This window comes from Nicotiana tomentosiformis, chromosome 8 (assembly GCF_000390325.3).
Source record: "Nicotiana tomentosiformis chromosome 8, ASM39032v3, whole genome shotgun sequence".
Taxonomy (NCBI): Eukaryota; Viridiplantae; Streptophyta; class Magnoliopsida; order Solanales; family Solanaceae; genus Nicotiana; species Nicotiana tomentosiformis.
In genome coordinates, this window is record NC_090819.1 from 103,336,340 (window position 1) to 103,408,428 (window position 72,089).

At 40.0% G+C, this 72,089-nt stretch overlaps 2 protein-coding genes, 2 long non-coding RNA genes and 5 other non-coding genes across 9 annotated transcripts; 3 read left to right on the top strand and 6 right to left on the bottom strand.

Moving 5' to 3' along the window:
- Positions 1-12,997: 12,997 nt before the first annotated feature.
- On the top strand, positions 12,998-13,593 carry LOC138897925 (uncharacterized). The gene is made up of 2 exons (XM_070183949.1): positions 12,998-13,399; positions 13,483-13,593. The coding sequence occupies exons 1-2, from the start codon at positions 12,998-13,000 to the stop codon at positions 13,591-13,593; spliced, it is 513 nt and encodes a 170-aa protein (XP_070040050.1).
- Positions 13,594-14,424: 831 nt separating this feature from the next.
- On the bottom strand, positions 14,425-14,585 carry LOC138898309 (U1 spliceosomal RNA). The gene has a single exon (XR_011410777.1). It is a non-coding gene; the product is annotated as a U1 spliceosomal RNA (small nuclear RNA).
- Positions 14,586-15,328: 743 nt separating this feature from the next.
- LOC138896923 (uncharacterized) lies at positions 15,329-17,584 on the top strand. The gene is made up of 2 exons (XR_011410535.1): positions 15,329-15,810; positions 15,968-17,584. It is a non-coding gene; the product is annotated as an uncharacterized lncRNA (long non-coding RNA).
- Positions 15,617-15,733, bottom strand: LOC138898303 (U5 spliceosomal RNA). Its single transcript, XR_011410767.1, has one exon. It is a non-coding gene; the product is annotated as a U5 spliceosomal RNA (small nuclear RNA).
- A 1,413-nt stretch (positions 17,585-18,997) lies between the features above and the next one.
- Positions 18,998-19,157, bottom strand: LOC117274042 (U1 spliceosomal RNA). The gene has a single exon (XR_004504102.2). It is a non-coding gene; the product is annotated as a U1 spliceosomal RNA (small nuclear RNA).
- LOC138896924 (uncharacterized) lies at positions 18,999-21,832 on the bottom strand. The gene is made up of 2 exons (XR_011410536.1): positions 21,461-21,832; positions 18,999-20,067 (listed from the first exon to the last, which is right to left on the bottom strand). It is a non-coding gene; the product is annotated as an uncharacterized lncRNA (long non-coding RNA).
- Positions 19,784-19,901, bottom strand: LOC117274043 (U5 spliceosomal RNA). The gene has a single exon (XR_004504103.1). It is a non-coding gene; the product is annotated as a U5 spliceosomal RNA (small nuclear RNA).
- On the bottom strand, positions 21,687-21,846 carry LOC117274831 (U1 spliceosomal RNA). Its single transcript, XR_004505010.1, has one exon. It is a non-coding gene; the product is annotated as a U1 spliceosomal RNA (small nuclear RNA).
- Positions 21,847-28,704: 6,858 nt separating this feature from the next.
- Positions 28,705-29,226, top strand: LOC138897926 (uncharacterized). The gene has a single exon (XM_070183950.1). The coding sequence runs from the start codon at positions 28,705-28,707 to the stop codon at positions 29,224-29,226; it is 522 nt and encodes a 173-aa protein (XP_070040051.1).
- Positions 29,227-72,089: the final 42,863 nt, after the last annotated feature.

A 72,089-nucleotide genomic window follows, 5' to 3' on the forward strand; every position in this document is an offset into this window, starting at 1 on the left:
CCTGATAGCATATTCTGACACTGTCATAGTGCCCTGACGCAACTCTGTGCGCCATGCATCTCTGAGAGTCTGGAGAACAAACTCTTTCAAGAACATTTCCGAAAATTGAACCCAAGTTGGTGGCGTGGCATCGGCTAGTCTACCTTCTTCATAGATTTGCCACCACCGATACACTGCGCCTGACAGTTGAAATGTAGTAAAGGCAACTCCGCTCACCTCCACATTACCCATGGTGCGGAGAATACGGTGACAATTTTTTAAAACTTCTTGGGCATCCTCTGTAGCTGTGCCACTGAAAGTTGGTGGACTATACCTCTTAAACCTTTCAAGTCTCTTTTGTTCTTCTTCTGATGCCTCGATCCTGACCTCAGGCCGAACCGGAATAACAGGTTGTACCGGTACTACACCCGGAACCTGACCAACGTGAACCTGCTACTCTGGAATTGTGGTAGGAGTCTGAGCTACTCCCCCAATCTGTGGAATGTTTGGTGCAACAGAGATCAATCCCGCCTGAGTTAATGTACCAAACATACTCAGGAACTGTGCCAAAGTCTCCTGAAGTCCGGGGGTAACAACAAGTGCTTCTGGTACCTGTCCCCCAACTGGAGCTACTGGTGGCTCCTCAACTGTTGTTCTGACATGTGCTCTAGTCATATCACGTGCCCTTCCTCGGCCTCTACCTCGGCCTCGGCCTCTTGTATCCCTAGCAGTATGTGCGGATGCCTGCTCCGCTAACCCAGTAGCATGTTTCCTCACCATCTATGAGAGAATGGAGATACAAAGGTTCAAATTCCAAATTCAACAAATTCCGCACGACAGGAATGAAAGAAATGGAAATTTCCTAACAGTTCTGTAGCCTCTCGAAGATAAGTACAGACGTCTCCGTACCGATCCACAAGACTCTACTAGACTCGTTCGTGAATCGTATAACCTATGAACCTAGAGCTCTGATACCAACTTGTCACGACCCAAAATCCCACCACAGGAGTCATGATGGCACCTAGTCTCTAAGACTAGGTAAGCCGATTTTCATTACATATTTGGAGCCATTGTTTTTTTTAAAATAAATAACAACGGAAATAATTACAATATATGAATGTACAACCTCTCAAGACTGGTAGTACTGAGTCACGAACTCTAACTAAATACATAGAATGATCACGAGGAACGAATATACAATATTGTTTGATTACAAGTTAACAGTACAATGAAATGAAAAGACTCCAAGGGACTGCGATGACCAAGCAACTCTACCTTGAATCCTTACGATCCCGCTTTAACTCTGCTCAAGTCTGTTATCTTCAATACCTGGCTCTGCACAAAAATGTGCAGAAGTGTAGTATGAGTACGCCACAGTCGGTACCCATTAAGTATCAAGACTAACCTCAATGGAGTAGAGACGAGGTACAGTCAAGACACTCACTAGTCTAATAACCTGTGCAATATAATATACAAAATAATAGGAAACAAATAACAATAGGACAACATGGAACAACCAGTGATATGTACAGCAGACAACAAGAATACCATTAATATCACTCAACAATTAATAAACACAAGTACACCCAATTAAATCAAGTCCTTCAAATAAATGTCTTTCACATATAATTCTTCCAGATAACTCTCTTTCAAATATAATTTTCTCAAATAATTATTTTTCAAATATAATTCTTTCAATAAATCTTTTCAAATATAATTTCCTCAAATAAATATCTTACAAATAAAATTCTTTCATATAATACTTTCTAAGTAAAAATCCTTCCAAATAAATATTTTGAATATAATTCTTTCAATTAAAAAGTCACCATGTGACACCTCATTTCATAATCATAAAAATACGGGTCTCAGCCCATTTTCATATTTTTCGTAAACACGGGTCTCAGCCCATTTTCATATTTCCACGACACCTCGTGCCCATAATTAAATCATCATATTTTCCCGGCATCTCGTGCCCTCATTTCATATCACAACTGTACGGACAATTCACGTGCCAATTATCATTATTTACTCATGGCACCTCGTGCCCACATTTCCATTTTTAATCCGCCTGGCAATAGCCACAGGCTCTCAATTGCAACATGCATCAGATTGTTATCAATTTACCAACAATAAGACAAGTTGCACAAGGTATAGAAATAAACACAATAAAATCACAACATCACCTAAAAATTATCAACACCACAACCCCACATCAACACATATCGCCCCTGACAATAGCCACCCTTATCGCTCCTATTGCCACCCTTATCACTCCTATAGTCACCCTTATCGCTCTGCCCAGACAATATCAATAGCCACCCTTATCACTCCTATTGCCACCCTTATCGCTCCTATAGCCACCCTTATCGCTCCGCCCAGACAATATTCCAACAAACACAACAACAGTGAAATGCCACCCTTATACCCACATAATATCAATGGTGAAATGCCACCCTTATCTCCCCAATATAGTAACTCACACAACACAACAATTTACCCGGGAAATTAACACGACAATATAATAAAATCAATTCATATAACAATTTGCCCAATGGCCACAACCAAATTCCAAAGATATAACAAAATCAATTAATTTCACAACAAATAGCCCAAGGCTCCACACAATGTATATAACACCCAAAAACTATCAATAGAGATAAAAATTACTCAGCATAAAGCAAAACTTTCATTAATGCAAATTTAGATAATTATAATTAACATTTATTCTTAAGCTCTCTTAAATTAATTATTTACATAAGAAGATTCATATTGGAATTTATTTTCAAGAAATATTAAACCAACAATACTCACGAAATTTCATAAATATTTCAAGTAACAATCACATCAAATTATCATATAAAAACAAATTCAATAATAAGGATTCAGGCATGGCAAACAGATGATTTAAAAAATTTCTTCAATTTCCCAATTTACTACGCAATAATGCCTAAGACTTTAATTCAATGAATTTTGCACGTATAATCCCGAGTACTTACTCGTCACCTCGCGTACACGGCTTTTCACATTTCACAAATGGCACATAAGACTCAATGCCTAAGGGGTAATTCCCCCACTCGAGGTTAAGCAAGACACTTACCTTTTTGAAGGTAGGCCGATATTCCAAAATAGCCTTCTTGCTTGAATTGGCCTCCGGACAGCTCAAATCTATCCAAATTAATTGTATAACTTCATTAGAATTCATTGGAAACAATTCCGGATAATAATACGTCGACTTAAAAATTTATTCCAAAAAGTCAACAAAAGTCAATGCGGGACCGACATCTCGGAAACCGACATAATTTTCATGAAATCCCAACACTCATTCCGATACGAGTTCAACCATACCAATTTTATTGAATTCCAATAACAACTCGACTTCCAAATCTTAAATTTTCGTTATTGGAAGATTTTACAAAAATCTTGATTTCTTCCATTTAAATCCGAATTAAATGATGAATATAATCATGGATTCATGAAATATAAACACTTTAGGATATAGAACACTTACCCCAACCAAGCTTGTGAAACATCCCTCCAAAATCGCCCAAATCCGAGTTCCAAAAAATCCAAAACGAAAAATGGCGAAAAGACCATTTTTGGCCCTAAATGTTCTGCCCAGATTCCGCACCTGCGGACATATTTTTGCACCTGCGAGCTCGCTTTCTGGCTATCTGCGACGTCCACTAGCGCTGCCCTCACACCTGCGAAAGAGCTTCCGCTTCTGCTATCACGCAGGTGCGGGAAATTCTTCGCACCTGAGGCCTCAGTCCAGCCCAGCCAATTTCGCTTCTGCGAGCTTCTTCTCGCTTCTGAGATGGTCGCACCTGCGCCCAAATTCCGCAGGTGCGACTCCAACAGTTGCTGCCATTTTCCAGCAGCTTCTTCCAAGTCCGAATTGCTCCGTTAACCTTCCAAAATCCACCCGAGGCCCCCGGGACCTCAACCAATTATACCAACATGTCCAAAAATACAATACGAACTTAGTCGAGGCTTCAAACCACATCAAACAACGTCGAAATTACGAATCCCGCATCGAATCGAATTATAAGTTTTTCAAATCCTTCAACTTCTATATTTTGCGCCAAAACGTATCAAATCAATCCGGAATGACTTCAAATTTTGCACACAAGTCATAATTGACGTAATGGAGCTATTCCCATTTCCGGAATCAAAATCCAACCTCGTTATCAAAAATTCACCCTTCGGTCGGACTTTTTCCCAAATCTTATATTTTTCAACTTTCGCCAAAATGTGTCGAATTGTCCTACGGACTTTCAAATCCAAACCCGAACATATGCCTAAGTCCGAAATCATCATACAAAGCTATTGCCATCATCAAAATTCTATTCCGAGGTCGTTTGCTCAAAAGTCAACTCCCCGGTCAACTCTTTCCATTTAAGCTTCAAAATGAGAATTTTTCTTTGAATTAAATTTTGAATCTTCCGAAAACCAAACTCGACCATACATGCGGGTCACAATACATATTGCGAAGCTTCTTTAGACCTTAAGTCACTGAACGAGGCGTAATTTCTTAAAACGACAAGTCGGGTCGTTACACTTACTACAGGAACTGACTCCACGGTAGGAGTATCAACACTAACATCTCTCACATAAGCCAGATATGCATCGTACCCCTTCTCAACCATTCGTTGAGCCTTAAGAAATGAAACAAACTTGCTAGGAACATGATCCAAGGTAACTCTCCACTCTGGCCGCGGTAGACTTGGCATTGCCAAAGTCACCGTCTTGGCGTGACAATCAAGGATAGCGTGATAGGGCAACAACCAGTCCATGCCCAAAATAATATCGAAATCTACCATACTGAGTAATAATAAATCAGCTCTGGTCTCAAAACCACTGATAACAATCAAACACGACCGATACACGCGGTCAACAATAATAGATTCACCCACGGGTGTAGATACATAAACAGAAGAACTCAAAGAATCATGGGATACTCCCAAATACGGGGCAAAATAAGATGACACATAAGAATCAGTGGAGCCTGGATCAAATAAGACTGATGCATCTTTATGACAGACTGAAACAATACCTGTGATAACAGAATCGGATGCAATTGCCTCTGTCCTAGCAGGAAGGGCATAGTATCTGGCCTGGCCTCCCCCTTTAGGGAGACCCCTACCTATCCGACCTCCGCCTCTAGCTAGCTGTGCAGGTGGAGTGGCAGCTGGTGTAGTAATCATGGCCTGAGAAGCCTGAGGGCCCTGTGGAATAGGTGGGGCCTGAGAAATCTGTGGAGGTGCACCCCTCCTAAGTCTAGGGCAATCCCTTATGATATGACGAGTGTCACCACACTCAAAACAAGCCCTCAGAGGAGGTGACTGCTGGGACTGGCTCGGGCCTGATCGACTGGACTGCCCGCTGAAAGCACCCCATACATGAGGTATAGTAGACACTGGCAGTGCATTATATGGAACCTGGGGTCTGGGAGTAGCCGGAGTACCGCTAGAAGTTGGAAGTGCTGAATGAATAGGATGGATCACATAGCCTCTACCATGACGGGCTGCAGCTGGGGCACGAGAGTTGTTATACGTGCTAGAATCTCGAGGTCTCTTAGCCTCCCTCTCTTCTTTCTCCCGGATCCGCATACCCTCCAATCTCCTAGCAATTGACACCACTTGTTGGTATGTTATTTCCATCTCCAGTTCTCGGGCCATACTGAATCTGATACTAGGATGGAGCCCCTCAATAAATCGACGAACCCGCTCTCGAACAGTAGCAACCAAGGCTAGTGCATGCCTAGCCAAATCACTAAATCAAACCGCATACTAGGACACAGTCATGGAACCCTGGTGCAACTGCTCAAACTTCGCGCGTCATGCATCTATGAGACTTTGAGGAACATATTCCCTCAAGAATATATCTGAAAACTGAGTCCAAATGAGTGAAGCTGCCTCAGCCAGACTATCCAACTCGTATGCCCGCCACCACTGGTAGGCCTCTCCTCTAAGATGGAATGTCGTGAAAGAAACCCAATTGGAATCCACAATACCCATAGTACGGAGGATACGCTGACATTCCTCAAGAAAACCCTGAGCATCCTCTGAAGGTGGGAGGGTGTTACTTCTTGTACCACTCGAGCCTGAGTTGCTCCCCCTCCAAAACTGCTGCCCTAGCCTCGGGCATAACTGGGACAACTGGTTGCACTAGTATAACCTATGGAGCATGGTCAACCTGGGCCCGTGGCTTTGGAGTACGGGCGGCGGGTCCTCCCCCGGCCTGAGATGTGGTAGGAGCAAGTGGAATCAACCCTGCCTGAGCTAGAGTGCCAAACATGCTCAAAAACTGGGCAACAGTCTCCTGGAGTGCAGGGGTAGTAACAGGCGTCTCAGGTGCCTGCTCTCCAACTGGAGCTACTGGTGGTTCCTCTGCAGCAGCTCGTGCAGGTACCCTGGCTGCACCACGTGGTCTTCCTCGACCTCTGCTTGGGTGTCTGATAATCGGATCCAGCTGTGTGTGTCCTCACCATCTGGGAGAGAATAGAAAGACAAGAATTTATAATTTCGAAGTCAACAATTGCGCACAATAAAGAATCAAAGAAGTGAACATTTTCTTAACAGTTCCATAGCCTCTTGAAGATAAGTACAAACGTCTCCGTACCGATCCGCAAGAATCTACTAAACCTGCTTGTGACTCATAATACCTATGAACCTAGAGCTCTGATACTAACTTGTCACGTCCCCAAATTCCCTCCGCAGGATGTCATGATAGCACCTAGTCTCTAAGACTAGGTAAGCCTATCAATGCGGAATAACTGAATATAAACTGAAATTTAATCCTTAATAACTGAATAAATAAGAACTGTAAATTTAACAATTACAACTCCCAAAATACAGTAGAAATAAGTCACAAGCTTCTAATAACTTATCCTCAATGTCTCTATATATTAGAGTCTAAAGAAAATAAGAAAGACAACATAATAAGATAGAAGGGGACTCCGGAGTCTGCCGACGCTGGCAGATATCACCACGGGAGCCTTCACATTTAATTTTAAAGAAAATATTTTTCTCAAAATAGCATCTCGCATTTTAGCCACCCTTATCACATCGCATGACTTTTAGTAGTTCCCCTACTAGCCACGCGTATCAAGCCATCCTTATCTCACCGCATGCGTTTCAACACCCAGACCTTATACCACCGTCTGCGTATCAATATCATAATATATCACAATTTGCACCTCAAGTGTCCAAATAATTCAACTTGCCAAAATAAATCAACAACAATAATATTTTCCACAATAAGGAACTCACAACTCAATCACAATGAGTACAAAATCTCACAAAATATTTAGGAATGAATAACTCAGCAAAAATAATATTTCACAAATTAAACACCTTGCCTTAATATCAAAATTTTAAATGTAAAATACTTCATTTTAATAATATTTAAATGAAGAAATCCAACCTTCAAATAATGCACAGAACAAAAGAAACAGAGTTTCAACTAAACAGGTAAAATAACTTAGTAGGAACAGGTCAGGCAAATTTAAAATATAAAAATATATTAATGATGATGAATATAACATAATAAAATAATTTAGTTAATATGCAACAATGATCCACACAATTTAAAGACATAATCTTTCACATTTAACCCGTGCACACACTCGTCACCTCGTGTACACGACTTTCAACACATCAAAATTTTTATATCAATATCAGTCCTAAGGGAAATTTTCCCCACACAAGGTTGGACAAGTCACTTACCTCGAACCGGGTAATTCTTTACTCCGCTATGCCTTTGCCTCGTGAATTGGCCTCCGAAAGCATCGTGTCTAGTCACAATTAATTCAATTCAATCAATACAAATTATTGGAATTTATTCCATATGAAAATATAAATTTTCCAACAAAATCCGAAATTTAACTCAAACATTGCCCGTGGGGGTCACGTCTCGGAACCTGATAAAAGTTACAAAATACGAATGCCCATTCAACCACGAGTCCAACCATACCAAAATTACTAAATTTCGACCTCAACTCGACCCTCAAATCTTCAATCTAAACTAAGAGGGTTTTCATAATTTTTCAACTCAAATCACCAATTAAATGTTAAAAACAACCATAGATTCGGGTAATTTGACCAATATTGAGTTAAGAACACTTACCCCGATATTTTTCTTGAAAAATCGCCTCACCTGATCTCTTAAAATCCAAAAATGAGTAAAAATTGCCAACCCCCGAATTATATGTTTTATCCAGGTATTTTTGCATTTGCGGACCAATTGTCGCTTCTGCGGAGTCGCATTTGCGACCACATTTCCGCTTCTGCGAAGCAGCACTGGACAGCTTCCTTCGCACCTGCGGACAATGGTCCGCTTCTGCGCAACCGCAGGTGCGACCTCGCCTCCCGCTTCTGCGCAACCTACGCTTCTGCGGTTCGTTCCATCGCAGAAGCGGCTTCGCTTCTGCGGAGCTCTTTCCGCTTCTACGGCTCCAACTGGGTATCCCTTTGTCCGCTTATGAGAGCCACAGCTCTCTTGTGTGAGTCCGCACCTGCGGTCAGTTCCTCTACAGGTGCGATGACACCAAAAGCAGCAAATTTCAGAATTTGCCTAAGTCCAAAAATTGATCCGATTTCGATCCGGATTGCACTCGGGGTACTCGGGACCCCGTCCGTATATACCAACAATTCCAGTAACATAACAGGACCTACTCGGAGTTTCAAATTACATCAAACAACATCGAAATTACGAATTGCACTTCGAATCGCACTTATGAGTTTTCAAGTTTCAAATTTACAAAACTCGTGCCGAAACGTATTAAATCAAGTCCCATTGACCCCAAATTTTGCACACAAGTCATAAATGACATAACGGACCTATTCAAATTTCCAGAATCGGATTTCGACCCTCTGATATAAAAAAAGTCAACTCTTCGGTCAAACTTCCAAACTTAAATTTCTATTTTAGCCATTTCAAGCCAAATTTAACTACGGACCTCCAAATAATTTTCCGGACATGCTCCTAAGTCCAAAATCACCATACGGAGCTATTGGAATCATTAAAATTCTATTCTGAGGTCTTTTTCACATAAGTCAACATCTAGTCAACCTTTTCAACTTAAGCTTTCAACCTTGAGACTAAGTGTCTCAATTCATTCTGAAATCTCTCCGGGCCCAAATCGCCTACCCCGGCAAGTCACATAACAGTTATAAAGTACAGAATGAGCAGTAAATAGGGGAACGGGGATACAACTTTTAAAATGACTGGCCGGGTCGTTACAACCTCCCAAAGTACAAGGAATTGTAAAACTGCGCGGATCACCAAGTTTCTATTGAAGCTTATTTTGAATTATAGCACTACATTTTTCTGTAAGCTTAACCACTGAAACTTCTTCCAATTTTCTTTTACTTGACAAAATATCTTTAAAAAATTTAGCATATGCCGACATTTGCTTCAAAGCATTTGTAAAAGGTATGTTAATGTAAAGCTGTTTTAAAATTTCTAGAAAGTTTGAGAACTATTTGTCAATCTTTTCTCTTTTTAGCATTTGGGGAAAGGGGAGGGGTACAGAGTGAGGATTCGTCATCAATTCATTTTCTTGTACCTTTTTTTCCTTTATTTTTTTGTTCTTTTAGAAGTTCGGAGTCTCTTTTATTCTCACCTTCATTTACCTGTTCCATTTCTTGTGGCTTTCCTTGTCTATCTGCATATGGATTATCAAGAGTTTTACCAGACCGCAGAGAGATGGCTTGGAGATGTTCCTTTGAATTTTTCTTAGTGTTACTTGGTAAAGCACCTTTTATTTGTCCAGACATGAGGGTTGCTAATTGGCTCATTTGAATTTTCAAATTCTTGATTGCTGAATTTTGACTTTCAACTTTCTCGTCTGTAGCTTTAATGAATTTGTACATCATGTTTTCAAGGCTTTGTTGATGAGCTCTTTGGGGCTGTTGTTGATATTGCTGAAAATCTTGTTGCTCTCTATTTTGATTTTGAAAACCAGGTGGTCCCTGTGCCTGCTGCTTTTGATTGAAAAATCTTTGAGGATTTTCAGCACTATTTAGGTTACTCCATTGGAATCCCGGATGTTTTTGTGCCATAGGACTACGGAATGGATAACTGGTTCTATAACCAATAGCATTTATGTGTTCTTCATTTTGTGTTGAAGCTTGGCACTCATGATTGGGATGATTACCTCCACAAACATCACAGTTCTCATGTTGAGATGATGATTGGGTAATTTACCTGAAAAGCCTCAACATTTTGTGTCAGAGTTGCAATTTGTTGTGCTAATGAATTCCAAGCCTCAACTTGATTGACTCTTGCTGCTTTCTTAACAATCATTTTGTCTGAGGGCCATTGAACAATATTTTCTGAATTTTATTAAGCAATTGCATGGCTTCTGTAGTGGTTTTGCTCATTATGGATCCTCCTGATGCTGCGTCAATTACATTTCTAGCAAAGGGTTTAAGACCATGATAAAAAATATATAAGATATCAGTATCTTGGATACCATGGTGTGAAAATTTTCTTAACATTTCTTTTAATCATTCTCATGCTTGGTATACAGGTTCGGAATCTGTCTGCATAAAATTATTGATTTCTTGCTTCATTTTAAATGTTTTTGCAGGTGAAAAATATTTATTAAGAAATTTCTGAGTCATTTGGTCCCATGTAGTGATTGAACCTCTTGGCAGACTTCGCAACCATATTTTTGCTTCACCTTTTAATGAAAAGGGAAAAAGCTCAACCTGATAGCGTCAGTTGTGACTCCATTATACCTGCGAGTTTCAACTAATTCAAGAAAATTAATTAGATGGGTGTGAGGATATTCACTCGCATCACCAGTAAACTGACATGACTGTTGAATGGTTTGAATCAAGCCTGTGCGAATTTTAAAGTTGTTTGCTGCAATTGGTGATCTTCTCACACTTGATTCTCCTTCAAAATGATTCGGCCTTGCATAATCTCTGAGTATTCTGTCACATCGTGGAGCCACCTCATCGGACTATTTTTCCACTTGATGTAATTTTTTAATTTATGAAAAGAGCTAGCTGATCTTAAAAATAATAGTATGATATTGTAGAGTAAAATAAAAATTAAAAATATGGAATAAAAATTAAAAATATGAGAGTTTCTCCAAATTTCTTTAGCAACACTGATTCAATTTTGTGAGGAGCTAAATCATTTCCTTTTAAGTAGGTGGTAATATGCTCCTATGGGTTTGAAGTCCCGTCATACTTTGGCACTTCAGGCATTTTGAACCGCTTCGGGATTAGTTCGGGTGCCGCACTCGGCTTGTACGGGAATTGAGTATACTTCTTCGAGTCCGGGCCTTTCAATACTGGTGGCGCGCCCGAGATTTGGTCCATGCGGGCGTTTACTTCACTCAGAAACCGTAAAATTTAATTCTTGAACGGGTCGTTCTCGTTGTTGAGACCGGATCCGCTCCCCCAGCCCCTTCGGAGCCAACTTCACCCCAGGAGTGTTGTTGTCGACTCTCTGCGTTGTTTGGTTTTCAGCAACCCTGGGAGGAATTGGATCTCGTCTGTTTGCATTATTCGAAACCCCCGATAGCGCCTGCTTCAGCTCCGTCATAACTTTATCCTGCCACGTGAGATGGCCTAGAATGATCGCATGTTGCTTTTGCAGGACCCTCACCGCATCCACGACATGCTTCTCGTCAGCATCATCGGGAGTTGTCTCCCGAATCTATCGAGTGTACTGCCTGTCATGCACCAGCGTGGCGTCATTCTCCTCATTGCGGGTGTCACTGATTGAATCCTCGAAATGAGGTTGATCCCCTCGAATTTCAGGGTTGTGCGTGTTGTTAACAGTGTTATCTGCCATTTTTTATGATTTTTTCTAAGATAAAATAATCAAATCACGTTAGTAAAAAAGGCAAGGATCAATTTAATTGCACGACTGTCTAGGCCCCACAGTGGGCGCCAGACTATTTACCCGTAAAATGGTACAGTTAAATTTATACATGATTTCTAGAAAAGTGAACTAATTTGATCCTGAAATAATGCAATAATTGAAGAAATGTACAATACTTAGCCTTAAAATGTAGATGAAACAGCAGAGATGACAGTTTCGGGAACAAAATTTTCGGGCACAGCAATGATGAGATTAAAAAGTGGGAAAGTAAGATTGTATTAAGCATTGTATAGAATGTAGTGTAAGTTTAGCTAGAAAATTCGTGTCTTTTACAATGATAACTGGGCTCACTATTTATAGCTATGTCTAGGGAAGGATGTTCTAGGATCGTTCCCTCCTTTAATGTCAATTATGAGGGTCATTGATGAAGATGTAACGGTGAATATAAATGCCAAATTCTCTGTAACGGGCCGTCGTTCTTAATGCTGCAGAATATTTCTTATTAAATGCTACCGGGAGCAGAGCATTTAATACACCTTTATGAATGTTATCCCTTCCGGTGACAAGCGGAATGGCTGTGTTCGGTCTTCGACCATCCCCGTATTGGGTTCCACGTGTCTTTCCTTTAGATGACCACATGTCATATCATATTTCACCTTATACAATCACGGCCCAGAAGAATTCCATGAGGAGTCTTTGCCTTCTGAATGGTATGAGAAAGCTTTCTCAAAATTAACAAAATTGAGCCACTTGCTAAAGAATGTGGACTTAGTTGATGGTAAGCTAGTCAATGTTAATGATCGCGCGAGAGTTTATGATGAGAGCTTGAAACAAAAGATGACTACTTTTAAATCACTGGCTAGGACCTTTGTTGGGTGCGTCAATGCAAGAAAGGATGAAGAAGAATGTGATGGAAGCATTAGCTGATTCATAATACGACCAGCCTGTGTATTTCAGTAAAGCTAGCGAGAGGGAATCAATTACCATTGATTCCCTCACAAAAGTGTCAAACTTCTTGATTGTGTCTGCTCAACAAAAGAAGCTTGTCAGGCAATCAGTATGTGCACAGGTCACAAAGTACCCGATATGGACAGGGGTACTCGGGGAGATATTGATTGGACTGAAATCTGAGATAGATTTTCTAAATAGTAGGTGTCCGAGTAAAGAAATTAAAATGGCGCAGCAAATAGTTGCAACTTGTCAAAAGTTTTTAGAAAGTGCCACTTCTTATGACCCTGAATCCACTTCATGGATGCGCCTCGCACCTGCCAAAGGCGCGGAGTCACCCACTTCTCACAAGTGGGAAGATGTTCTTGAAATGTTTCTCGACCTTATTAATTGCTTGAGTGAAGAGACAAAATTAACTTCGGAGGTGAAGAAGCTTGAGGCCATGAAAGAAGGGATTTATCAGATTAGGGATGTTCTGATAGACAAAAGCATTGGATATAAGGAAACTCGCCACCAGGAGAGTTTAGTGCACAAGAAGTTGAGTAAAACATTGGGTCACTCGTCACGATGTGTGTTCACACTTCTTCTTTATTATATTTATGGCAACATATGGGATATTGAAGTTGAAGTTTGTTGAGGACTTTATGCGCAATTGGTCGTGGGGACAAGTTCCGTCTATGCATGGGAAAGATCTTAACATCCAATGAGCAGAATATACTGCAGAGTGGGGTAAAGCAGCTAAGCAGAGTTCTGGGGCTTTTCAAGTTTGTATGGGAAACAGCAGGAATGAAAGGCGACCTAGAAGTACAAGGCCATTTGTAGTGCATTGGCGCGGAGAATAAGTCATGTACCTATAGAAACACTATGTTCTTGCTGCATTCTATTAGTTGCTAATGCCGGGCTTGTATCGTAGGTTAGTACGGCGCCAGATATCGTAGGTGAATCTCTTTCGAGTGGGATTCACCTCTTCATTTCCCTCATCCAAAACTTTCAAGGCTTAAATTTTTTTGGCCATTCTCATTCCCTCTTCGGTCATTGAGTTTATAGTTTGATCTCCATATGCATAAACCTCTCTACCTGCACAAGATATTGGGTATGTTGTTGTATCTCTAGATGCATAAAAGTTACTCTCCAACTGTTTTTTATTTTCTAGATAATTTCTCAAACTTGTCATTTTTATCCAAATCGTGTACTAGTCTTCATAGTCAACCAAATAGTTGATGTGCAATGTGTCTTATTGACATCATAGTTTTTAGTGAAAGGCATTTTGTCTAAGTGGTATTTCACCATACCTATGAACAAGACATAGAGTTGGGTTGTGCCATAACTGTTTGGTCCAAAAAAAACATGAGATTCTCTCAAAGACGAGAATAATGGGAAGGAAAAGGCTAGAAGTAATTAGAATAAATTTCAACAGTAGACTAAGTAATTCCATCCTCAGTCCTCACGCCCAAATATAGAAAGGCAAACAACGTAGAGTTACTTATGTCATGCAAAATCTAAATTAACAAATTGGAGTTCCACAAAACTCTCATTTATTTAACAAGTTAAATAAAATTACAAATATTGGCATAAAATTGTAAGGGTAACTCAACGAATTCACAAGTACATAATATTCATGCCTTGAGTGAAACACTTTTGTTGATGACTTGGGTAGGGGCCGCGCGAACGCAGGCCCCCGCTGCCACAAATTATGACGTAGGCTCGACCACTTGGGCTGACCTTAGGCGAGCACCCCTCCAAAGTGCAATGGAGGTCACCAACCTAGGCCATAGGTCTTATTGATCGCCCATTGACCCCGTCCAGGTAAGTATGTTCCCTTGATGCTCCTCCCTATGGTTTTATATCCCTCCAGCTCTTGGTTTTCCTTTGTGTTAGCCGATATGGGACATCTTGTGCCTAAGCTATCTTCTCTTTGAATAGGATAAGCAGTGTTTAGATCCTAGTGATACAAACTCAGTTCTTTTAAGTCCTCTATTGCCAGTATACTAACCAGTTTGGTGTAGCTAATCTATCTTTCATACCAGATGTCAAAACTTATGGAATTATAGCATTTGGTGCAATCCCCTAACCACATTGCAAGGATCCTATGTTTTCCAAAACACAGTACTAATTTTTTATGGAATTCGCTCTGCTCAATGCTAAGATCCTACGTCCTTTTTCTTGGATGGAATAGATGCTTAAATATAGGAGTTGCATTGATATGTGGTTATGGCATATGGAAAGAGGGCTGTGAGACTGGCATTGTACAGTTCTGAGACTGCAATTTCATCAACAATGTTTTTTCATTTTTATTCCTAAGTATTTATCTTTTGATTTTTTATTGACGGATTATCATGTTTGTTTAAGTCATTACTAGTCTTCATAGTCCACCACTCAACCACTTATTAGATGCGCAATGTTCTGTCTTATCATTCGTGTACAAGATTGAAACTAAAATTGGTGGGACACTCAGTTAAGAAACCCCTTGGAAAACTGCAATATTCTTTAGTGAACGGCAAAAAGAACAGTTAGCTCTCTACTCATCGCAAGGCTGTGTGGAATGTAGAGATGATTCGCTCGCCTTTGTCTTACAATATAGGTCGGATGTGCACCCGTAAACTATTTTTATATCCACATACAGTTGAGATTTACAACTCCTTAATCGTAAAAACTATAGCTTCCTTTCTTTCACACAATTAAACACAGATAACTAAGAAATGAAAGAAAGCCAGAAAGAAGCTAGATGAAGATTAATTTGGAATTTAAATAAGTTATTTTCAGCTAATTCAAACAGGCTGTGTGCTACTTTAATACTGAAAAAAGTTAAACATACGCACGCAAGACTGAAACTAGAATTGTAGGGGGTTCTCAAAGAAGAAAACCCCTCCAAAAATAGGCGTATGCCACTGAATACAGCGCACACACGGTATTCTTTAGTAAAAGGCGAAAGAATAGTTCGCTTTGTGCTCACTGCATGGCTGCGTGAGTTTTACAATAGCCAGTGCCTCCCTTTTTATGTTGTAACAAAGTCTGGTTTTACTCTTTAGGTTCGATGTGGTACGTGCATCACTCTTTTTCCCCTCAAAATATATTTCACTCTCCTTTTTTTCTTTTGTTCTTCTCCTTCTTCAGCAGTCTTGCAATTACCTACTGTATGGTTGAAAACTTATGCTATTCGGCATGATTTGTAATCTTATATTTGATTTCTCGTCAGTTTCCCGGTGATTGGAAGAGATATATGCTCACAAGCTGATCGACGAAATGCTGCACAGAAAGATTTGGACTATATATCTTGAATTTCGGATCCAGGTTGGTTTTTAATTGTATAATGGAGGACCCAATCGGCATAAGCAGAAAACAGAGCAGTCTCGGTCGATTAAATTGCATTGTTTATTTTTACTTTAAGTTGGCCTTACAATGGCATTGAGTAGTATGAAAGATATTGATAGCCAACAAAAGTGGAGGGATGCGGTTTTGTCACTGCCCAGAAGAAGTCAATGAGGAGTCTCTGCATTCTGAATGGTATGAAAAAGCTTTCTCAAAATTAACAAAAATGAGCCACTTACTAAAGCATGTGGACTTAGTTGATGGTAAGCTAGTCAATATTAATGACCGCGCGAGAGTTTATGACGAGAGCTTGGAACAAAAGATGTCTCCTTTTAAATCACTGGCTATGACATTTATTGGGTGTCCGTCAATGCAAGAAATGATGAAGAAAAGAAGCTTCAACAAAAGAAGCTTGTCAGGCAATCGATATGTATACAGGTCACAAAGTACCCGATATGGACAGGGGCACTCGAGGAGATATTGAATGGGCTGAAATCTGAGATAGATTTTCTAAATCGCAAATGTCCGAGTAAAGAAATTAAAATGTCGCAGCAAATAGTTACAACTTGTCAAAAGTTTTTAGAAAGTGCCACTTCTTATGACCCTGAATCCACTTCATGGATATGCCTCGCACCTGCCAAAGGTGCGGAGTCACCCACTTCTAACAAGTGGGAAGATGTTCTTGAAATGTTTCTCGACCTTAGTAATTGCTTGAGTGAATAGACAAAAATAACTTCGAAGTAAGAAGCTTGAGGTTATGAAAGAGGGACTTTATTAGATTAGGGATGTTTCGATAGACAAAAACATTGGATATAAGGAAACTCGCCACCAAGAAAGTTTAGTGCACAAGAAATTAACTAAAACATTGGGCCACTCGTCGCGATGTGTGTTCATACTTCTTCTTTATTATCTTTATGGCAGCATATGGGATATTGAAGTTGAAGTTTGTGGAGGGCTTTATGCAATTGGTCGCGGGGACAAGTTCCGTCTATGCACGGGAAAGATCTTAACATCCAATGAGCAGAATATACTGCAGAGTGGGGTAAAGCAGCTAAGCAGAGTTCTGGGGCTTTTCAAGTTTGTATGGGAAACGGCAGGAATGAAAGGCGACCTAGAAGTACAAGGCCATTTGTGGTGCATTGGTGCGGAGAATAAGTCATTTACCTATAGAAACAATCTGTTCTTGTTGCATTCTATTAGTTGCTAATGCAAGACTTTTCTCTGACAATGAGAACTAGAAAGGTTCCACCAGAGGATGATGTATTCAGCAATGAATGTGTATCGTAGGTTAGCATGTAATCAACTATTTGCTGTCATATCATTTTCAGTTTGTTATGATGGGGGAACTTTATGTCTGAGCTACAAGACAATCATCACTTCATTAGTTTGTTACAAATGGTCTAGTCAGATGCTAAATTTCATAGACTGATTTTGCTATTTAAAGTGTAACCAATTGTAGTGGACTTGCCTTAAATTTATGATGTTATAGGACAATTATATGTTAGCCTTTTTGTCTTCAACTTGCATAGGTTGGATCAATCCTATCTTGAAAAAGGTCAATATGAGAAAATGACAGAGAGAAAGGACTTGCCGCCATATTACACCAAGTTTTAGTAACTTAGTGATGCTGCTCAATGCTGAGCTCCTTCAACTTAGCTGGTGATCTTTCACTTGCTACTCGTCTACCCCATTTATATATTTGAGGTTTGGAAAAATATGTTGAATCTCAGGTTGCTCTACAAGCTTGAAAAGATGATGCGATTGGGTACGTTAATGATGTACAGTAAATAAATGGTAGGATGTGATCGCGATGGATGTTATAGTGTCTTATCTGATGTAAATAGTGGGTGCTAAAGTTATCTTGGTTCAAAATTTCAAATCAATGCTGGTTTTCATCGTTCAACAGTCAACTAAACCATTTATTTGACGCGATATCCCCTATTGATATTAAAATTCTTAAAGAACGGCATTCTACTATGTGGAATCTCAACCTAACTATAAAACAGAACTAGGCAAAGCATCAACCGATATTATCCTGAAATATGCAATTTTTGAAAGCAACGAAACTGCACTCCACCATCTTAATACATAATACTTGGCCACTTATTATTACCTCTTTCTGACTTAAACTATTAATAACAAGTCTCCAAAATATGATTTTATTTTAAGATTGTAGCTAGTTACATTCTATAATTTAGGAATTAAGTTCTGACTTTTTTTTGTAAAAAGTCAAAATTTAGATAAGAGAAAAAAGAAAATTGACTCCTATATACCACGGAAGAGAGCAGATCGATTTACTATAATTCCTAAGTAGAATTGTGTGAAATTAGACGTCACATCCAATAACGTAATACTCATCACCATATGATGTGGTGCAGCGAATGGGGTTGCTCTTCCCTTAACCAGAGGTCTCGGTTTCGAGCCCTGGGTATGGAAAAATTGTTGGTAGGGAGCGCTTCCTCTCGAATGGGGCCCTAGTCGGTGCGAATCCGGATATAGTAAGGCTCCAATACGGATGCCGGACATCGGATGGGAAAACCAAAATAAAATAAAATAAAGTCTTAATAAAATAAAACCAGAACTTCCTCGGTGATATCTGTTTTATATACAAAACCGGTGGGGGTGGCTTAATTACTACCCTCACTTTCGAGTGGTATTCACCTCTTCCTTTCGCTCCATGGCTCAGTTTAGTTTATTGTAATAGATGCTCACAAGCCGATCGATAAAATGCGGCAAAAGAATGTTCTGTTACTAAATACCTAGATTCTCCAGTGAACTGGCAAAATCAAATGCCGTACTAAGAAAGGTCGATTCTTTAAACGCAAGTCTGGTTTTCGCTGACGCTCCCAATGCAAAAACGTTGATCGCGTGACGCTGAGCAATGCAAATTATAGAAGATATTTTGATGAAGAATTGGGTAGGAGCCGCGCGAACGCAGGCCCCGCTACCACAAATTATGACGTAGGCTACACCACTTGGGCCGACCTTAGGCGGGCACCCCTCCAAAGTGCAATGGAAGTCACCAGCCTAGGCCATGGGTCTTATTGATCGCCCATTGACCCCGTCCAGGTAAGTATGTTTCATTCCGCTCCTTGCTATGATCCTCAGCTTTGTTTGTTTCAGCCGATGAGGGACATATTGCGTTTATTGTCCACTTTTTGGTAAGCAAAGTAAGAGAGCCATCTCTTTCTGCTTGTTTTCCCCTTACTTTCGTTTCTTTTTCATTTATAGCAACAACAACTCAGTGTAATATCACAAGTTTTCATTTATAGCAACAGATTTTTTTGAATCTCTTAAAAGTAAAATACCAAAAACCATCTTTTGGATTAAGGGTGTTGTTTAGAACCTAAAGTTAGCAAGAATGACAAAAACGTGTGATTAAACTTACTGGGAGAAAATAATGTGCACCCCCTGCTGCCGGTAATCCAATTAATATGCTTTTGGAGTTAATTAATAATTACCATAACAAAATGGATCAATCTTAAACATAGGTCAGTGACCAATACTTTGTCATGGAAAAGACTCTAAAAGAGGATGATACATTTGTTCTCAGTAGGATATTCAGTTTCTAGAAGAAAGGGTTTCAGTTTAACAAGTGAAGTTCGTCAACATAGAAAGAGCCACAGATCCTTCCACTTTGTTCTTCTACTTGAATATATCCCTATAAAACATCAAATTTGCAGGTTAAACTAGAATTGTAGGGGGTACTCTAAAGAAGAGAACCCCTCCAAAAATTGGCGTATGCCACTGAGTGCAGCGCGCACACGGTATTCTTTAGTAAAAGGCGAAAGAATAGTTCGCTTTGTGCTCACTGCGTGGCTGCGTGAGTTCTTCACTTGCCAGTGGTTCCCTTTTTATATTGGAACAAAGTCTGGATTTACTCTTTCCTTTCGATGTGGTACGCACATCACTCTTTTTTCCCTTAAGGCTTCAAAGTATGTTTCTCTCTGCTTTTCTTCTTCTTGTTCTTCTCCTTCTTCACCAGTCCTGCAATTACTATATGGTTGGAATTTACAAGTTTTTCAAAATAAAAACAACTTTTGCGGTTCTGCATGATTTGTAATCTACCTAAAGTGTATTTGATAACTATTTAAGTTGTAACCAATTGTAGTGGACTTGCCTAAAGTGTATGATGTTATAGGATAATTATTTGTTAAATATTCCTCCTTTTTGTCTTCAACTTGCACAGGTTGGATCAATCCTATCTTGAAAAAGGTCAATATGAGAAAATGACTGAGAGAAAGGACTTGCCGCCATATTACACCAAGTTTTAGTAACTTAGTGATGCTGCTCAATGTTGAGCTCCTTGAACTTAGCTGGTGATATTTTACTTGCTCCTTGTGATGAGGACTCACTTATCTACCCATTTTTATATTTGAGGTTTGGAAAAATATGATGAATCTCAGGCTGCTCCACAAGCTTGAAAAGATGATGTGATGGGGTTTGCTAATGATGTTTACATTGAATAAAGGTTCAACACTACAGTATAATTTGGACCAAGTTAATTGCCTTCAAAGGCGGATACAGAATTTACGGTTCAATCTTTAAGGTTTTTAGTATTGAACCATTATGTTTTTAAAATTATGGATTCATATCTACTATTTGTTGCAATTTTAGTGAATTTTTACACATAAATTTATGCTCCCCATCGAAAGTACTAGGTTCAGAATAACCCGATGCTCAAACACTGCATCCGCCCCCCTGATTGCCTCTACCAGGTTGGAAGATCCTGGCCACAATCAATGGTAGGATGTCCCCTTTTGATATCAAAATTCTTGAAGAACGGCTATGTGGAATCTCAGCCTAAGCATAAAACAGAACGGCTTTTATATTTGTCAATTTTGGTCAGAAAATATGAGATTCTCACAAGGAGAACCCAATGGTTAATTTCCTAGACTAGGCAAAGCATCTATCAATGTTATCCTGAAATATGCAAATTTTGAAAGCAGTGGCACTGCACTCCACCATCTGATTACTTGGCCACTTATTATTACCTCTTTCTGAGTTATATTATTAGTGACAAGTCTCCAAAAATGGTTTTATTTTAAGATTGAAGCTAGTTAAATTCTAATAATTCAGGAAATAAGGTCTGACTTCCTTTGTAAAAAGTCACAATTTAGACAAGACAAAGAAGAAAATTGATCCTATATAACCACGAAAGAGAGCAGATTGATTTACTATAATTTCTAAGTAGAATTGTGTGAGATTAGACGTCACATACAATAACGTCATACTCTCTTATTCATGGAAAAGAGTAGTCTTACTTTTAAAATGTTACAAAAATCAACACTATGTCCTTTTAACAGTAGTAAATAATTTATATTTTCAATTTTTTTTATCTTGCTGAAGCTGGAATTGAGAGTAAAATAATGAATGTTACCCTCTCTTTCGAATGGAATTCACCTCTTCCTTTCCCTCAGCCAAACCTTTTAAGGCTTGAAATGTTTTGGCCATCCTCATTCCTTCTTCGGTCCCTGGTTCAGTTTAACTCACAAGCAGTGCCAAATGTGGGAAAAAATGATCCCTTTGTTTTTCGATGGAATCTGGGCCATTCAAAATAATAAAAGCAATAGCTTGAGCCAAAAAAGTTTAGTTGAAGAATTGGATATGGGCCGCGCGAACGCAGGCCCCCACTGCCACAAATTATGACGTAGCCTCAACCACTTGAGCAAACCTTAGGCGGACACCCCTCCAAAGTGCAATGGAAATCACCAACCTAGGCCATGAGTCTTATTGATCACCCATTGACCCAGTCCAGGCAAGTATGTTTCAATGTAACTCCTTGCTATGGTTTTATACACCTCCTGATCCTCAGTTTTCTTTGTGTCAGCCGATGAGGGACATTTTGCGTTTATTTTCCCCTATTTGGTCAGAAAAGTAAAAGTAAGCCATCCACTTTCTGCTTGTTTTACCCTTGCTTTCTTTTCTTTTCCATTTATAGCACGCTTGATACATAAAAAAAATAGATTTAAGAGTAAAATACCAAAATTTCTCCTGAAACCTAATATGAGCAAATCATCTTTTGGATTAAGGGTGTTGTTTAGTACCTGAGGTCATTCTAAATGTATGATTACTGCAAAGTTGCTGAATTTACAGGGGGGAAGTAATGTGCAACACTGCAACCCTTGCTGCTGCCGGGGCGGATTTAGTGGGGCGGAAGGGAGTTCACCCGAACCCTTCGCCGGAAAATTACATTGTATATCTAAGGTGAAATTCGGTTTGTGCATCTATATATTATATTTTGAATCCCCTTGACATAGCCCAAAAGCGTAGCTTAGTGATCAAGGGTGTTCAAAATCTTTGTGAGGTCAATTACCATTAGCGACATTTTGTTTTAATTTCTTAACTTTTTCTTGTTTGAACCCTCTTAGCAGAAATTCTGCCTTCGCCATGGCTTGCTAGGTAATCCAATATTTTGCTTTCGGAGTTAATTCATAATTACCATAACAAAAAGGATCAATCTTAACCGTAGGTCTCTAAAGAGGATAGCATATTTTCCTCAGATTGTATGACATCCAGTTTCCAGAAGAAAAAAGTTCAGTTTAATAAGTGATGTTCATTTCCATTCTCAAAAAATAACTTAGGAAGAGCCCCAAATTTATTCCACTTAGTTCTTCAACTAGTATGCCTATAAAACATCTCATTAAAGGTTACAAACTAGAATTGTACGGGGAACAAGATATGGCACAAATCCATTCCCTTCAAACAATCTTTCATGTGTTGGAGGGTCTTCTTTGGTAGAATGTCACGACCCAATTTCACCTATAGGACGTGATGGCATCCAACACTTAAAGCTAGGCAAGCCAACTAGTAATTTAAACCCATATTCAATTCTTTAAAAATTAACCGAGTAATTAAACTCTTCTTACTTACAAGAATTTAGACAATGTGAGAAGAATTAGTAAATTAAAATAACCAAGAACAAAATTTAAATCCAAACATTCTACTAGTGTGTGTGCCAAGATCTGGTGTCACAAGTGTATGAGCATCTAGTAGATTATACAAAAAAATTATAAAAACTGTCTGAAATGAAATAGACAAAATAAAACTCTCAGAAGAGGCACTAGTTGCTGCAGAACGGCTCAGAAAGCAGCTCGCCACTAAGCCTCTGGATAACACTGGTGCGCGCTGATAGGTCCAACAATAGTACCCGTCTCAGGCCCTGCACAAAAAGTGCAGCAAGCGTAGCATGAGTACGTAAACAACGTGTACCCAGTAATTATCAAGCCTAATCTCGAAGAGGTAGAAACGAGATGGTCGACTTTGACACTCACTAAGGGTTAATAATAATAATAAATATAATAAAAATAGAAATATTTAAATCAACATGATTCACAGAGTTAACAATAATTTTATTTAACCAACAGAAATAATTAAATTCCTTCAAATGCAACAATTCCCAATCTATTAATTAAATTCACAAGCTGCAATTAAAATATCAAGGTATCGTGTAATTATTTTTATTAGGCACGATTTCTGCCGAGGTCGTACGGCCCGATCTAGAGTGTTGTGTACACTGCCGAGGGACGTACAGCGCGATCCATAGATGCATCTATATTGCCGAGGCGTTCGGCTCGCTCCACAAGAAAGGAGGACATTTTCTTATGTACCTCCGGAAGGAGAGTATATTTATTATAAGATTAATTCGAGAGGATGAACAATTTTTTAACAATTAATTAATTTAAGCAGAAAATTAAGTATATAGGATTTCCATCTTTTATTATCTTTCCCTAACAATTCACAATATATTTCAAATAATTTAATTAAACAAAGGATACAATTTACACACATAATTCATGCTTTGAGTCTTAAACTACCCGGACTTTAGCATAGATAGTAGCTACGTACGGACTCTCGTCATCTCGTGCGTACGTAACCCCCACATTTAGCAACAATTATTAATTTAATCATCTATGGGGTAAATTCCCCATCACAAGATTAGACAAGAGACTTACCTCAACTTGCTCCAATTTAATCCATTAGTAGGTCTTTCCTTCGATTATCCAACTCTGTATGGCTCGAATCTAGCCAAAATAATTCGATACTATCACTAAAAATTATAGGAATCAATTTCATAAGAAAATACTACATTTTTCAATAAAAATTCAAAATTAACTCAAAAATTATCCGTGGGGCCCACGTCTCGGAATTCGGTGTAAGTTACGAAATATGAACGCGCACTCAACCACGAGTCTACCCATACCAAAATTACTAAATTCCGATAACAAATCCTCAAATCTATCCAAGAGGGTTTTCAAACTTTTCCAACTTAATTCACCAATTAAATGATAAAAACAGTTATGGATTCGGGTAATTTAACCAATATTGAGTTAAGAACACTTACCCCGTTGTTTTCTCTGGAAATCTCCCAAAAATCACCTCAATCCGAGCTCCGAATCGGGAAAAAATGGAAAATGGTCGGAACTTAAACTCTCTGTCCAGTGATTTCTTCTACGCGATCGCGAACTTCCTCACGCGATCGCGAAGCACAATTTTAACACTGCCAAAATTAACTCTACGCGATCGCGGAAAGTCCCATGCGATCGCGAAGCATTAAGCGCGTGTGGCCCAACTCCTCCCTCCGTTCCTCTTCGCGAACGCGGCCTTAGCCACGCGTTCGCATAGCACAGCTCGCCCCAACCTACGCAATCGCGAACTTGCCCACGCGATCGCATAGAACAAATTTCCAGCTGCCCAATTAAGCCTACACGATCGCATCCCAATTCACGCGATCGCGTAGAACAAAGTCATCTCTGCCCAAATTACCCTAAGCGATCGCAGACAAACTTACGCAATCGCATATAAGGAATCAGAAGAAAAATACCAGCAGCTATCAGCAATCTCCCCAATGCCAAAAATGATCCGTTAGCCGTCCGAAACTCACCTGAGTCCCTCGGGACCTCAACCAAATATACCAACAAGTCCTAAAATATTATACGAACTTAGTCAGAACCTCAAATCACATCAAATAACGCTAAAACCACGAATCATACTTCAATTCAAGTTTAATGAAACTTAAAATTTCCAATTTCTACATTTGGTGTCGAAACCTATCAAATCAAGTCCGATTGACCTCAAATTTTGCACACAAGTCATAAATGACATAACGGAGCTATAAAAAATTTCAAAACTAGATTTCGACCCCGATATCAAAAAGTCAACACCCCGGTCAAACTTCCTAACTTAAATTCTTGTTTTAGCCATTTCAAGCCTAATTTAACTACGGACTTCCAAATAAAATTTCGAACACGCTCCTAAATCCAAAATCACCATACGGAGCTATAGGAACCGTTAAATCCTGATTCCGGGGTCGTTTTCTCAAAATATTGACCGAAGACAAACTTAGCATTTGAAGGCTAACTTAAGGAACCAAGTGTTCCGATTTCAACCCAAACACTTCTGAATCCTGAACCAACTATCCCCGCAAGTCATAAATTAATAAAAGCACATACAGAGTGTTTTATTTAGGGAAACATGGTTCTAAATGTCAAAATGACCGGTTGGGTCATTACATAGAATCCCCATCAGGGAGAATATCAGTAGGTTGGATTCTCAAGAAACTGAGGGTTGTAGATGTTGTCCAACACCTGTTATGGAGACCTTGCTATTAGGGATATAGTAGATATTCCTTAGATCCAATCTCATATTTGATGATTGAAACATATTTTTGTAAACGTTATTTGATATAAAATATATATGACATTTGATATTCTTTTATCAAAGTTTATTAATTACTTGATAAATTTAATAAGGTCCTTGATTAAATTTTGAGACTTGTCATCATGATGGAGATCATGATAATGAGAGTAAAATCTCTTACAATTTAATCTAAATTTTGTCCTTGATCGTAGGATTATTAATTTGGACATTAGTAATCCTGTTAGATCAATATTTATGTGATCGTCTTTATGTGATAAAGATTAGTTGATATCATTAACTAAATTACATATATAGATGATGCATATAGAGATATGATCATTGAACCGACTCATTGGATAATTCTTAATGGTTAGAATTACCATAAACTGTCAATAGGATATTCTCTTGAAGAATGTGATGTAAGATCCTTTGACCTAAGATTGTCATAGTAATTGACAAGTTATTTATTGTGCTTTGATACTAGACACATATGGCCCTAGGACGATAGTTGAAAGGATATTGGGTATAATTAAATACTTGTAGAATTAGTGTTTGATTAAGATGGAATCTGTCAACTCTTGGTAATAAGTTTAAGCTTTGTGTTGTCATGAATTATAAGCGACCAAACTAAGACTTTGGCCAGGGCAATTGAATGAAAAGAAGAAAAGAGTTTCTTAGGTCATTCAATGGTTGATTATATTTGACATGCACACATAGTTGGTCGCCTATTAGGATTTGACAGTTGAACCATATCCTAGGGTGACTCAGAGCTATAAAGACAAGATAATATTAATTATTCTTCTACTGGTTCGTGAGAGTAACTTGTATACTTCATTCTATCCGACCGTTAAGGAGTGTTGCTAGACGCCATCCTTGATTAGTATATTGATATGATTAATTTACTACCGGTTTAGTATTGAACCTATGGGGTCGCACACTAACGAGTATTCTGATCTTTGTTAAGGATTAGTTAACTTATTATTTGACAATTGAATTAAAGAATTTAATTAGTCAAATAAATAAAGTTATTAGTCCAAATGAAATATTATTATATTCTTTGCTAGCACAGAGAATATAATTAATATTGTGAACAAATTGAACTTTTTTAATTTGAAATAGAAAATTAAATTATATCTCTTGGTTGAAATAAATGAAATAAAAGATTATAAAGATTAATTTGATCAATCCAATTAAGAATTGGATTGACGTGAAAGTCAACGTCGGTTATTTTATCCCCATAAGAATGGGATTGGTAATTTTAATAATAAATAATTACTTGAAGTCCAATTTGGAATTGGACAGCATTTTCACGTCAAAGTCCTTAAGGACGTTGGTCACGTCGTAAATCCCTTTGGAAGGGAATTTGATATTTTGCAATAAAATATTATGGTAAAGTTTTATTTTGGAATTAAACTTGCACCCCAAGTAAATCATCACCATAATCAAATAGGAAAAGGGTTTATAGGTGATGCTATATAAAGGGTGATAGAGAAAATTTGGCACATGAAGTCTTGAGAAGAAAAATCACTTTGTGAAAGTGAAAATACAATACAAAGCCAAGAGAGAAAAATACAATTACAAGAAAAAGTGTTTCTTGTTTTTTACCTTTGAGTTGAGATTTTTGAGAAAAATTTCAGCACATAGTTTTATTCAATTTATTCGCGGGTTTCATTGATCAAATAGTTGATAGCAAGGATCAGTCTCGGTGTGGATACACATGGAGTCTTCGCACTATCGAAGAATTTTGAAACGAGACTCTATTCACTAGGTATGTCTCAGATCCGATCTTTGACATGTAAATAAATTTTAAACACGAAAAAATCTGCCTAGGATTGTTATTTTCTTCCGCTGCGTGTTACAGACATCTATATGCAATCCTTCAATGATATCGGAGGCATAGTTTCTCGTGTCTAAAATTTATTTATGAAATATTTTAAGATTATATTTGAATGGTTCAAACCATAATACATGTGTCTTGTGCAATAGTCAAATTGTTTGAATGCATATGGATTGATATTATTTTATTGTGAATAAAATATGTATACATATAAGTTAAACTATTGAGATAGTTCATAACTTGAATTTGAAATTTTGTATTATATACGACTGTAATCTATAATAGGTTATTAGATTCTATTGTTATTTTAATTGTTTTTAGTTCATGCGATGTTAATTAATAATAATATTCTGGCATTAATTATTTTTAAGTGATATATAAGATAAACATGTTAGAAGAATGTTGATTCGTTTGTTTATGTCACGTGCTTGTTCGTTACATAATTTTGAATTATTTATTACATGTGATGTAAATTAATTTATGACTAAGCATGTAGACAACTTGAACTAAATTCAAGTGTTATAAAAGCATTGATCATCATGTTATTAAAAGTTGGTTTAATAGCAATTCCCTCCTACTAAAATTTGAGTTCTTAAGAAATAAAATATAAGATATTTTATTGTAAAGCTATCCATCAAAATAAATAATTTTATTTATTTCTTGTTTATAAGGAGCGGCCTGACAACCAGGAAACTTATAGTTCGAGAAAATGTTAAAATTATTTATTGCACTAGATGCATGGATTGGAAGAATTATTTAATTTTATACTAGACGCCTGGACTACCCGGGGAGTATAAAATTTAATAATTTCTTTGTTATCATGATGGTTGAATTCAACTATGCCAATAGGATCGACCTAACTACCAGGGGACTATTTGGCATAGACCTATATAAGAAAATTGTATGAAGATACAACTGGTAAGAATACCTATCTTTGAAATATATGTGAGAAACGACTTGACTTCCAAGGGACTCATATATATTGTTAAAGGATTACTTTACTCCACTAACAGAAATAATGATTTCTTAGACTATAATGAAGGTAAATAGTTTAAAATAATTAGTGGAAATATTATTTAGATAAAAGTCCATGTCTTTATGATATATACAAATATGTTCTTGTATTATTGCATTTTAGATTTCTCAATATGTCTGTTATATCATTGCGTGAAATACTTGAGACTAACAAGTTGGTAGGACTAAACTTTAATGACTGGTATAGAAATTTGAGAATTGTTCTTGTGCATAAAAAGCTCATTGATGTGATCGATAAGACTGCAAAGCTAGTCCCACCAGAGAATAATGTTGAAGGCACCAAGGTTTATCAGAAATACTTGGAAGAATGCCTTGTTATTAAACGTATCATTCTCGTTTCTATGAGTTCTGAACTCCAGAGGAAACATCAAAATATGGATCCAACTGCAATCATTGAATATCTTAAGAAAATGGTTGATACACAGTTGGACATTGATAACTCCCCAGTTGGACCCCATGTCAATCTTGTGATTGATCTTACCGAAGAACTTGAGAAGTTGGGGTACAAGCTTGGTAAAGAGCTTTCTGGAGATTTGATCTTGAAGTCAGTATATGATGCTAAATGTTTTCATTGTAAGAAGAATAGGCACTGGAAGAGAAACTGCAAGGAGTATCTTGTAACTCTAAAAGGATAAGAAAAAATGTGAGACATTAATGAAAAATATTTTCAAGGTTTCTTTAGCTACTCCTTGTCACGACCCAAAATCTGACTAGTCGTGATGGCACCCAACCCGACCCGCTAGGTAAGCCAATTAACCACTAATCAATTCCAATAACAATTTATAAAGCAATTAAGTAATGAAATATCATAATCTTATACATTTCTCAAGAACTGGTAGTATAAATCATGAGGTTCTAAGAATAGAGATTACAAAGCGGAAATGAAATAAATACACAGTCTGTTTGAATAGTACATAAACAGAGTTTTACAGATCTAAAGCTACCACGAACAAGAGGCAGCTACAGCCGGGATGCAAGTACATCTTCAGTCCAGCTTCCATCGATAATAGCAACATCAGCAGCCAACATCTGTACGCAAGGTGCAGAAGTGTAGTATGAGTACAACCGACCCCATGTATTCAATAAGTAACAAACCTAACGTTAGGTTGAAAGTAGTGACGAGCTTGTACCAAGGTCAGAGTTCAACTCCCAAAACCAACAATAATTCATAACAACATAAAGCAAGTAATACCAGAAATAACTCAACAATCAAATGCTCAACAAAACATGATTTCTGAAAATAGTTCTTCCTTTGCAGTACATCAATGAAAACCCAAATCGTGTACCGGAGTTGCCAAAAATATGAATAAGTTTGAAAACAATAATTTTTCCAAAAATCCTTTCAATAATAAATAAGATGTTTCATTTTCTTTCCAGATAACCAGTGTAAACAAATGTATCGCTATGCCCATCTGCCAATATGTGTGAGAAATCATGAATGATGTGATACCGTACAGCATGAGGAAAATACATCTCTATGCATGTATGTCATGTGTGCATGTCAATGCAATGTATCTAAGAGATGAACTCATGTACTCACACTCTCAGAGTATTCAATCTCACTTTCTCACATATCACATATTCCATTCATCATGCCCAATCACTCGGTACTGTATATGGCCAATCCGGCCCAGGAAAGATCTATTCCGGAATATACACATCAACTAATCATCAGTCACTCAGTACCGAGTAGGGCCAATCCAGCCCGTGAAGAAGATCCATCTGCAGGTATATAATACTTCGGACAAGATCCATATCCAGGGAAGATCCATCCCTCAATAATATCAACCACGCTCACTGGGGATGTACAGACTCCGGAGGGGGTCCTTCAGCCCAAGCGCTATAAACCGCACGGACAACTCACGTGCTGCACGGACAACTCATGTGCTATATAAAGCCTATAAGGCCTGCTGCAGGCGGGCATCCCCGATCCACATAATAATATCTTCACAGTCAGGCTCTCGGCCTCCCTCAGTTATCAATCTCTCCAGTCTCTCGCTCATGGGCTCACAATGTCATGAAAATAGCCCAAAAATGATGATATGATGTATCAATAAATAACAGAGACTAAGATATGATATGCAATGAAATGAATATGACTGAGTATGAAATTTTATTTTAAACAAATAATTCACAGTAATATGACCTTTGTGGGTCTCAATAATACTGGCACATAGCCTCACATGATTTTTAATATGATTCTCAGCTCAATTTCTTTAACACATAAAACTACATGGAAAATGCCAAGATTATGACTACAAAATTTCACGGAACCAATTTCGTCACAATTTCTATGGTGCACGCCCACACGCCCGTCACCTAGCATGTGCGTCACCTCCCAACAATTCACATAATACATATATTTGGGGTTCATACCCTCAGCTCCAAGATTAGAAGAGTTACTTATCTCGAACAAGACGAATCCAATTCCGAGCAAGATCAAAATGCTCCAGAAATCCCATTCTACGCGTATCAACTTCTGAACGGCTCAAATCTAGCCACAATAAATTTGATTCAGTCCACACAATTATAGGGATTAATTCCATATCAAAATACTAATATTTTTTCACAAAATCCAAAATTACAGTCCAAAAATTGCCCGTGGGACCCACGTCTCAGAATCCGACGAAACTCACAAAATCCGACAACTCATCCAATTACAAGTTTAACCATACTAATTTCACTAAATTCTGACTCCAAATCGATGTTTAAAACATAAAAAGTCATTTTATGAACTTTAGGCCAACACCCCCAATTTCGTCTTTAAATTCATCAACCAATTGCTAAAAATGAAGATAGATTCATGGAATATAATCACAAGGGAGTCAAGAACACTTATCCCAAGTTGTGTGGAAAACTTCCTCTCCAAAGTCGCCCAAACCGAGCTCCAAAATGTCCAAAATGAGAAAAATCTCGGAAACCCTCATTTTTAACACTGCCCAGGCATTTCCGCACCTGCGGTGCCTGGGCTCGCACTTGCGTATCTGCTTTTGCGGAAATATTGCGCGCCTGCGGACACAGCCAGCCTTCCAAATCCTTGCGTCTGCGGCGCCCTTCTCACATCTACGGGCTCGCAGATGCGTATTACCCTTCGCACCTGTGTTCGCCCAAGCCAGCCCCAGTTCCGCATCTGCGCCAACCACACCGCATCTGCGGCCAAGATCCTCGCAGGTGCGCTCACACCAGAGGCTACAATTCCAGCATTTTCCTTAAGTTCGAATTTGATCTGTTAACCATCCGAAACTCATCCGAAGTCCCCGAGACCTCAACCAAATACACCAACAAGTCCTAAAACATACCACAGACCTACTCGAGGCCTCAAATCACATCAAACAACATCAAAATGACGAATCATACCCCAATTCAAAATCTATGAACTTTGAAACTTCAACTTCCACAACAGATGCCGAAACCTATCAAATTACGCCCGATTGACCTCAAATTTTGCACACAAGTCACATTTCACATTACGGACCTATCCCAATTTTCAGAATCGGATTCCGACCCCGATATCAAAAAGTCAACCTCTCGGTCATACTTCCCAAAATTTTAACTTTCGCCATTTCAAGCCTAATTCCACTACGGACCTCCAAATAACTTTTCGGACACACTCATAAGTCCAAAATCACCATACAGAGCTATTGGAATACTCAGAATTTGAATCCGAGGTCGTTTACACATAGATCAACATCCGGTCGACTTTTCCAACTTAAGCTTTCCATTTAAGAGACTAAGTGTCTCATTACAATCTAAATTCTCTCCGAACCCGAACTAACTAACCTGATAAGTCATACAACAGCTATAAAGCACAAATGGAGCAGTAAATGGGGGAACGGGGCTGAAATGCTCAAAATGACTGGCTGAGTCGTTACATTCTCCCCCACTTAAATATACGTTCGTCCTCGAACGTGCCAAGAGCTGTTTCCAAGCCATCAAATCACTATTCCATATTACCATGCACGTACTCGGGGGTGATCCCACGTCACCCTATTCCACATAGGCCTGACAGCACAATACAATAGATAATCTTTAATTTAACCTTAGCCCGAAAACCTTGGAATTCAATTCCCAACTTTCAGGATTTCTTTTCAAGACACGAATCTTACATTTACACATTGTATGAGTCTGAACACGCTGCATCGAGCCATAACCATAACCACAGATATAATCACCTAACATATTACACAACTCACATGCTCGTAGCACCATTCCTGATCACAGTAACTACTCCAAACCAACCAAGTACTAGTAATAAACCCTATATCAAACCAAACTTCATCCCAAAACCTTCGTACACTATTGATAGTAAAAGAAACACGCAGAATCTTGTAACCCCTTATCAAATAAATAAGTCCATAATCACTTTCTAAGCTGACTTTCAATATTATCCTCCCAAATATACCGTTTCAAACCTGATAGTACCTATTCTAGGTCTAATGACCATATATTATTAAGCACAACTATCCCACAAACATGCCACACCAATATAACTCAGAGCCACAAACCGTGCCATCACTACGCCAATACGCAATAATTCAAATGTACTCAGTCATGGAAAATGACTCAAATGAGAGAACTGCCCCACAAGATTAACAAGTACTGCCACAACGAAATGCTAAAAATACATCACACACCGTAGAACCATTACACGATTCTAACACAAGGTTCATACCTTAACATAACTCCGCTGCAACGCGTGACCCCATCCAAACGCTGGTCCATATTATATACCTCGAGCCACCCTGCTCAAAATCAATAACCACGGAGAGTCAAATGACACAATGCCATTACAAAACCTGAGAGAACATAGACAATATGCAATCAATCATGCAATACCCAAATACTCATCTCGCTCAAATTCAGCCATAAGGCCCCCAATAGAACCGCACCATGTGTGCATATAACCAATGTATCACAACTCCTCGTAGCATAGAAGAGTAACTCATAGATCATTCAGAACATGAATAAGTCCAACGCCAACCGAACGGCATATCCCTCAACAATAGTAGTGTGGAGCCAACTAATCCGACTCGGTGTAGAATACACATCCTAATTGGGCCTACCAATGAACCCCCAAATTAACTCTGGTTACCCACAAATAGATAAACAACCCTCCGAAAATCCACAAAGACCGAGTCATAATACATACTATTATCTAGCTAGCTTCGGCCATGATTTCACAGTCCGCAACCATGAAATAATCTGCTCTTGACAACTCCTGGTCTCCAAATCCATAGAACACACGAATCACCATTTTCGATCCCAACTCCACCGCCAGAATGTCTAACACATCTCTCATACACAATCATCCCATAAGGAATACTTCTAAAATTCTTCCATGCCACATAGCAAAATTTGAATATCAGCAGTCGATCAACTAGGAGAATGCCGCAACACCTATGAAATATCCATAATTCAAAACATAGTGCGCCTTCTGAAATGTACACTCTACTCACGCAATACCAAATAGTTATAACATTTATCTAGACATCGAAAAACGTCCATACCATCTAAAAATTTATGACCTCTCCTTCAAAACTGAACCATGACCTTGTACACGCAAACCTTACTCCCACACCACATACCGCATCTATCATGCCATCATATGAAAAATTCGAAAACCTCATAATCATTCTGATTCACAAGTAAAATACATATCTGATCAACCAGAAGCCTTCCATTTGATCCCATCTGGTAGAAAATCACAATACTCAACATGCTCCTCAGGCCGGTAGGAAATATCCATCTCAAACCGTGGTAGAAATCCTCGAGAATGCCTTGGGATCCATTTGCACATAATCAAGCCATCAAAACTGAATCTCTCTAACTCAACCAAGCCACGCAGGTCGCCAAACCCAAGAGTATTGCCACAAGGCACCTGTAGAAAACCCCCACATCATAAGCACCCCAAGAACCAATCATATCCATTACCATACTGATCCAACCTACCACCAAGCTGACCTATTTCTCCGAGTCCCTTCTGAATTTATCTTCAAATTGATACTTCTCCTTGCTAAAACACCACAATCTTTAACCACAACTCACCCCACAAACCCTAGCATAGAACCACAATGCCCTACGACCCTTAAGCAACTGTATTCTTCTTAAGCACCTCCACAAATACCACAACTATAACACTCACTCTAAAAATACCTTATGTGAATTTAAAATTGTTCTTCTTACCTGTGAATTTAAAATTGTTCTTCTTACCTTCCTTATACTAAAATATAGAATCCATAGTCATACAGAATTTCCGTAAGTCCAGGCACCATCAAATGCAAATCTCAGATTTTATCCATACACAAGTCCGGAGGAATTCTCAATTGCTATATGTAAACCTCGGACCTATTGGAACTTTCTCGAGAGTCACCCACTTTGCTCAATCCAAATTACACCGCCCAAATGGGCCAAAAGACACGTGCCCCATTAGCACAACAACACTCAAAGAAGTAACTCTACTTTAATGCCGCCTATCAAATTCATACTCCGTGCACCTTACATCATTCACAAATAATAACTCACTCATCCCACGATTTTCATATACTCATAAAGTGCAATATACACGTATCTAGAAATTTCCTTACTCGAGTCATTCTCGAACTCCACCTCTGCAAATCATCACTGATTCTCAAGTATACTTCAGACCACAACACATAACTATGAATTAAATTGTCAATAACAGACTCCCCCACTTGGCTCAATGCTATAAATTTAAACACTCGATAACTCATAATATCCATGCTCTATTACTGTCATAATACTTCAGTCAGTTCAACGAAAATTCTTCTCAAGCTCATACCACGCCAACCATAAAATACCGCAATCGTCCGCTAAGCTCGCATGCATTCTCTTAACACTCAAGACAACTTTCTCAACCAGATTCAAATTCAAGTCTCAACACATACGCCCCACTGGCAGAAAAGAAACTCTCTCTATTCGCATTATAAGGAACACACCTACATAGATTACTCCGCAAGGGATAACCCACCTGCTTAGCCTCAAATTGGTATCTTGTTATACCCTTTCGCAGCCACAAATACTATGCAATCACTTAATCTTTATGAGTCCAAACTTATTAACAAGACATGAGACTTTAATCTGTCCCACAATTTAACAGCGTGAAAAATCCTTCAAAACATTCATACTCGAGACTGTACGTCACATCAAAACGAAAATCAAGCACCCAAATGGCCCTTCCTTTACATTTCAAGGAAACACCTCTCATCACATTCAAATCGTCTTATCACATCCCGTAGTCATATCATACTCATCACAAATCCATTCTACCGCTCATCGAGCCACAAATTCCACTCGTAGGGACATTACCGGACATATGAGTCCAAATGTACAAGTTACAACTAAAGCTACCGAGTCTAAGCTGCTGTCTAAACCTGGCCTCAAGTCCTCCAGACTGGCCCATCACCAAAACACAGAATACACATCTTGCACGTCATCCCTGAAATCACAAGCCGGCGACATACAGCTGATACCGAGTGCTCACATGCGCACACGAATGCGTGGAAGGAATTCAAAGAGTTATATTTCAAGCTGGATCAATTACGCACGATAAAGAAAGAAAGATGGGAAATTATCCTAAATGCCCTGTAGCCTCTCGAAGATAAGTATGGACGTCATCATACCGATCAGCAAGACTCTACTAGACACTTGCTCATGACTTGTAGAACCTATGAACCTAGAGCTCTAATACCACTTTGTCACGACCCAAAATCCGACTAGTCGTGATGGCACCTAACCCAACCCACTAGGTAAGCCAATTAACCACTAACCAATTCCAATAATAATTTATAACGCAATTAAGTAATGAAATATCTTAATCTTATACATTTTCCAAGAACTGATAGTACAAATCAAGAGCTTCTAAGAATAGAGTTTACAAAGTGGAAATGAAATGAATACATAGTCTATTTGAATAGTATATAAACATAGTTTTACAGATCTAAAGCTACCACGAACAAGAGGTAGTTATAGCCGGGACGCAGGTACATCTTCAGTCCAGCTCCCATCGATCACAGCAATATCAGCAGCCAATATCTGCACGCAAGGTGCAGAAGTGTAGTATGAGTACAACCGACCCCATGTTCTCAATAAGTAACAAACCTAACCTTAGGTTGAAAGTAGTGACGAGCTTGTACCAAGGTCAACTCCCATAACCAACAACAGTTTATAACAACATAAAGCAAATAATACCAGAAATAACTCAACAATCAAATGCTCAACAAAACATGATTTCTGAAAATAATTCTTCCTTTCATGTACATCAATGAAAACCCAAATCGTGTACCAGAGTTGCCAAATATATGAATAAGTTTGAAAACAATAATTTTTCCAAAAATCCTTTCAATAATAAATAAGATGTTTCATTTTCTTTCTAGTTAACCAGTGTAAAAAAATGTATCACTATGCCCATCTGCCAACATGTGTGAAAAATTATGAATGATGTGATACCGTACATCATGAGAAAAATACATCTCTATACATGTATGTCATGTGTGCATATCAATGCAATGTATCTTAGAGATGAACTCATGTACTCACACTCTCAGAGTACTCAATCTCACTTTCTCACACATTTCACTCATCATGCCCATCACTCGGTACTGTATATGGCCAATCCGGCCCAGGAAGATCCATCCCGGAATATACACATCAACTGATCATCAGTCACTCAGTACCGAGTAGGGCCAATCCAACCCGTGGAAAATATCCATCTCCAGGTATATAATACTTTGGACAAGATCCATGTACAGGGAAGATACATCCCTCAATAATATCAACCATGCTCACTAGGGGGTGTACAGACTCCGGAGGGGCTCCTTCAGCCCAAGCGCTATAAACCGCACGGACAACTCACGTGCTATATAAAGCGTATAAGGCCTGCTGCAGGTGGGCATCCCCGATCCACATAATAATATCCTCACAATCAAGTTCCCGGCCTCCCTTAGTCATCAATCTCTCTAATCTCTCTCTCATGGGCTCACAATGTCATGAAAATATCCCAAAAATGATGATATGATGTATCAATAAATAACAGGGACTGAGATATGATATGCAATGAAATGAATATGACTGAGTATAAAATTTCATTTTAAACAAATAATTCACAGCAATATGACCTTTGAGGGTCTCAATAATACTGGCACATAGCCTCACATGATTTTTAATATGATTCTCAGCTCAATTTCTTTAACACATAAAACTGCGTGGAAAATACCAAGATTATGACTACAAAATTCCACGGAACCAATTTCGTCACAATTTCTATGGTGCACGCCCACACGCCCGTCACCTAGTATGTGCGTCACTTCCCAACAATTTACATAATATATATATTCAGGGTTCATACCCTCAGCTCCAAGATTAGAAGAGTTACTTACCTCGAACAAGACGAATCCAATTCCGAGCAAGATCCAAATGCTCCAAAAATCTCATTCTACGCGTATCAACTTCTGAACGGCTCAAATCTAACCATAATAAATTTGATTCAGTCCACATAATTATAGGGATTAATTCCATATAAAAATACTAATATTTTCCCACAAAATCTGAAATTACACTCCAAAAATTGCCTGTGAGACCCACGTCTCGGAATCCGACGAAACTCACAAAATCCGACAACCCATCCAATTACAAGTTCAACCATACTAATTTCACTCAGTTCCGACTCCAAATTGATGTTCAAAACTCAAAAATTCGTTTTATGAACTTTAGGCCAACACCCCCAATTTCCTCTTTAAATTCATCAACCAATTGCTAAAACTAAAGATAGATTCATGAAATATAATCACAAGGGAGTCAAGAACACTTACCACAAGTTGTGTTGAAAAATTCCTCTCCAAAGTCGTCCAAATCGAGATCCAAAATGAGAAAAATCTCGGAAACCTTCATTTTAAACACTGCCCATGCATTTCCGCACCTGCGGTGCCTGGGCTCGCACCTGCGCATCCACTTTTGCGGAAGAATTGCGCGCCTGCGAACACAGCCAGCCTTCCAAATCCTCGCATTTGCGGCGCCCTTCTCGCATCTGCGGGCTCGCAGATGCGCATTACCCTCCACACCTGCGTTCGCCCAAGCCAGCCCCAGTTCCGCATCTGCGCCAACCACACCGCACATGCGGCATCGCACCTACGGCCAAGACCCTCGCAGGTGCGATCACACCAGAGGCAGCAATTCCAGCATTTTCCTTAAGTCCTAATTTGATCCGTTAACCATCCGAAACTCACCGAGGCCCACAGGACCTCAACCAAATACACCAACAAGTCCTAAAACATACCATGAACCTACTCGAGGCCTCAAATCACATCAAACAACATCAAAATGACGAATCATACCCCAATTTAAAATCTATGAACTTTAAAACTTCAACTTCCACAACCGATGCCGAAACCTATCAAATTACGTCTGATTGACCTCAAATTTAGCACGCAAGTCACATTTCACATTACGGACCTATCCCAATTTCCAGAATCGGATTCCAACCCCGATATCAAAAAGTCAACCCCTCGGTCAAACTTCCCGAAAATTCAACTTTCACCATTTCAAGCCTAATTCCACTACGAACCTCTAAATAACTTTCCTGACACACTCCTAAGTCCAAAATCAGCATACGGAGCTACTGGAATCATCATAATTCGAATCAGAGGTCATTTACACATAGATCAACATCCGGTTGACTTTTCCAACTTAAGCTTTTCATTTAAGAGACTAAGTGTCTCATTTCACTCTAAATTCTCTCCGGACCCGAACTAACTAACCCGATAAGTCATACAACAACTATAAAGTACAAATGGAGCATTAAATGGGGGAACGAGGCTGAAATGCTCAAAACGACCGGCCGGGTCGTTACATACTATTTCTTCACTGTGTGTATTAGATACTGGTAGTGGTTATAACATCTGTAATATGTTGCAAGGGTTCAAGATAAGTAGGAGGCTGAAGAAAGGAGAATTTAATCTACAAGTTGGAAATGGTGCAAAAGTTGCAGCCATAGTTGTAGGATCAATTTCTTTAATAATGCCTTCGAGCAAAGTTCTTATGCTGGATGGTTGTTATTATGTTCCTAAATTTATTTCAAACATAATTTCAACTTCTATGTTGGACAAGCGTATATATAGGAAATGGTATTTGCTCTATTCATTATGGTAATGATTTATATGTGAATGACTTTCTCCAACATAATATTTATGTCATACCTAATGTAAATGCAAATTCGATTATGCATATTTCTAGTCTAAAGAGAAAAGAGATGATCAAGCAAATCATACATACCTTTGGCATTGTAGGCTTGGTCATATTGGAGAGAAAAGAATTAACAAGTTGTACAAGGAAGGGTACCTTGACAAGTATGATTTTGAATCATATCCAACTTGTGAATCTTGTCTCAACGGAAAAATGACCAAATCTCCATTTACTGGAAGTAGAGAAAGAGCTTCTAAATTATTGGGACTAATTCATACAGATGTTTGTGGGCCCAAAAAAATTCAAGCTAGAGGTGGATATTTTTACTTTGTCACCTTCACTAATGATATGTCAAGATATGGATTTGTGTATCTTATGAAACATAAATTTGAATCTTTTGAAATGTTCAAAATGTTCCGTAGTGAAGTTGAGAAACAGACTGGTAAAAGTATTAAAGTACTAAGGTCTGATAGAGGTGGAGAATATCTTAGTGAAAATTTTACTAGGTATCTCAAAGAGAATGGGATTCTCTCACAGTGGACACCTCCAGGAACACCACAACACAATGGTGTGTCTGAAAGAAAGAATCGAACCTTATAAGATATGGTTAGATCTATGATGAGGTTTACTGATCTTCCAATAAATTTATGTGGATATGCTTTGGAAGCAGCAACATACTTACTTAATAAAGTTCCCACTAAGTTAGACTCTACAACACCATATGAGATATAGAAAGGACGTAAGCCTAACCTTAAACATATTGAAATTTGGGATTGTCCAACTTATGTTAAGAGATTGTAGTCACTCAAGATCTGATAAGTGTAGGTTCATTGGGTATCCCAAAGAGCCAATGGGATATTATTTCTATCACCCTTCTGACCATAAGGTGTTTATGGCTAGAGGAGCAACCTTTTTGGGAAGGGAATTTTTTTATTTTAGAAGGTAATTATATTGAAGAAATAGAACTTGATAAAGTTCAAGAAACTAATTAATCAACACAAAATCAAGATCATGAGACACAAGTTGAAGAACTTTTATTGGATGTTTTGAAGTTGTCAAGGAAGTTGCCATCTTCAGCGGTTGAAGTTCAAGAACTAAATGTAGTTCAAGAATAGGTTAATGAACCAGTTCCAAATCAAATTGAACAACAACCAAATCCAACACAAGGTGAACAAGTTGTACAAGCACCTTTTAGAAGGTCTACACGAGATTGTCATGTACTAACTAGATTAAATCTAATGGTCAAATATGATGTATCAAATGAGGTTGATCATAATGATGATGACCCTAAGACCTATGAAGAGTCTATACAAAGTTTTGACTATGAGAGATGGAGAAAGGTCATGAAATCCGAAATGGAATCCATGAAGGAAAATCGAGTAGTTGAACCTTCAAAGTATATAAAACCTATAGATTGTAAACGGGGTTTTAAGAAAAGGATTGGAGTAGACGGAAAGGTGGAGACCTACAAAGCCCGTCTCGTTGCGAATTGATATCGTCAGAAAGAAGGAGTCGACTATGATGAGACTTTCTCTCCCGTGGCAATGCTCAAATCAATTCAGATTTTGCTTGATATAGTAGCATACAATGATTATGAAATATGGCAAATGAATGTGAAAACAACTTTCCTTAAAGGTGAGCTAGAAGATGATGTGTACATGACACAACCTAAAGGTTTCACATCTCCGTCTGATCATAATAAAATTTGCAAGCTACAGAGATCCATTTATAGACTAAAGCAAGCTTCTCGAAGTTGGAATATTCATTTTAACAAGACAATTGAAAAGTTCAATTTTGTTAGATGCGAAGAAGAGGCTTGTGTGTATAAAAAGGTTAGTGGGAGCACAATTATATTTTTAATATTGTATGTTGATGATATATTGCTCATAGGGAATGATGTACCAACATTGCAAAGTACCAAGATTTGGCTATCTGAACAATTCTCCATGAAAGACTTGGGAGAAGCAACTTATATATTGGGAATAAAGATCTATAGTTGATAGATCAAGGAAGCTGCTTGGGCTTTCCCAATCTTTGTACATTGATACCACCTTAAAGAGGTATAACATGGATAATTCCAAAAGAGGCTATCTACCGATAGGCACTGGAATTACTCTCAGTAGGGAGGATTGTCCTAAAACACCTGAAGAGAGAGAACGCATGAGTAGGATCCCATACGCTAGTGCAGTCGGAGCTATCATGTATACCATGACATGTACACATCCTGATATGGCTTAGGCACTAGGAGTGACTAGCCGATATCAGGCAAATCTCGGTGAGGAACATTGGAATGTGGTGAAGACCATTCTTAAGTACTTAAGAAGGACTAAAGACCAATTCCTCATTTATGGAGATTCTGAGTTGAAACTTGAAGGTATTAATGATGCAAGTTTCTCTTCAGATAGTGACGATAGCAAATCTATTTCTGGTTATATATTCACCTTAAATGATGGTGCAGTGAATTGGAAAAGTTCCAAACAAGCTACAGTAGTTGATTCAGTGACTGCAGCAGAATATATAACAGCTAGTGAAGCTGCTAAGGAAGTTGTATGGATGAAAAAGTTCTTAACTGAACTTGGTGTGGTTCCTTCAATAGAAGGTGCAGTTCCATTGTTGTGTGACAACACTGGAGCCATTGCTGAAGCAAAAGAACCAAGATCACACCAAAAATGCAAACACATTTTGCGAAGGTATCACTTGATAAGAGAGATCATTGAACGTGGAGACGTTGAGATTCAAAAGGTCGATAGAAAGAAAAATGTTGCAGACCCATTCACTAAAGCTCTTGGCGCAAAGGAGTTTGCAAAGCACAAGTGAAAATTGGGAATAAAGTACAAGAGCGATTGGCTCTAGTGCAAGTGGGAGATTGTTAGGGATATAGTAGATATGTCCTAGATCCAATTTCATATTTGATGATTGAAACATATTTTTGTAAACGTTATTTGATATAAAATATATATATGGCATTTGATATTCTTTTATCAAAGTTTATTAATTACTTGATAAATTTAATAAGGTCCTTGATTAAATTTTGAGACTTGTCATCGTGATGGAGATCATAACAATGAGAGTAAAGTCTCTTACCATTTAATCTAAATTTTGTCCTTGATCATAGGATTATTAATTTGGACATTAGTAATCCGGTTAGATCAATATTTATGTGATCGTCTTTATGTGATAAAGATTAGTTGATCTCATTAACTAAATTACATAGATAGATGATGCATATAGAGATATGATCATTGAACCGACTCAATAGGATATTCTCTTGAAGAATGTGATGTAAGATCCTTTGACCTGAGATCGTCATAGTAATTGACAAGTTATTTATTGTGCTTTGATACTTGACACCTATGGCCCTAGGGCGATAGTTGAAAGGATATTGGGTATAACTAAATACTTGTAGAATTAGTGTTTGATCAAGATGGAATCTGTCAACTCTTGGTAATGAATTTAAGCTACATGTTGTCATAAATTATAAATGATCAAATAAAACCTTGGCCAGGGCAATTGAATGAAAAGAAGAAAAGAGTTTCTTAGGTCGTTCAATGGTCGATTATATTTGACATGCACACATAGTTGGTCGCCTATTAGGATTTGACAGTTGAACCATATCCTAGGGTGACTCAGAGCTATAAAGACAAGGAAATATTACTTTATTCTTCTACTGGTTCGTGAGAGTAAATTGTATACTTCATTCTATCTGGCCGCTAAGGAGTGTTGCTAGACGCCACCCTTGATTAGTAAATTGATATGATTAATTTACTACCGATTTGGTATTGAACCTATGGGGTCGCACACGAACGAGTGTTCTGATCTTTGTTAAGGATTAGTTAACTTATTATTTGACAATTGAATTAAAGAATTTAATTAGTCAAATAAATAAAGTTATTAGTTCAAATAAAATATTATTATATTCTTTGCTAGCATAGAGAATATAATTAATATTGTGAACAAATTGAACTTTTCTATTTGGAATAGAAAATTAAATTATATCTCTTGGTTGAAATATATATATATAAAAGATTCATAAAGATTAATTTGATCAATCCAATTCATTAATTTGATCAATCCAATTAAGAATTGGATTGACGTGAAAGTCAACGTCGGTTATTTCATCCCATAAGAGTGGGATTGGTAATTTTAATAATAAATAATTTCTTGAAGTCCAATTTGGAATTGGACAGCATCTTCACGTCAAAGTCCTTAAGGACGTTGGTCACGTCGTTAATCCCTTTGGAAGGGAATTTGATATTTTGCAATAAAATAGTATGGTAAAGTTTAATTTTGGAATTAAACTTGCACCCCAAGTAAATCATCACCTCAATCAAATAGGAAAAAGGTTTATAGGTGATACTATATAAAGTTTGGAAGTTTGACCGGGAAATTGACTTTATTGATATCGAGGTCGGAATCCGATTCCGGAAATTTGAAACAACTCCATTATGTCATTTATGACTCGTGTACAAAATTTGAAGTCATTCCGGATTGATTTGACACGTTTCGGCACAAGATATAGAATTTGGAAATTTGGAAAATTTATAAGTTCGATTCGAGGTGCAATTTGTAATTTCGACGTTGTTCGATGTAATTTGAGACCTCGAGTAAGTCTGTGTTATGTTACAGACTTATTGGTATATTCAGATGAGGTACCGAGTGGCTCGGATGAGTTTCGGACGGGGTTCGGATTGATTGGAACCTTGTTGAAGCTGCTGGAATTTGGGATTTGTTGATGCAACTGCTTCTGCGGAAGCTTGGTCGTAGAAGTGACTTCACGGAAGCGAGCAGTCCATCGCAGAAGCGGACTGGGCAGTGCTGAGCAAGAGCCGCAGATGCGGAGCCATCTGTGCAGAAGCGCGGCCGTAGATGCGGTGCTTTTGATCGCAAAAGCGAAAGGGCGGGCCTTCAGGGGTGTGCGCAGAAGCGCAACTTTTTCCGCAGAGCGATGGTCACAGATGCGACCTACTGTCCGCAAATGCGGAAACGCTGGGCAGAATACCTTATATTCGATGGTTCAACATTTTACCCATTTTTCGGATTTTGGAGCTAGGTTTGGGCGACCATGGAGAGGAATTTCATCACACAACTTGGGATAAGTGTTCTTGAATTAATCTTCATTTTCGGCGTTAAATTATTGATTTTTCAAGGGAAATCAGAGGAATTATCTATAATTCCATAAAATAAATTTTCAAGTTTGGAAAATCGATTTAGAGTCGGATTTGAGTAAAATTAGTATGGTTGGACTCGTAATTGAATGAGTTGCCGGATTTTGGGAGTTTCGTCGAATTCTAAGACGTGGGACCCACTGTCGACTTTTCGAGCGGAGTTGAAATTTTTTGTAAATTGTAAAATTGTAAGCATTGGAGTAAATTGTGATTAATTTGCACGTTGTTTTAATAGATACAGATTGTTTGGCTTAAATTGAGGAGATAAGAAGGCGTTTGGGGTTGATACGCGCAAAATAGAATTTTCGAAGTATTGTTTATCTTGCTCGGCATTGGATTCGGCTTGTTCAAGGTAAGTAACATTTCTAAACTTGGAGCTGAGGGTATAAACCCCGAAAATACATGTTATATGATTTGTTTGGAGGTGACACACATGCTAGGTGGCGGGCGTGTGGGTGTGCACCATAGAAATTTTGACTTAATTGATTCCGTGGAGTTACATAATCAAATAATCATGTCATTATCCACATATCCTCCACATGTTAGAGGAATTGAGCCGAGACTCATGTTAAAGATCATGTTTAGGCTACGTGCCTTTTTTTGGGACCCACAGAGGTCTTATTGCTCTTGAATTACTTGTTTAAATTTATAATTTTGTACTCAATCACATCTATCATTTGCATATCATATTTCAGTCTCTGTTGCCATTCATTTATAAATCATATCATCATGTCGGTCCGATTTTCATGACATTGTGAGCCCGAAAAACTGGAGAGATTATTGATTAAGTGAGCCCGAGGGCCGGATTGTGAGTGATATTTATGGGATCGGGTTGCACGCCGCAATATATTTTTATTTATTTATGCCTGGATCTGGCTTATTATAGCGCTTGGCCTGAAGGAGCCCCTCCGGAGTATGCACCCCACACAGTGAGCGCGGTTGATTTTATATTGAGGGATGGATCTTCCATGGGCATGGATCTTGCCTGAATCATTTATATTTTTGGTATGGATCTTCCGTGGGCATGGATCTTGCCCGAATCATTTATATTTTTGGGATGGATTTTCCCTGGGCATGAATCTTGCCTAATTATTTATATTGAGAGATAGATCTTCCCTGGGCTGTATTGGCCCTATACAGTATTGAGTGACTGAATGTTAGTTATTATATATTTATATTTGTGTTGGATCTGCCTTGTACAATGCCGAGTGACTAAGTGTTCAGACTACTGAGCGTGATGAGTGGAAATGTGAGACAGTGAGAATGAGTACTCTGAGAGTGGGAGTACATAAGTTGATCATTGTGCTGCATTGCATTAGACATGCATACTTGATATGTAGGCATAGAGAAATATTTTTCCTCATGCCATTTGATAATGGAATTTCTTATCTGTCATTAAAGTTTTTTTTTTTTTGAGAAAAATCACAGATTTCAGACTTACTCATATTTTCATTGATTTTCGGCAAAGGATTTGAGTTTTTCTTTTATACTTGAAAAGAAAATGTTTATTTTCCGGAATTGTATACGAGCTAAGCATTTTATTGTTGAGTTATTATTTAGTGCTGCTTAAAATTATATTGTTATGAGATGTTATTGGATATTGGTGTGGACTCTGACCTTGGTACAAGCTCGTCACTACTTTTAACCTAAGGTTAGGTTTGTTACTTATTGAGTACATGAGGTCGGTTGTACTCATACTATACTTCTGCACCTTGCGTGCAGAGTTTGGACGTTGATGTTGCTGTACATGGCAGGAGCTAGCATTGAAGATGTACCTGCGATCCAGTCACAGCTGCCTCGTGTTCTAGGTAGCTTTAGAATTTTAAAATTTATTCATGTATATTTCAAACAGAAGATGTATTTTTTATTTCACACCAGTTTTGTAAATTCTAATCTTAGAAGCTCATCATATGGATCGGTATGATGACGTCCAAACTTATCTTCGAGAGGCTACATGGCATTTTAGGATAAACTTCTCGTCTTTCTTTATTTATCGTGCGACATTGATTCGGCTTGAAGCATACCTCTTTGAATTCATTCCTGTAACGACCCGGCCAATTGTTTCGAGAGTTATAGCCCCGTTTCCCCCATTTCTAATTCTTTTGTGCTTTACAGCTGTATTATGTCTTACTGGGTTGGTTGGTTCGGGTCCGGAGTGGTTTTGGAGTGAATTGAGATACTTATTCTCTTAATTGGAAGCTTAAGTTGGAAAAAGTCGACCGGATGTCGACTTATGGGAAAACGACCTCGGATTTGAATTTTTATGGTTTTGTTAGCTCCGTTAGTTGATTTCGGACTTAGAAGCGCATCCGGAATGTGATTTTGAGGTCCGTAGTAGAAATAGGCTTGAATTGGCGAAAGTTGGAATTTTGGCGATTTTGGCCGGCAGTGGAAATTTTGATATCCAGGTCGGATTGGATTTCCGGAAGTTGGAATAGGTTCGTGGTGTCATTTTTGACTTGTGTGTAAAATTTGAGGTCAACCGGACATGTTTTGGTAGGTTTCGGCATTGTTGTGGAATTCGGAAGTTTAGAAGTTCTTTAGGCTTGAATCCGGGCGTAATTTGACGTTTTGATGTTGTTTTGAGGGATTCGAAGTTTCGACTAAGTTCTTATCGGGTTATAGGACTTGTTGGTATAATTGGTTGAGGTCCCGGAGGCCTCGGGCTGATTGCGGGTGGTTAACGGCTTGATGGGAGTTGAGGAATTGCAGCTGAAGTTGCAGCTACTGGTGTAACCGCACCTGCAGAGTGGGAACCACAGGTGCTAGCCCGTAAAAGTGAAGGAGGAGCTGTAGATGCGGCTAAGGAGGATCTGGGCAGAGGGCGCAAGTGCGATGGAATTCCCGCACCTGCGATGGTCGCAGAAGCGGATTTAGGGGCGCAGGTGCGAGTTTGGACCGCAGGGGCGATGTAGTTCCCGCACCCGCGAAGAGCGCAGATGCGGTCACTTGATCGCAGGAGCAGAGGCAGTGTTTTAGTGATTTTCCGTAGAAGCGGGGCTTTGCCCGCAGATGCGGCTCCGCAGATGCGGAAATGGAGCCGCAGGTGCGAGAAGTCTGGGAAGAACCTATAAATAGAAGACTTCGAGATTTTTCACCATTTTCATCCTTGTGCCTATTTATCTTCAATAATGGTGTTTTCCCACTGATTTTTACACTTAGTTGGTGAGTGTTTGAGGTGAGATTTGGGAGATTAGGGCTTGGGAATTGGAGAGTGAATTTTGGGGTTTTGGAGGGGCAATTGAGGTCGGATTTTGATAAATTTGGTATGGTTAGACTCGTGAGTGAATGGATTTTCGGGTTTAATGACTTTCGTCGGGATTCGAGACATGGGCCCGGGGGGCCGGGTTGAGCCGATTTCGAATTTTGGACTATATTTTAGTAGTTTTCTTGTGGAATTGATCCTTTTAGCTAATATTGATTATCTCGTACTGTTTGTGGCTAGATTCAGGGCATTTGGAGGCCGATTCGAGAGGCAAACGCATTTCAGAGTAGGATTTCTGTGTGGTTGAGGTAAGTAACAACCTTAAATCTGGTTTTGAGGGTATGAAACCCCAAGAATTGGTATGATGTGAATATTTGGAGGTGATGCACATGCTAGGTGACGGGCGTGTGAGCGTGCACCGTGAGGGATTGTGACTTGGTCCGTCCTGTGAGACTGTAAAGTCGAATAACCATTGTTATTACTTGTTTTTCCTTGTCTTTGAGCAATTGACTGCCTTTCATGTTAGAAACCATGCTTAGGCCATATGATATCACTGTTGGGACCCGCAGCGGTCGTATACTTGTTGAATTGACTGCTAATTGCTGTCTTGTACTCAGTCACAGTCTTACTTATGTGTTATATATCCGTTCCCTCTCATTTCTTGTTGATACTTGTTGTATTCTCGGTTTGGGCTAGTTATTATGATATTCTGTGAGCCCGAGGGGCTGGAGAGGTTAGTGACTGAGATAGGGCCTGAGTGACGAGCTGCAAGCTGTGAGGTATATGGATCGGGTGGCACGCCGCAATAAGCCTTCGGGCTATATATATATTATTATTGGATCGGGTTACACGCCATAACAATATTGGATCGGGTTGCACGCCGCAACATTATTGGATCGGGTTGCACGCCGTAACAATATTGGATCGGGCTGCACGCCGCAACGCTTGGACTGAAGGAGCCCCTCCGGAGTCTGTACCCCTAGTGAGCGCAGGTTCCTATTGAGAGTGTGTATTGAGGGCTGAGAGCCGAGAGTATGAGCTGTTGAGTGACTGCTGCCTTGTGAGGATGTACTTGCTTTTATTTATTATTGCACTTAGTTGTTATCTGCTGTTGTTGTGAAATTTTTGGAAGATTCATATCTGTTTTACTTGAGCTCGAACTGATTTCACTTATACCACCGGATTTGAAAGCATGTTTACTCTTTACTGAAAACTTTTTAAATGATCTGTATTTTTATAGCTCGTCACTGCTTCTCAGTTCCTTATTTAATTTTGTTACTTGCTGAGTTGGTTGTATTCATGCTACACCCTGCACTTCATGTGCAGATCCAGGTGTGTACGGTTCTGGCGGTTGTTGAGTTCATGCGCGAGCTGATTATCGGAGACTTATGAGGTAGCTACCGGTGTCGGCAGTCCTTGTTTCTCCTTTCTTATTATCTTTTCTCTCTTATATTGGCATTTGGCACAGACTGTAGTAGACTCTGTTTCTAGATGGGTTGTTAGATGCTCATGACTTAGTGACACCCCGATGTCGGGCTATCATTCTGCACTTGTGTTTTGGGTTTTTACCCCGTTATTATGTAAGCCTTCAGTTATTTTAATTGCTTTAGCTCACTTCTGTTATATATTGAAAGCATATTGAGAATGTCGGCTTGCCTAGTTCCACGATAGGCGCCATCACGACTGGTTAGGTATTTGGGTCGTGACAAGTTGGTGTGAGAGCCTAGGTTACATAGGTCTCATGAGTCATGAGCAGGTTTAGTAGAGTCTTGAGGATTGGTACGAAGACGTCTGTACTTATCTTCGAGAGGCTACAGAACCCTTAGGAAACCCCACATTCTTGAATTCTTGTCGTGCGAATTTGTTGATTCTAGTAACTAAACATCTGTTGTTTCATTCTCTCACAGATGGTGAGGACTTGTACTACGGGGCAGGAAAGACAGCCACCAGTACCACTAGCCAGGGCCACGAGAGGCCGAGGTCGCGGTAGGGGCAGAGGTGCAGCCCGCATAGCAGCTGGGGCAGTACCTGCAGATCCACCAGTTGCCCCAGATCAGGACCAGATTCCAGTAGTGGATGCACTAGCTCAGGCACCACTTGTGCCTACTGTTATTCCTGGCATTCAGGAGGCCTTAGCTCAGATTCTGACCGCGTGTACCAGTCTTGCTCAGGCGGTCTCTATTTCGGCCGCAGCAGCCACTTCTCAGGCCGGGGGAGGCGCTCAGACTCCCGCCGCCCGCACACCAGTGCAGGTGGTACAGGGATACCATACACCGGGGGCACCACCAGCCCAGCCGATTGCAACTGCTCAGGACTATGTGGTTTCTGTTATGCCTGAGGATGAGCAGCGTAGATTGGAGAGGTTTGGGAGACTCCAGCCTCCATACAGGGTTTCTTGGACAGGTGTCAGAGGATACTCCGTACATCAGGTATTCTGGAGATCAGTGGGGTCTCATTCTCTACCTTTCAGTTCTCTGGGGCTACATTCAGTTGGTGGGAGGCTTACGAGAGGCGTAGGCCGGTCGACGCAACACCCCTTACCTGGCAGTAGTTCTCTGTTATCTTTCTGGAGAAGTTCGTTCCTCAGTCCCGTAGAGAGGAGCTGTGCATACAGTTTGAGCAGCTTTGTTAGGGTGATATGTCTGTGACGCAGTATGAGATGCGATTCTCGAAGTTGGCCCGTCATGCTATCTGGTTGGTTCCCATAGATAGGGAGAGGATCAGGAGGTTTATAGATGGCCTCACTTTTCAGCTGCGATTGCTTATGACCAGAGAAAGAGTGTCTGGTGCTACTTTTGATGAGGTTGTCAACATTGCTCGTCATATTGAGATGGTTCGCAGTCAGGAGAGGGTTGAGAGGGAGGCCAAGAGGCCTCGTGGACAGGGTGGATTTAGCGGTGCTCCTTCTGGGGGTTAGTTCCAGCACGGTAGAGGCCGTCCTTTCAGACATGCTCAGACGGCTCATCCAGTTCACCATGGTGCATCATCTAGCCATGGTTCTCACAGTTATTAGCAGGGCCGTTCATCTCTCGGTGCCCTCCCAGTGCAGAGTTCCTCCCATACTCCATCGGGTCAGGGTTCGTCTATGCCAGGTCCTTCTGCCAGTTATCTCGGTGCCCGGAGCTCCTTTCAGTCCCCTGCACCAACACCGGAGAGTTGCTATGAGTGTGGGGAGTTTGGTCACATGAGGAGAAAGTGTCCCCGTATAGTGCGAGGTCCTGCTCCGCAGAGGAGACAGTCTATGTCATTAGCACCAGCCCCTCCACCACCCGCTCAGCCAGCTCGGGATGGAGCCCCGTCAGCCAGGGGTCGCTCTAGAGGGGGAGGCAGATCAGGGGGTGGCCAGGCCCATTTTTATGCCCTCCCTGCCAGACCAGATGCCATTTCTTCAGATGCTGTGATTACAGGTATTGTCTTAGTTTGCCACAGAGATGCCTCTGTATTATTTGACCCTGGTTCCACTTATTCATATGTTTCCTCGTATTTCACTCATTTTCTGGATATTCCCCATAAGTATTTAGTCTCATCTATTCATGTATCTACTCCTGTGGGTGATACTATTATTGTGGACCGCGTATATCGGTCATGTGTGGTGACTATTGGCGGTCTGGAGACCAAAGTGGATCTTTTACTGCTCAGTATGGTCGATTTTGATGTGATATTGGGTATGGATTGGTTGTCTCCATTTCATGCTATTCTAGATTGTCATGCTAAGATTGTGACGTTGGCGATGCCGGGGTTGCCGAGGGTTGAGTGGAGCGGTTCTATAGACTATGTTCCCAGTAGAGTGATTTCATACTTGAAGGCTTAACGGATGGTTGAGAAGGGTTGTCTATCCTATTTGGCTTTTGTGAAGGATGTTAGTGCAAAGACTCTTGCCATTGATTCTGTTCCAGTGGTGCGTGATTTTCCGGATGTGTTTCCTGCAGACCTGCCGGGCATGCCGCCTGACAGGAATATTAACTTCGGTATTGATTTGGTGCTGGGCACTCAGCCCATTTCTATTCCACCGTATCGTATGGCGCCGACAGGGTTGAAAGAATTGAAGGAACAACTTCAGGAACTCCTTGATAAGGGTTTATTCGGCCAAGCGTGTCACCTTGGGGTGCACCGATTCTATTTGTAAAGAAGAAGGATGGTTCTATGAGGATGTGCATTGACTATAGGCAGTTGAACAAGGTCACAGTCAAGAACAAGTATCCTTTGCCACGCATTGATGATCTATTTGACCAGCTTCAGGGGGCGAGGGTGTTCTCCAAGATTGATTTGAGGTCAGGATGTCACTAGTTGAAGATTCGGGAGTCGGATATTCTTAAGCAAGCTTTCAGGACCCAATATGGCCATTATGAGCTCCTTGTGATGTCTTTTGGGCTGACTAACGCCCCAGCATCGTTCATGCATTTGATGAACAGTGTGTTTCAGCCTTATTTGGACTCGTTCGTTATTGTATTCATTGATGATATCCTGGTATACTCTCGTAGCCAGGAGGAGCATGCCCAACATCTAAGGATTGTGTTAAAGAGATTAAGGGAGGATAAGCTTTATGCAAAGTTCTCCAAGTGTGAGTTTTGGCTCGGTTCAGTGGCGTTCTTGGGGCACGTGGTGTCCAGCGAGGGTATTCAGGTGGATCCGAAGAAGATAGAGGTGGTGCAAAGTTGGCCCAGACCGTCCTCAGCCACGGAGATTATGAGCTTTCTTGGTTTGGCGGGCTATTACCATCGTTTCGTGGAGGGTTTTTCATCTATTGCATCGGCCTTAACCAAATTGACCCAAAAGGGTCCTCCATTCAGGTGATCGGATGAGTGCGAGGAGAGCTTTCAGAAGCTCAAGATTGCTTTGACCACGACCCTAGTTTTAGTTCTTCCATCAGCTTTTGGTTCTTACACAGTGTATTGTGATGACTCGCGGATAGGAATTGGATGTGTTCTGATGCAGGAGGGTAGAGTGATTGCTTATGTTTCATGCCAGTTGAAGACCCATGAGAAGAACTATCCTGTCCATGATCTTGAGTTAGCAGCTATTGTTCACGCCTTGAAGATTTGGCGGCACTATCTGTACGGGGTTCATTGTGAGATCTACACTGATCACCGGAGTTTGCAGCATATGTTCAAACAGAAGGATCTTAACTTGCGTCAGCGAAGGTGGTTGGAGCTTCTCAAGAACTATGATATTACCATTTTGTACCTTCCCGGGAAGGCCAATGTGGTGGTCGATACCCTGAGTTACCGGGCGAAGAGTTTGGGGAGTTTAGCATATCTTCCAGCAGCAGAGAGACCCTTGGCATTGGATGTTCAGGCCTTAGCTAGCCAGCTTGTCAGATTGGATATTTTGGAGTGGTATTGGCTTGTGTGGTCTCTAGGTCTTCTATTTATGATTGTATCAGGGAGCGTCAGTATAATGATCCCCATCTGATTGTCCTCCAGGACAGGGTTCGGCGAGGTGATGCTAGACATGTGACTATTGGTGATGATGGCGTGTTGAGGATGCAGGGCCGGATATGTGTGCCCAATGTGGATGGGCTTCGGGAGTTGATTCTTGAGGAGGCCCACAACTCGCGGTATTTCATTCATCCGGGTGCCGAGAAGATGTACCAGGATTTGAAACAGCACTATTGGTGGAGGAGGATGAAGAAGGATATAGTTGGGTTTGTGGCTCGGTGTCTCAACTGTCAGCAGGTTAAGTATGAGCATCAGAGACCGGGTGGCTTGCTTCAGAGGTTAGAGATCCCAAAGTGGAAGTGGGAGCGGATCACCATGGATTTCGTAGTTGGGCTCCCACGGATTTCGAGGAAGTTCGATGCTATTTAGGTGATTGTGGATCGGCTGACCAAGTCCGCGCGCTTCATTCTAGTTGGTACGACTTATTCTTCAGAGCGGTTGGCTGAGATTTACATCCGAGAGATTGTTCGCCTTCATGGTGTCCCAGTTTCCATCATTTCAGATAGAGGCACACAATTTACATCGCAGTTTTGGAGGGCCGTGCAGCGAGAGTTGGGTACTCAAGTTGAGTTGAGCACAACCTTTCACCCTCAGACGGACGGATAGTCCGAGCGCACTATCCAGATATTGGAGGACTTGTTACGTGCTTGTGTCATCGATTTTGGAGGTTCATGGGACCAGTTTCTGTCGCTCGCGGAGTTTGCATATAACAACAATTATCAGCCGAGCATTCAGATGGCTCCGTATGAGGCTTTATATGGGAGGCGGTGTTGATCTCCGGTGGGATGGTTTGAGCCGGGTGAGGCTAGGCTCTTGGGTACATACTTGGTCCAGGATGCCTTAGACAAGGTGAAATTGATTCAGGAGCGCCTTCGCACAGCGCAGTCTAGGAAAAAGAGCTATGCTGACAGGAAGGTCCGTGAGGAGATGGTTCTGCTGAAGGTATTACCCATGAAGGGTGTTATGAGGTTTGGGAAGAGGGGCAAGTTGAGCCCTCGGTTCATTGGGCCTTTTGAGGTACTTCAGAGGATCGAAGAGGTGGCTTACAAGCTTGCCTTTCCACCTAGCTTGTCGAGTGTGCATCCAGTATTTCATGTTTCTATGCTCCAGAAGTATATCGGCGATCCGTCCCATGTTTTGGATTTCAGCACGGTTTAGTTGGATGGTGATATGACTTATGATGTGGAGCCGGTGGCCATTTTGGAGCGGCAGGTTCGGAAGTTGAGGTCAAAGGATATAGCTTCAGTGAAGGTGCAGTGGAGAGGTCAGCCTGTGGAGGAGGCCACTTGGTAGACCGAGTGGGAGATGCGGGGCAGATATCTACACCTATTTGAGACTCCAGGTATGTTTCTAGACCCATTCGAGGACGAACATTTATTTAAGAGGGGGAGGATGTAATGACCCGGCCGGTCATTTCCCGTTTCCCCCATTTCTACTTCTTTTGTGCTTTACAGCTATATTATGTCTTACCGGGTTGGTTGGTTCAGGTCCGGAGTGGTTTTGGAGAGAATTGATACACTTAGTCTCTAAACTGGAAGCTTAAGTTGGAAAAGTCGACTGGATGTCGACTTGTGGGAAAACGACCTCGGATTTAAATTTTTATGGTTCTGTTAGCTCCGTTAGGTGATTTTGGACTTAGGAGCACATTCAGAATGTGATTTGGAGGTCCATAGTAGAAATAGGCTTGAATTGGCGAAAGTTGGAATTTTGGCAATTTTGGCCGGCAGTGGAAATTTTGATATCGGGGTCGGATTGGATTTTCGGAAGTTGGAATAGGTTCGTGGTGTCATTTTTGACTTGTGTGTAAAATTTGAGGTAAATCGGACGTGGTTTGGTAGGTTTCGGTATCGTTGTGGAATTCGAAAGTTTAGAAGTTTTTTAGGCTTGAATCCGGGTGTAATTTGGCGTTTTGATATTGTTTTGAGGGATTCGAAGGTTCGACTAACTGCACGTGCAGAGTGGGAACCGCAGGCGCGAGCCCGCAGAAGCGAAGGAGGAGCCGCAGATGCGGCTAAGGAGGATTTGGGCAGAGGACGCAGGTGTGATGGAATTCTCGCACCTGCGATGGTCGCAGAAGTGGATTTAGGGGCGCAAGTGCGTGTTTGAACCGCATGTGCGATGTAGTTCCTGCACCCGCGAAGAGCACAGATGCAGTCACTTGATCGCAGGAGTGGAGGCAGTGTTTTAGTGATTTTCCGTAGAAGCGAGGCTTTGCCTGCATATGCAGCACGGAAATTGAGCCGCAGGTGCGAGAAGTCTGGGCATAACCTATAAATAGAAGACTTCGAGATTTTTCACCATTTTCATCATTTTGGAGCTCAGATTTTGGGGATTTTGAGAGAGATTTCGGAGTAATCACTGAGGTAAGTTCCTTGTGCCTATTTATCTTCAATAATGGTGTTTTCCCACTGATATTTACACCTAGTTGGTGAGTGTTTGAGGTGAGATTTGGGAGATTAGGGCTTGGGAATTGGAGAGTGAATTTTGGAGGGGCATTTGAGGTCGGATTTTGATAAATTTGGTATGGTTAGACTTGTGAGTGAATGGGCTTTCGGGTTTTGTGACTTTCGTCGTATTTCGAGACATGGGCTCGGGGGGCCGGGTTGAGCCGATTTCGGATTTTGGACTATATTTTAGTAGTTTTCTTGTGGAATTGATCCTTTTAGCCAATACTGATTATCTCGTACTGTTTGTGGCTAGATTCAGGGCATTTGGAGGCCGATTCGAGAGGCAAAGGCATTTCAGAGTAGGATTTCTGTGCGGTTGGGGTAAGTAACAGTCTTAAATCTGGTTTTGAGGGTATGAAACCCCGAGAATTAGTATGATGTGAATATTTGGAGGTGACGTACATGCTAGGTGACGGGCATGTGAGCGTTCACCGTGAGAGATTGTGACTTGGTCCGTCCCGTGAGACTGTAAAGTCGAATAGCCATTGTTATTACTTGTTTTTCCTTGTCTTTGAGCAATTGACTGCCTTTCATGTTAGAAACCATGCTTAGGCCATATGATATCACTGTTAGGACCTGCAACGGTTGTATACTTGTTGATTTGACTGCTAATTGCTGTCTTGTACCCAGTCACAGTCTTACTTGTGTGTTATATCTCCGTTCCCTCTCATTTCTTGTTGATACTTGTTGTATTCTTGGTCTGGGCTAATTATTATGATATTCTGTGAGCACGAGGGGTTGGAGAGGTTACTGACTGAGATAGGGCCTGAGTGCCGAACCGCGAGCTGTGAGGTATATGGATCAGGTTGCATGCCGCAACAAGCCTTCGGGCTATATATATATATATATATATATATATATATATATATATGGATCGGGTGGCACGCTGCAACAATATTGGATCGGGTTGCACGTCGCAACAATATTTGATTGGGTTGCACGCCGCAACATTATTGGATTGGGTTGCATGCCACAATAATATTGGATCGGGCTGCACGCCCCAACAATATAGCGCTTGGGTTGAAGGAGCCCCTCTGGAGTTTATACACCCCCAGTGAGCGCAGGTGCCTATTGAGAGTGTGTATTGAGGGTTGAGAGCCGAGAGTATGAGCTGTTGAGATGTGTTGAGTGACTGCTGCCTTGAAAGGCTGTACTTGCTTTTATTTATTGTTGCACTTAGTTGTTATCTATTGTTGTTGTGAAATTTCTGGAAGATTCATATCTGTTTTACTTGAGCTTGAACTGATTTGACTTATACCACCAGATTTGAAAGCATGTTCACTCTTTACTGAAAACTTTTTAAATGATCTGTATTTTTATAGCTCGTCACTGCTTCTCAGTTCCTTATTTAATTCTGTTACTTGCTGAGTTAGTTGTACTCATGCTACACCCTGCACTTCATGCGCAGATCCAGGTGTGTACGGTTCTGGCGGTCGCTGAATTCGTGCGCGAGCTAATTATCGGAGACTTACGAGGTAGCTGCCGGCGTCCGCAGTCCTTGTTTCTCCTTTCTTATTATATTTTCTCTCTTGTATTGGCATTTGGCACAGACTTTAGTAGACTCTATTTCTAGATGGGTTGTTAGATGCTCATGACTTAGTGACACCCCGATGTCGGGCTATCATTCTGCACTTGTGTTTTGGGTTTTTACCCCGTTATTATGTAAACCTTCAGTTAGTTTAATTGCTTTAGCTCACTTCTGTTATATATTGAAAGCATATTGAGTATGTCGGCTTGCCTAGTTCCACGATAGGTGCCATCACGACTGGTTAGGTATTTGGGTCGTGACAATCCCACTCACTCATACGCGTATGTGAACATTCGGTATCAGCTGTGCATCGACAACTTGTGATTCTATGAACGAGGTACGAGATGTGTTTTTTGAGTTTTGGTGATGGGCCAGTCTGGAGGACTTAAGGCCAGGTTTAGACCGCAGCTTAGACTCGATAGTTTCAGTTATGAGAACTTGTACATTTAGACTCATATGTCCGGTAGTGTCCTTATGAGTGGAAATTGTGGCTCGATGAGCGGTGGAATGTCTAAATGATGAGTATGATGTGACTGCGGGATGCGTTCAGATGGTTTGAATGTGACGAGAAGAGTTTCTCGAGATGTAAAAAGGGCCATTGGGTGCTTGATTTCCGTATTGATTTGATATATAAGTCTGGAGTTATGAGTATGTTGAAGGATCTTTCACATTGTTAAATCGTGGGACAAATTAAATTCTCATGTCTTGTTAATGAGTTCAGACTCAGGAAGATTAAATGATTGCGTAGTAAAGGTGGCTGCGAAAGGGTAGAGAAAGATGCCAATTTGAGGCTAAGCAGGTGGGTTATATCCTGCGGGGTAATTTACGGATGTGTGATCCTTACAATATTGTGTGGAGAATTTCTTTTCTACCAGCAGGTTTTATATGTTGAGATTTGAATTTGAAATGGTCAAGGAAGTCGACCTGACCATCATGAGAATGAAGACGGGCTTAGAAGATGAATTGAGGTACTATACGGGTTGCGTTGCATGAGCTTGTGAAGAATTTAGTTGAATCTCACTACGATATTATGACAGTAATAGAGTAGGGGTATTGTGAGTTATTGAGTGTTTTGATTTATGGCTTTGAGTCAAGTGGGGGAGTTAGCTATCTACGATTTGATTGCACAATTATGTGTTGTATTGGTTTTGGTCCGAGGCATACTTGTGGATTAGTTATGACTTGCAGAGGTTGAGATCGAGGATGACTCGAGTAAGGAAATTCCTGAATACGGGTTATATTGCGCTTTATGAGTATATGAAAATCATGGGATGAGTGAGTTGTTTATTGTGAAGGATGTAGTGCCCACGGAGTATGAACTTGATCGGTGGTGGTAAGGCAGGGTTACTTCTTTATGTGTTATTGTGCTAATTTGGCACGTGTATTTCAGGCCGTTTGGACGGTGCAATTTAGATTTGAGCAGAGTGGATGACTTTCGAAAGGGTTCTAATGGATTCAAAATGTATATGTGTCAATTGAATTTTTTTTCAGAATTTGTATATCGCCAGAATCGGTTATTTACACTGGATGGTGCCGGGACTTGCGGTAATTCTGTATGACTATGGATTCTATATTTCAGTATAAGAAAGGTAAAAAGAATAATTTTCAATTCACATAAGGTCCTTTCAGAGTGGGTGTCTCGGTTGTGGTGCTTAAGAAGGAACACAACAGCTTATGGGCCTTATGGCAGTGTGGTTTATGTTGGGATTTCTAGTAGTGAGCTTTGGGTAAGGATCGTGGTGTATGGCAAGGAAGAGTGTCTACTTGAGGGTAATTCGGAAAGGAATCGAAGAAACATGATAGCTTGGTAGTAAGTTGGATCAACATGTTAATGGATATGATCGGTTCTTTGGGTACTTATGATGTGGTGAGGCTCTACAGAGGTTTTGTTGGCAATATTCTTGGGTTTTGTGACCTTCGTGGCTTGGTCGAGTTAGAGGAATTCAGTTCTAATAGCTTGGTTATGTGCAAATGGATTTCGAATAGTTCCCGATGGTTTCTACCAAGGTTTAAGACGGATATTTTCCACGGGCGTAAGGAACATGTTGTGTATAGTGATTTCCACCTGGATGAGAGCAAATGGAAGGTTTCTAAACAACCGGGTATGTATTCTGCTGGTGACTCAGAGTGTTAATGAGGTTTTCGTATTTTTATAGGATGGCCTAATAGAGGCGGTGCGTGTTGTGAGATTTGGGATTTGCATGTGCAAGTACACGATTCCGCTTCAAAGGAAGGTCATGAGTTTATGGAGTACAGACGATTTTAGGTATTGGCACTAGTGGTATTACCTCAGAAGGCACACTGTATTGTAACTTATGGATGTTTCGTTAGTATTACGGTACTCACCTGGTTGATAGACTACTGATATTCAAATTTTTTCTTTGTGGCACAGAAGAATTAGGGATGTATCCCTTATGGAATGATCATGCATGAGAGATGTGTTAGACATTCGAGTGCTGGAATTGGGATCCGTTACGGTGATTCATATGTTCTATGAATTTGGGGACTGGGAGTTCCCAGAAGCATATTGTTTTGGGGTTGCGGCCTGTCTGAGGTGAGTATTTTATTTAAACTCGGTGGAGGCACTAGTTGCATGAATTATTGTGATAGAACACTTTGCACATGCCTACTCTATGGCGTGTTATTTATACCAGTCCAGGAGCATAAGAATCTTATTTTAATTATCATATGCATGTGTACTTGTTTGATTGCCCCAGTATGATATGCTTGGACTGGAGGCCTGTGACCATGCCAGGCAATTTATATTATTAACACGTGAGTTATCCGTGCGAATACATACATTTATGTTATTGGCACGTGAGTTGTCCGTGCGGGTCCAGATATTGATATTATAGCACGTAAGTTGTCCGTACGGTTGATGTTAATGTGATCTCTATGAGAGCCGGTTACCGTTATTAGATTCGTGTGTCTTGGTGCTACTATGTATGATGAGCTCATAGCATTGCGGTTGTAGTGGTGCTTGTTGAACTTGCGAAACGGTTCTCTTCTTCGAGACATTTCCTATTTTTGGGTGCACGGATTGTGCAGTTTGTGGCTTGAGTTATATTGGTGTGGCATGTCTGTGGAATAGTTGTGTTTGATAATATAAGGTCATTGGACCTAGAATGGGTACTATCAAGTTTTATTACTGTATATTTGGGAGGATAATATCGAAAGTCGGCTTAGATTCAGCGTGTTTCTTTCATTATCGGCAGTGTACGAAGGTTTTGGGAACGAGGTTTTGTTTGATATGGGGTTTAATACTAGTACCAGGTTGGTTTTGAGTAGTTACTGTGATCGAAAATGGTGCTGCGAGTATGCGAGTTGTGTAGTATGTAATGTGATTACATCTGGGATTACAGTTAAGGCTTAATACAGATTGTTCAGATTTATACAGTGTGTAGATGTGAGATTCAGGTCTTGAAAAGAATTTTAGATGTTAGAAATTGGGGTCCAAGGTTTATGGGCTAAAGTTAAATTAATGATTTTCAATTATGTTATATTGTCAGGCCTATATGGAAAAGGGTGATGTGGTATCACCCCCGGGTATATGCGCGGTAAGGTGGAATAGTGATTTGAAGGTTTAGGAACCACTCTTGGCATGTTCGAGGACGAACATATATTTAAGTGGGGGAGTATGTAACGACCCGACTTGTCGTTACGAACATTTACGCTCCTTTCAACTATTTGAAGTCTTGCATAGCTTCATATGATGTATTATGACGTGTGTGAATAGTCGGTTTTGGTTTTTCAGGTGTTTTGGAATTAGTTTGGAAGAATGAATTTCATGTTTGAAGCTTTAAATTCGATGAGTTGACCAAGTTTGACTTTTTAGTATTTGATCTCGGAATGGAGTTTTGATGGTTCCAATAGCTCCGTATGGTGATTTCGGACTTAGGAGTATGTCTGGATATTTATTTTGAAGTCCGTAGTTGAATATGGCTTGAAATGGCGAAAGTAAGAAATTGAAGGTTTGGAAGTTTGACCGGGAAATTGACTTTATTGATATCGGGGTCGGAATCGGATTCCGGAAATTTGGAACAGCTCCATTATGTCATTTATGACTCGTGTGCAAAATTTGAAGTCATTCCGGATTGATTTGACGCGTTTCGGCACAAGATATAGAATTTGGAAAATTTATAAGTTCGATTCGATGTGCAATTTATAATTTCGATGTTGTTCGATGTAATTCGAGACCTCGAGTAAGTACGTGATATGTTACGGGACTTATTGGTATATTCGGATGAGGTCCCGAGTGTCGCGCCCCGTTTTCTTGCAAAAGCGGGTTTCGACGTGTGACAACTCTTTTAAATGGGTATTAAAAGAGAAGAGTCGCCACCTAACGATTTTGAGGTGCGTTTGGGCACCTATTTGCAAATAACTCTTTTTGACTAGTCTGTGCCACCAAAGATCGGGTAAGGGTTCAAATTACCTCAAAGAGAAGGTGTTAGGCACTCTTCGAGGTCCATAACTGTGGGTCCCGGCCGTACTTTAAATTATGTGGATTACGTAATTAGGCTAGGTGACCAAATAAATAAAGGGAAATTTAGAAGCCGAAGAGTCTTATTAGAACACGTGAGAATCGGCAAAAATCTTAATGATTACAAGGATACAATTACATTGATCTATGTTAGATGACTAAGTGTAAATAACAAATACATAAAGAAAAGAAGGGGGGGGGGGGGTCCTAAGTTTTTTAGCCTAAAGGATCACCCCGTGCAACATAAATAATACTTCGCAACTCCTTTGAGATAGGGGTTGCTCATATTATTCAGCGGGCACAGATTATCATCTCCTTCTACCCGATTACTATGTTAAAGTTGTTTATTTAAAGGAGCTCTAATTCAATTCTAGGGCGTACCCTATTCGTGCACTACCCGTCCCATACCTATGGTCCATGAGGCTTTGGACCTCTATTTGGGTGGTTCTAGACTTCACTTAGGATGCTCAAAATGATAAAACTAGCACACATTCAAAAAAATGTAGGACTACACATGAGTATAATTAAAGGCTCAAGTTAACCTCCACACATAAACAACAAATGCACGCGGGCAATTAGGCAGTAGACAATTTCAAATGCATTAGAGCTATTAAGTCCTATAGGCATAGTTTCTATGTGATTCTGATTTCCAGCACTGGATAGGCAGCAGTGAAGCTTTAAACTAACGAACTTGTAGATTAAAGGCATTGCAAGTCCTATAGGCACGATTTCTAATTGTTTGCGCAATAAGATAGTGAAATGATCTCAGAATTCCAAATTATCAGTGCTGATTTTATAGACATACTTCTTAGGCAAGTGATGACATCCTATAGGCAGGATTTCTAGTAGTTGATAACTGAAATTGATTTTACAACACTTTACTCCTATAGGCATGTCATCTAGGCGGGGCAGTGTAATGAAAACAATAGAAGTAGTTGATTAAAAGATTAGGGTCCTATAGTCATGATATCTAGATGGGCAGTACCCTAAAAGTAATAGAAGCAATAGACCAATTAATTATTTGAAGTCCTATAAGCATGATTTCTAGGTTGACAAAACATGTGTTATACATCCTATAGGCATGCTGTCTAAACGCATAGTAATAATATGGAAATCAAGTATAGCAATTACTAACAGGTTTGAGATAGTGTGCGAGTATTAGACAAAATTAGGTGAGGTGTGTGCGATTCTTATAGACATGATTTCTACTAGCGTGCAGAAGTAGAGCAAGTTAAACAAGGTAGCAAATAAAGCACGTAGACCCTATAGGCATGTTCTCTACCCCTTATGTAAGAATAAATCACACCCCTTCCCCAGTTCCACTAACGCCCCAATTATTTGTTTACAAATCATTATAGGCCTAAAATGAAGAGTACATGCTCGAATATTACAAGCTGAATGAGTACAAGCCCAATAAGCAGAGCAGGTCCAAAGAGGAATAACCCAACAACTTCAAGGTCTTCAGTGATCTCCTTCTTCACACAAAAAATAGTAAACCCAGGTGTAGGTACACCCCAGGACATTAGAGTGTATCAGCTGCATGACTCGAACCCAAACCCATACCAAGTCTGAAAGGGGGAATCAATTTACCCAGCAATGCTAGACTTAACCACATAGGTAACAAGTTGTTCATAAATTAATCAAACCACTCGAAGTCCACACACTTAATTCTTAGGACTGCAACTAACTGTAGTTTAAACCAGAGCAGGTAGATGAGATCACACAGAGTTATACACATAAGATGCTAGAAGTTCAGAAGACAAGATGGAACATCACAAAACCAACAGACAACCCCAAATAAAGTTTTAGGATATAATATGATCTAAGGTTAACTTAAACACAATCTTGACAGAGGAATCTTGCAAAATCACAGACGGAAACAAGTAAGATTTCTAGCATGAGGGTCTAGTGAAAATATGATAAAAACAGGCTAATGAACATAGTCTGTAATAATCCAATCAACTGGGCATGAAGACTTTAAAATTATCAATCATACACGAAGGTTTAAATAGCACCAGGACTCACAATGGGCAAGGATATGTCAAATATAGGTTAACAAGACTAGCCTGCACTAGGCTTAATCACATATGAGGGAAGAGACTAGACATGAGGTTTTCCCTAAGGTCTCAAATAGGATTGCATAAGTCAGAGCATACATTAGAACTTAATGACATGAAAGCATGCCCTAGCTAATCAATACAACATTAAAACTTAGCAGGTTGGACATGAATGACTTAACAAGGTCTGAAACATATGCATGGATTCATCACAAAGGTACATGACAAGGCAGGGAGCAGGCATTAGTTCACAAGTAGCAGGGAAAGCATGCCTGGGCTAATAACATGATCAGGAGTTAATTCTTAGAAAAGTATCAAGTCGCGCATGAATGACTCAAGATTTAGAACAGGTTCTGGGCATGACTCGACTCATCACAAGATTACAGAACAAGGCAAGAAACCACACTCAGAATAGGGAACAGTAATGAGCATTCGAGAACATACATTAGCAAGTAGGCTTAAGAAGGAAGAATCAAGGCAACAAATATGCAAGTTAGGATACTAGAAGGTATAGAGCCTCAAGAAGAGTTTCAAAGCATATAATGACATATTGGTTCATACAAATTCTCAGAGACATAGATATGCAGAGCAGGAATTTAAACGAGAAGAAACAAAAAATGAAATTGCAAGAGTCGTAGCTACTTTACCAGTTACAGACGAACAAGTAAATAAGGGGAGTAATTTCAGCAACACTTCAATATCAATAGCAAAACGAGCAGTAGAACCCAAGAATCTCAGTGCGTCAGAGTTCCCAAGGGTTTCAAACGAACCCCGGGCAATGCTCACACTGAGAAAGGTTCGAGAATTGAATTCCGGTGGCCTTGGCTTTCAGCCGGCCAAAAGATTGAGCCTCAAAATAGTATAGGACAAGAAAGAATAAGAGAACAGTAATAGTTTTCTTTTGGGATTTTTCTCCATCTCCTAGGGGAGTTGGGGGATGGGTTTATATAGTAATGGAAATTGAACAAACAAACAAGAAAATATAATCAATCAAACATAAATAAGGAAAGAAAAACATGCAGAATCGATTTAGAACCAAATTAGGAGAAAAATTAGGCGAACCCTAGTTCTGCCCAGAATCTCAGATTGGCCGAAGATTCTTAGTAAATCAGACCCATATAATCTTGCCATGAGTGTATATAGACGAAAAATCATCTGAATCCTGAGGAGTGAGTCTGATTTCTCTTGATTCGAAAGATTGGCGCTTGCCAAAAATGAGGAAAGTACTATGTAATACCATAATCTTGTAAAGAACAACGAGATAATCCATAAAAGGTAAGTGAATCATGGCAGGAATCCATGAATTAATCGGATTCGGAGAAAGTTGGTGAAGGCGGCTAGGGTTTTTGAAGGAGGGAGGAGGAGAGACGAGGGAAACGGGGGCGGCGGTCTGTAGGAGAATGGAGATTAGGGTTTGGGGTTGGGTTATTAAAAATGGTAGGGTAGTTGTGGGCCGTTGATCTTGAGAGATCAACGGCCAAGATTAAAACTCGAGCGGGGCGGGTTGGTTCAATGGGTCGCGACCGGGCTGGATCAAAAGGGTCGTTTGGTTTGGGCTAAAGAGATTGGGCCAGGGATTTGGGTCTGTTTGGTCCAAAAATTAGCCCTTCATTGGGCTATAAAAATTAAATATACGAAATTTATGAATCAATAGTTTATAAAAGTGATTAATAAAAAATAAAAATAGTATTTATGCAGTAAAATGCTGGAAAATTATAGCTTAACATTATAAAAATATAAAATGTTATTCTAACATAAATAAAATAATAAATATAATTATGTATAGAATGTAGGCTATTCTTGCAAAAATTGTGTAAATAGTTAAAAATGCAAATGTAATCATATGCAATGAAGTAAAAATGTTGTAAAACATATATGTGGGTGTAAATGATAAATTTGGATGATTAAGTCATCACAAAATAATTTAAGGGGTAATTAATGCATATTCAAGTAATTAAAATGCATGAAAATCAATTTTAAAGTTTTAAAAATTATACAAATTATAGAAAATACTTGTATAACCCTTGTAAATTAAGTAATGATGCAAAATTATATTTTGAAAGTATATATACTATTAAAAAGAATATGAGAAAAAAATTGTGTATCAACAGCTGCCTCTCTTTAGCCGAGAATGATGAAAAAGTTATCGGGTAAAGAAAATGATGACCAATTTTGTGTGAAGTGAGTGAGGAATGATGTATTTTTAAAAAACGGGGTCGAACCCTGGTTCTTGAGTTACCTACATATCCCTAGTGTTACGGGAATCAGGTCGTGTGTAGTTCTGGATCCAACGCCGAACGAAACCGATGGAGTTATTATAAGATTGGTCGTGTGTTTCAAAAGATCTTTTGGATGTGATAGTGTCGTGAATACCGGATAATTTCTGGTGGCGCTATGAATGCAAATTTGAACGTTACGGGTGTATGAGGCAAATATTTGAACGGTTATAGAACAAAAGGAAATCAATTATTGATCATCGGTTACGTTTGATGTAGTCAAAGGATGTGAATGTTGTGAATGGAAACCAGAGCGAAAATGGCTCCTGTTTGTAGAACGGTTACCTCCTGAGTTACCCGCAAAACCCAAAACACGATGCACGTGAATATATGGGGTTACTGCATAAACTTAAACATGATGCAGATTCCCTTCTGACCATGAGAGTTGTCTTTCGGACGATGATGATGATGTCCTTAGACCATGATGTCCTGGACCATGAAGCATATGATAAGGGATTCGCAGGCCATGGAATGGTGTCCTCGGGCCATGAGGATGGTGCCTCCGGACTATGACGCCTTTGAATAATGATATGCAATTTCGAGAGATCCTCAGGCCATGGCATGATGTCTTCGGGCTATGAGGATGATGTCCTCAGACTATGACGCCTTCGGATAATGTGTCAATGTTTCAGCCCATGAGATGCAAAGATGCGGCGATATCGATCATTTGATAGAGGAAACAGATAATGCTTAGTCATATGCGATAATAAGATGAGACAAGGTTTAGTTTTGTATGAGATGAGGGCCGTGCTTAGCTCGATGCAAAGAGCGGAGACAATGTTTAGTCTCATGGAAGGAAAGGCAATTCCTAGCCTTATGGGACAATGGAGGCAATGCTTAGCCTCGTGCTAGGAATGGAGACAATGCTTAGTCTCATGCAAGGAAAGGCAGTGCTTAGCCTTATGCAATAATGGAGGAAATGCTTAGCCTCGTGCAAGGAATGGAGATAGTGCTTAGTCTCGTGCAAGGAAAGGCAATGCTTAGCCTTATGCAATGTGAAGAAATGCTTAGTCTCATGCAACAAAAGGCAACGATTAGCCTTATGCAATAATGGAGGCAATGCTTAGCCTCATGCGAGAAATGGAGACAGTGTTTAGTCTCATGCAAAGAAAGGCAGTGCTTAGCCTTATGTAATGTAGAGGCAGTGCTTAGCGTCATGCAATGAAAGGCAACGCTTAGCCTTATGCAATGAGTAGAGACAATGTTTAGTCTCATGCAAAAGAAGGCAGTGCTTAGCCTTATGTAATGATGAGGGCAATGCTTAGCCCTATGCAAGAAAAACAATGACTGAATGCGAGAGAATAAAGCATTTCTTAGCTTGATGTGTTTGCGTTTGGTGACCTTTGTCGGTGTGAAGATAGTGATCTTGCTGTGTGTATGTATTTGCGGACGTTCCTGTTATGTTCATTGTGTCTGCATCCAAAGAAAAATTGTGAGTTTTGCGGGGGAAAGGTTGGTTCGTGCTCTTGATTCCTTGCTTCGCCTTTGCTTTCGTCTGAAGTCCTTGCTTGAGTCACCCCGAGTAACGTCTGGCTGCTATAAAAACAAAATTTTTGAAAAATATGCGTTTGATAAATTATTTATGAAAATGTAGTTGTTTGAAATATGTGATAATGCACGAGAGCAAATAATTTATTGAATTGATGACTGTGACACGCTTTTGAGACATTGCAACCTCTTTGACTCGGAATTTTGAGGATCCTCCTCAAAATTCTGCCCCAGTTTAAGTGCATACTTCCTGCGATACATTCCTTGGCAATTCCAAACATGATGAGGTCGGGCAAACTCGATATCCTGCCCCAGTTTCTAACCATAGGGGGAATGAAGATTTTAATATGATGTGACCAAACCCACAGGGAGGGCTGCCTACGTATCCCCTCTTAAATGGGAATCAGGTCAAGCGTAGTTCAGTTACATCAAAGAGAAAATGCGTACATAATCTTAAACATAGTATCTCTTGACTGCGTCTGAATTGATAGGTTTTGGCCAAATCTTTCCATCCATTTCTGCAAGTATAAGTGCCCCTCCTGTTAATACTCGGTGAACCATGTAAGGGCCTTACCAGTTAGGGTGAGAATTTCCCCTTTGCTTCATCCTGATGTGGGAAGATCTGTTTCAACACCAATTGCCCAGTGTGAATTTCCTTGACCTGACTTTTTTATTGAAAGCCCTTGCCATTCTGTTCTGGTAGAGTTGACCGTGACATACTGCGTTCATTCTTTTTCCATCAATGAGAGCTAGTTGTTCATACCGGCTCCGTACCCATTCTGCGTCGCTAAGTTCGGCTTCCTGCATGATTCTTAAGGAAGGGATTTCTACTTCGGCGGGAATAACGACTTCAGTACCATAAACCAGTATATAGGGGGTTGCCCCAGTGGATGTACGAACTGTGATGCGATACTCGAGCAAAGCAAACGGTAGCTTCGCATGCCATTATTTGTAATTGTCTACCATTTTCCTCAATATCTTTTTGATGTTCTTGTTGGTGTCTTCTACGGCTCCATTCATCTGTGGCTTGTATGCTGTAGAGTTCCGATGCTTGATCTTGAATGTTTCACACATAGCTTTCATCATGTTACTGTTGAGATTGGCAGCATTGTCAGTAATGATTGACTTAGGTAATCCAAATCGACAAACGATGCGGTACCGAACAAAATCTGCTACGACCTTCTTAGTTACAGCCTTATAGGATGCAACTTCAACCCATTTTGTGAAGTAGTCTATAGCCACCAGAATGAACCTATGTCCGTTTGAAGCAGCATGTTCAATTGGTCCGATAACATCCATACCCCAAGAAGAGAAGGGCCAGGGCAAACTTGTTGCATTGAGTTCGTTGGGCCGCACTCGTATCATATCAGCATGTATATGGCATTGGTGACACTTTTGAACATATTTGATGCAGTCTGTTTCCATAGTCATCCAGAAATATCCTGCTATTAATATCTTCTTGTCCAGAACAAAACCATTCATGTGGGGTCCGCAAGTTCCGTCATGTATTTCCTCGAGCAATCTTGACGCCTCCTTCACATCGACGTATCGCAACAATCCCAAATCAGGAGTCCTTCTATACAAAATTCCTCCACTTCGAAAGAAATAGTTGGCCAATCTTCGAAGCGTGTGCTTCTAAGTGTGTGTAGCGTGCTCTGAATATTCTCCCTTTTCTAAGTATTTTATGATGTCGTGGAACCACAGATTTCCGTCAATTTCTTCTTCAACGTGCGCACAATAAGCTGGCTGCTTATGAAATCCTATTGGGATATGATCGATGAAATTATTGTCTAGGTGTTTTATCATGGAAGATAAAGTGGCTAATGCATTTGCAAACTCATTCTGAATCCTTGGAACATGCTTGAACTCTATCTTTGTGAATCTCTTGATCAGCTCTTGTACACAGTGCAAGTATGGCAATATTTTGGTGTTCTTCATAGACCATTCTCCTAGAATCTGGTGCACCAATAGATCAGAATCTCTGATTACCAGCAACTCCTGAACGTTCATATCAATGGCCAACCTGAGTCGCAGGATGCAGGCCTCATATTCCGCCATATTGTTGGTGCACGGAAACCTGAGTTTTGCCGATACTGGATAGTGTTGACCGGTTTCTGATACTAAGACAACTCTGATACCCTCTCCTTTGAAGTTTGCTGCTCTGTCGAAGAACATCCTCCAACCATCGTATGCCTCGGTAATATCTTCTCCTACAAATGATACCTCCTCGTCGGGAAAATACGTTTTCAATGGTTTGTATTCTCCTTCCACGGGATTTTCTGCCAAGTGATCCACCAATGCTTGCCCTTTGACTGCCTTCTGAGTTACATAGACGATGTCGAACTCACTCAGTAATATCTTCCACTTTGCTAACTTACCCGTAGGCATGGGTTTCTGAAAGATGTATTTTAGCGGATCCATCGTTGATATGAGATATGTAGTGTACGCACAGAAATAATGTCTCAACTTCTGGGCTGTCCATGTCAGAGTACAGTAGGTGCGTTCCAATAAAGAATACCGAGCTTCGTAAGGCGTGAACTTCTTTCTCAGGTAATATATCGCCTTCTCCTTCCTCCCAGTTTCATCATGTTGTCCTAGAACACAACCAAAGGCCCCATCCAACACAGACAGATAAAGCAGCAAGGGTTTCCCTGGTTCTGGCTGGACCAACACGGGGTTGGATAAATACTTTTTGATTTTGTCGAAGGCATTCTGGCATTCTTCAGTCCATCTTGTTGCAGCATCTTTCCTCAGCATTATGAAGATTGGCGCACATATCACTGTTGATTGTGCTATAAAATGGCTGATATAATTGAGGTGCCATAGAAAACTCATCACATCTTTTTTGTTCTTTGGCGGTGGCAAGTCCTGGATAGCTTTGATTTTTGACGGGTCTAACTCGATACCTCGGTGACTCACGATGAAGCCTAACAACTTTCCAGCAGGGACTCCATAGGCACATTTTGCAGGGTTCAACTTCAAGTTGTATTTTCCAAGCAGATAAAAAAATTTCTTAAGGTCTTCTATGTGATCCAAACTCCTTTTAGATTTGATGATAACATCATCCACGTACACCTCTATTTCCTTGTGTATCATGTCGTGGAAGATAGTCATCATGGCCCTCATGTAGGTGGCCCCAGCATTCTTCAAACCGAACGACATCATTTTATAGCAATATATTCCCCATGGTGTGATAAAGACGGTCTTTTTGGCATCCTCCTCATCCATCCAAATCTAGTGGTATCTTGTGAAGCAATCCACAAAGGATTGGAGTTCATGCTTGGCGCAGTTGTCAATCAGTATGTGTATGTTAGGCAGCGGGAAATCATCCTTAGGACTTGCTTTGTTCAGATCTCGGTAATCGACACATAATCTAACCTTCCCATCCTTCTTTGGAACTAGCACAATGTTGGCTAACCATGTTGGGTATTCGACCACTCGGAGAACCTTGGCTTTGATTTTCTTGGTGACCTCCTCTTTTATCTCCAAACTCATATCTGACTTGAACTTTCTGAGCTTCTGCTTTACCGGTGGACACATGGGATTGATGGGTAGCTTATGAGCTACTATGGATGTGCTCAAATAAGTCATATCATCATAGCACCATGCAAAGATATCCTCATACTCCTTTAGGAACCTGATATACCCTTCTTTCTCTGACTGTGATAGATGAGTGCTTATACGAGTTTCCTTGACTGTTTCAGAATCCCCTAAGTTAACGGCCTCAGTTTCTTCCAGATTAGACTTCGGTTTGTTTTCAAAGTTCTCTACTTCTTTGACAATTTCCTCAGGTATTATATCATCTTCCAGATCTTCCGAATCACTATCCTTATGCTGCATTGTCTCATTACATATCACAGTTGTAGGCTCATTGGGATATGTAATAATTATGCTAAAAAGAATGTAGAAAGATAATAATAAATATGGAAAGCAGTAATGCATTAAAACTTTAAATGTCAACAAATAAGACTCGATGTCTCGAGTAATTATTTCAAAACAAAATACTGAAAATGTATTAAATGCTCAAAACTATTTGAAAATAATTCATGCTAATTTGCCAGGCTACCTAGGAACTCGGCGAGCCCAGGAGGGTGCAGCGGTCCAGTTTTTGAGAGCAGCTCCCTCTTCCATTGTATGAATAGTAAGGTCTTCCTCCTCCTCCTCAACAATTGCACTGCAGCCCATGTCTTCTTCATCTAGAAACAACTTCCTCATGCC

Coding starts and splice junctions, on each gene's coding strand:
- LOC138897926 (XM_070183950.1), top strand. CDS start 28,705: ATGTCTGTTATATCATTGCGTGAAATACTTGAGACTAACAAGTTGGTA.
- LOC138897925 (XM_070183949.1), top strand. CDS start 12,998: ATGGCGCAGCAAATAGTTGCAACTTGTCAAAAGTTTTTAGAAAGTGCC. Junction 13,400..13,482: donor TATGGGATATTGAAGTTGAA/GTTTGTTGAGGA, acceptor TCCAATGAGCAG/AATATACTGCAGAGTGGGGT.